The 59,284-nt window shown below is 52.0% G+C and overlaps 6 protein-coding genes and 1 long non-coding RNA gene across 19 annotated transcripts in view; 5 read left to right on the top strand and 2 right to left on the bottom strand.

Annotated features, from left to right (window-relative positions):
- Lrrc4b (leucine rich repeat containing 4B) overlaps positions 1 to 6,961 on the top strand; it is a 21,118-nt gene extending 14,157 nt beyond the window's left edge. The window contains exon 3 of the mRNA XM_028785836.1: positions 4,650 to 6,961. Within this exon, the coding sequence (XP_028641669.1) occupies positions 4,650 to 6,476 (1,827 nt within the window). The 3' untranslated portion in view covers positions 6,477 to 6,961. The remainder of the gene's footprint in view (positions 1 to 4,649) is intronic.
- A 2,131-nt stretch (positions 6,962 to 9,092) lies between these two features.
- Positions 9,093 to 11,534, top strand: Aspdh (aspartate dehydrogenase domain containing). 2 transcript variants are annotated; one of them, XM_028785755.1, is made up of 7 exons: positions 9,093 to 9,184; positions 9,869 to 10,013; positions 10,249 to 10,333; positions 10,441 to 10,590; positions 10,668 to 10,888; positions 10,961 to 11,115; positions 11,419 to 11,534. In XM_028785755.1, the coding sequence occupies exons 2-7, from the start codon at positions 9,955 to 9,957 to the stop codon at positions 11,460 to 11,462; spliced, it is 714 nt and encodes a 237-aa protein (XP_028641588.1). In that variant the 5' UTR covers positions 9,093 to 9,184; positions 9,869 to 9,954; the 3' UTR covers positions 11,463 to 11,534. The 2 variants fall into 2 exon arrangements, with proteins under 2 accessions (XP_028641588.1, XP_028641587.1); XM_028785754.1 differs by having other exon boundaries at positions 9,093 to 9,212.
- Positions 11,535 to 11,662: 128 nt separating this feature from the next.
- Josd2 (Josephin domain containing 2) lies at positions 11,663 to 15,293 on the top strand. Of its 9 annotated transcripts, none has more exons than XM_028785760.1 (6): positions 11,663 to 11,929; positions 12,124 to 12,181; positions 12,579 to 12,738; positions 14,004 to 14,129; positions 14,737 to 14,931; positions 15,041 to 15,293. In XM_028785760.1, the coding sequence occupies exons 1-6, from the start codon at positions 11,915 to 11,917 to the stop codon at positions 15,138 to 15,140; spliced, it is 654 nt and encodes a 217-aa protein (XP_028641593.1). In that variant the 5' UTR covers positions 11,663 to 11,914; the 3' UTR covers positions 15,141 to 15,293. The 9 variants fall into 9 exon arrangements, with proteins under 9 accessions (XP_028641593.1, XP_028641591.1, XP_028641590.1 ...); XM_028785758.1 differs by having other exon boundaries at positions 12,576 to 12,738; XM_028785757.1 differs by having other exon boundaries at positions 11,663 to 11,956.
- An 11,191-nt stretch (positions 15,294 to 26,484) lies between these two features.
- Positions 26,485 to 27,112, top strand: LOC114637580. The gene is made up of 2 exons (XR_003713767.1): positions 26,485 to 26,670; positions 26,779 to 27,112. It is a non-coding gene; the product is annotated as an uncharacterized LOC114637580 (long non-coding RNA).
- A 4,601-nt stretch (positions 27,113 to 31,713) lies between these two features.
- Emc10 (ER membrane protein complex subunit 10) lies at positions 31,714 to 38,577 on the bottom strand. Of its 3 annotated transcripts, XM_028785804.1 has the most exons (8): positions 38,320 to 38,577; positions 36,837 to 36,909; positions 34,917 to 35,026; positions 34,193 to 34,297; positions 33,814 to 33,995; positions 33,627 to 33,720; positions 32,844 to 32,930; positions 31,714 to 32,657 (listed from the first exon to the last, which is right to left on the bottom strand). In XM_028785804.1, the coding sequence occupies exons 1-7, from the start codon at positions 38,461 to 38,463 to the stop codon at positions 32,844 to 32,846; spliced, it is 795 nt and encodes a 264-aa protein (XP_028641637.1). In that variant the 5' UTR covers positions 38,464 to 38,577; the 3' UTR covers positions 31,714 to 32,657. The 3 variants fall into 3 exon arrangements, with proteins under 3 accessions (XP_028641637.1, XP_028641635.1, XP_028641636.1); XM_028785802.1 differs by lacking the exon at positions 32,844 to 32,930 and having other exon boundaries at positions 38,320 to 38,483; XM_028785803.1 differs by lacking the exon at positions 31,714 to 32,657 and having other exon boundaries at positions 32,666 to 32,930; positions 38,320 to 38,483.
- Fam71e1 (family with sequence similarity 71 member E1) lies at positions 38,543 to 43,263 on the top strand. 2 transcript variants are annotated; one of them, XM_028785807.1, is made up of 5 exons: positions 38,543 to 38,794; positions 38,979 to 39,097; positions 39,555 to 39,685; positions 42,292 to 42,562; positions 43,098 to 43,154. In XM_028785807.1, exons 1-5 carry the CDS (start codon positions 38,752 to 38,754, stop codon positions 43,152 to 43,154), a joined length of 621 nt encoding a protein of 206 aa, XP_028641640.1. In that variant the 5' UTR covers positions 38,543 to 38,751. The 2 variants fall into 2 exon arrangements, with proteins under 2 accessions (XP_028641640.1, XP_028641639.1); XM_028785806.1 differs by lacking the exon at positions 38,543 to 38,794 and having other exon boundaries at positions 38,879 to 39,097; positions 43,098 to 43,263.
- Positions 43,264 to 44,367: 1,104 nt separating this feature from the next.
- Positions 44,368 to 59,121, bottom strand: Mybpc2 (myosin binding protein C, fast type). The gene is made up of 18 exons (XM_028785798.1): positions 59,014 to 59,121; positions 58,014 to 58,186; positions 56,728 to 56,893; positions 55,481 to 55,587; positions 55,108 to 55,137; positions 54,842 to 54,981; positions 52,046 to 52,205; positions 51,850 to 51,954; positions 51,274 to 51,462; positions 50,688 to 50,822; positions 49,471 to 49,638; positions 49,247 to 49,335; positions 48,545 to 48,740; positions 48,068 to 48,207; positions 47,734 to 47,893; positions 47,495 to 47,631; positions 45,968 to 46,154; positions 44,368 to 44,403 (listed from the first exon to the last, which is right to left on the bottom strand). Exons 1-18 carry the CDS (start codon positions 59,052 to 59,054, stop codon positions 44,393 to 44,395), a joined length of 2,334 nt encoding a protein of 777 aa, XP_028641631.1. The 5' UTR covers positions 59,055 to 59,121; the 3' UTR covers positions 44,368 to 44,392.
- Between the last annotated feature and the right edge of the window lie 163 nt (positions 59,122 to 59,284).

Raw genomic sequence — 59,284 nt, 5'->3', positions numbered from 1 at the left:
AGAAAGAGAGAGAGAGAGAGAGAGAGAGAGAGAGAGAGAGAGAGAGAGAGAGAGAGGAGACTGGGCCTGACCTAACCATTTGAAACCCCAAAGACTACTCCCAGTGACACACTTCTCCTACAAGGCCACACCCACTCAAACAAGGCTACATGTACTCCAACTAGGTCACACCCCCTAATCCCTTCAGTAGTGTCACTCCCTAACGACCAAGCATTCAAATATATGAGCCTATTGAGGATCATTCATGTTCAAACCACCACAGTGTTTCAAGAGCAACCGCTAGAGAGAAGAGGCCGTCTATAAATTCTAAAGCAGTAGAGGGTAAATGGAATCAGAAGAAATCCAATCCAAAGGAGAGGTGTAAAAGCACAGGTGGAAGCACTGGGCAGCATTGTAGAAGTAATTCCTCTGTGTTCATGGTTACAATAAAGGCAAATGAGCTAAGCTTTTTACCAAAAGGCAGAGACTTTAGGGTGGGGTTGGAGTTGAGTTCCTAGAGTGATTACCTATCACACACGAAGCCCTGAGTTCAATCCCCAGCCCTGTGTAAACCACTCATAATTCCTGCACTCGGGAGGTGGAGTTCAGGGTCTTCCTTGGGCACATAGTAAGTTTGATGACCTTGCCTGAAACTCATAATCCTGCTTTCTTAAACTCATGGCAATCCTCCTGCCTCAGCTTTCCAAGTGCCATCACTGAGCTTCACTCTCTGGCATTGTCACCTACATTGAAAGATGAGCAGGCAGTTCCCAGCATCACTGGTGCTGTCTAGCAAGAGTCTGTGTTGGTAATTTCTCTCACTGTTATAACAGAGTATCTGACATAAAAGCAACTTAAGGGAAGAGGGTTTATCTTGACTCTTGACTCACAGTTCTCTGGCTGCTGTCCAACAAGTCAGTAAAGGCATAGAGGCAGGAGGGGGAGGCAGCTGGTCACACTGCAGCCAGTCCACAGATACTCAGCACAGTTTCTCCTTTTATTCAGTCCAGAACTCCCCAGTCTTAGGAGGGCGTCACACACATTCAGGGTGGGTCTTTGGATCCAATCTAGAACCCCCCTCCCAGGTGTACCCAGAGCCTTGTCTCCTGAGTGATTCTAGTGCCCGCTGAGTGACCACACTCCACATCACAGGGCCTTACTCTTCCTGCTTTATTCACCTTCAAAGCTGGCTCAGTAACCTCGGCATTGCACTGAATGCTGTGGACACAGACCTCACGGCCACAGTCTCCTCTCAAGACTCACAGTCCAGACAGGAATATGGCATGTCAAACCAGAGGCAGCCAGTGTGATGCAGCTAGTAAAAATCTGTGTGATAAGTGGGACCATGTGGGACAGGTGAGCAAGCAGATACCAAAGATGGCTTTCCTGGGAATTCCAGAGGATGAAGAGGAGACCATCTCAGGAGAGTGCCAAGACCTCAGAGTATGACCAGTGAAGGGAACCTGTGTGTATCCCTGGTGTGATTGGAGCAGAGGAGAGGAGGCAGAAAGAGCAGGGTGTGTGTGTGTGTGTGTGTGTGTGTCTGTCTGTCTGTCTGTCTGTCTGTCTGTCTTGTCTATCTGTCTGTGTCTCTCTCTCTCTGTGCACATGCACATGAAGTCACTGAGGCTAGAACCGCACCTTGGATAACTCTGGGCACCAATTGGAAAGGAAGATACAGGACAGGTATTGACCGTGATCTGCTGAGTTGAAAATTTAGAACCAAGTATTCCTGTGGGATTGCAGTCACTACTCATCTGACCACTGAACATAAAGCCTCACATAGGACAGGCAGGTGCTCTACCACTGAACCACACTCCCAACCCCTCACTGGATTAAACACATTAAGTTTAAGTTTCATTATTTCCTGGTCTCTGGACCTGTTCTCTCTGGTACCCCAAGATGTGGGCTTTACTAATCTCCCAGTATTTTTCTATCTAATCAACCTAACAGGCTTAAACATCAATTGGGACTGGTGATCCCAGCACACGCCTGTATTCTCAGCTACTTAAGCAGCCAAAACAGGAGGCTTGGCTCCAACTTGAGGCCTACAAAGCCTCCTGTCTCAAGAACCTCCAAGGTTTAAAGTTTAATCCACACACAGAAAAGTGGGTTGAGAGCTGGAGACACACCTGGACACTTCAGAGCACTAACTGCCCTTGCAGAGAGCCTGGATTCAGGTCCCAGCATCTAGTTCCAAGGGATTCAAAGCCCTCTTCTGGTCTCTGTAGGTAACACACACACATACACACACACACACACACACACACACACCCCACTTGTACACACAAAATAATTTTTTTAAGAGGAGGAAGAGAATGAGTGGGTGTGTTGAAAGGCTAACGCAGCTGAACTCCCGTGTCTTCCGGGCTTTCCTTCCCTTGCTATGTATAGTTCCTTAATAGAAGCACAGATGACCCCCGCCAGTAGGAAAGAAGAGCTTGTGAATGCTTGTTCCATTTGTGGTTCTGACCTGATAGCAGCCTTGGCAGTGTGTCTTGAGGGACCCTCTTTCTAATTCAGCCCCCTTACACATGAAATCTCAATCCAGACTCCAGCCACTTAACCTACCACAGTGAGAATAACTGAGTTTTCCTCTTAAGGGCTACAGTTTGAGTGGGGTTGAGACTCAGTCCAGGGTGGCCTCCAACTCACAATAATCCCCCTGCCTCAGACTCCTGAGTGCTGGGATTAATTATATGCATGAGTCGCGCCATGCTCAGCTCCTTCATCCCTGGTCATCCCTTTCCCCTAAAACCACAACAGCTCCATGACTCATCAGGGTGCCTAGGCTGTTCATGTCCTCATGAATGTCCTCATGAAATGTGCTTGTGGCTCAGAGGCACAAGTGAGTGGCTGGGGGTGTGCCTCTGGGATCAGATGCATCTGAGAGGCCTCCAGGCTCCGGGTTCCCCAGCACCAAGAAAACATGGGTGTCCCAGACAGGAGTTCTGAAGGGGGCTGATTTCAAACTCATTCTGCTGCAGAAGGGCAGCTCTGCTCTCATAAACCCAGAACCAAGGCTCTGGTGTGTGTGACACACAGCCACACTGGTGCCCCACACCCATGAGGGAGACCACCAAGACATCCTCCAGAGCAGGCAGCCCTGATCTGAGCATGGGAAGGATAGAGGAATTGGCCATGAGAGGTGGTAGGCTGGTGTTTGGAGGCTGAGGAAACAGCAGATACACAGGCTCAGAGGCTGGAGTGAGCCTGCAGTTCCACAGAGCTTGTCAGAATGTGTGATAAGGAGGAAGCAGGAAGGAAGGGGGAGGCGATGGCTGTGAGGGATGAACTGCTTCAAGCCAGGACTGTGGCTCCTTAGGGGATCTTGAGCTAGGATGCAGTGCCTGCCTGGCATGCAGAAATTCCAGGGCTGCAGCCCCCAGCACTGCTGCATAAATCACATGTTGGAGAGCGCCTGTAATCTAACACCAGTAGGTGGTAGCAGAAGAATTTGGAATTCAAGTCATCCATGACTATGTGTGAATTCAAGGCCAGCCTGGGCTACATGAGACCCTGTCTCAATCATTTTTTTTTAAGTTTGTATGGGACATCACTGCCCCTGGTCATCTAGGTATGCAGCTTGTATGGCGTAGGAGAAGACTGTGGCTCTGAGTGGGGAAGTGTCAGGTTTGTGGGTCTAAACGCCCTTGCAGGGGATGGGATGGGGTGGGATGGAGGTGGAGGTAGGGATAGAGAGGAGGAGATAGAGTTGAAACACTGAAGGTGGGGTTTCAGGGCCGAGGATCTCGAGCTGCCTTCTGCAGGTGCTGCTGCAGTGAAAGCTTTGGGTTAGTAGGCCAGGGCTTTTCTCTCTAGGGTGGCACGCCCTCAAAGCCCGTGAGGACCAGTCAGGATCCTGATGAAAGCTCAGGAAACTCCAACAGCATGGGAGCATATTCATAGTCTCTTGTCAGCCAACTGCCTTCTGCTGCCCTTCTTCCCTGAGGGATTTGACTCTGGACAATGGTCAAGTGACAGGTCCCACAGCAAGGAAGGCGAGCGGGGATGGCAGAGGACTGTGCCGCTCATTACAACTGCAGCCTTAATTGATTTCTTTATCTGTCCATCAAAACAGCCAACAAGAGGGTGGCAGGCCCACCCAGCTCAGTACCCAGCAAACCGTGTAGTGAGCCTCCTCTCCACCTTTCTGAACAGAGAAAATGTTAGGGCTGCTGAAGGGGGAATGACAGGTGCACATGGAAAGCATCATAAGCCACAGAAAAAGCACCAGTAAGTCAGGCATGGAAGCACAGGCCTGCCATTCCCGAAAGTCAGGCACCAGTAAGTCAGGCATGGAGGCACAGGCCTGCCATTCCCGAGAGTCAGGAGCTGGGAGATCAAAAGTTTGAGGCCAGTCTTGGGAGCTTAATGAAATCCTGTCACCAAATACAAAGTAAAAAGACAGCTGAGGATGAAGGATAATGGTATAGCACCGACCTAGAATCTCCCAGTGAGGGACTGAGGCATGGCTCAGTGGCTATCCACCATCTCCAGTGAGCGGCCGGATGTGGCTCCGTCACAGCGCCCCTGTCCAGCATGTTAGAGGCCCTAGGTCGTATCCTTAGCATCACATACTGATCACCGAGTCCCATACTCCTGCTGTGAACTGGAGAGTCCTGCTGCCCCCAGGCTTGTCAGATGCACTGACACTGGTCTCCCCGCAGGTGATCCGCACTGACACATTCAAGCACCTCCGACACCTGGAGATCCTGCAGCTGAGCAAGAACCTGGTGCGCAAGATCGAGGTGGGGGCGTTCAATGGGCTGCCCAGCCTCAACACACTGGAGCTCTTCGACAACCGCCTGACGACAGTGCCCACGCAGGCCTTCGAGTACCTGTCCAAGCTCCGGGAGCTGTGGCTGCGCAACAACCCCATAGAGAGCATCCCGTCCTATGCCTTCAACCGGGTGCCCTCACTGCGCCGCCTGGACCTGGGCGAGCTGAAGCGGCTGGAGTACATATCGGAGGCAGCCTTCGAGGGGCTGGTGAACCTGCGCTACCTCAACCTGGGCATGTGCAACCTGAAGGATATTCCCAACCTCACAGCACTTGTGCGCCTGGAGGAGCTGGAGCTGTCGGGGAACCGGCTGGACCTAATTCGCCCCGGCTCCTTCCAGGGCCTCACCAGCCTGCGTAAGCTGTGGCTGATGCATGCCCAAGTGGCTACCATCGAGCGAAACGCCTTTGACGACCTCAAGTCGCTGGAGGAGCTGAACCTGTCCCACAACAACCTGATGTCGCTGCCGCACGACCTTTTCACGCCCCTTCACCGCCTGGAGCGTGTCCACCTGAACCACAACCCCTGGCACTGCAACTGTGATGTGCTGTGGCTCAGCTGGTGGCTGAAGGAGACAGTGCCCAGCAATACCACATGCTGCGCACGCTGCCACGCGCCCGCCGGCCTCAAGGGCCGCTACATCGGTGAGCTGGACCAGTCCCATTTCACCTGCTATGCCCCGGTCATCGTGGAACCACCCACAGACCTCAATGTCACCGAGGGCATGGCGGCCGAGCTCAAGTGTCGCACGGGCACATCCATGACGTCAGTCAACTGGCTGACACCTAACGGCACGCTCATGACGCACGGTTCTTATCGTGTGCGCATTTCGGTGCTGCACGATGGCACACTCAACTTCACCAATGTCACCGTGCAGGACACGGGCCAGTACACGTGCATGGTGACAAACTCAGCCGGCAACACTACTGCCTCGGCCACGCTTAATGTGTCGGCCGTGGACCCCGTGGCTGCGGGAGGGCCCGGTGGCGGGGGCCCGGGGGGTGGGGGCGGTGCAGGGGGTGCGGGCGGCTACACCTACTTCACCACGGTTACTGTGGAGACTCTGGAGACGCAGCCGGGGGAGGAGGCCCAGCAGCCCCGAGGTACTGAGAAGGAGCCCCCAGGGCCCACGACTGATGGCGCATGGGGCGGTGGCCGGCCTGATGCTGCAGCCCCGGCCTCGGCGTCCACTACGGCACCGGCTCCGCGCTCCTCGCGGCCCACGGAAAAAGCTTTCACGGTGCCCATCACGGACGTGACAGAGAATGCGCTTAAGGACCTAGATGATGTCATGAAGACCACTAAAATCATCATCGGCTGCTTCGTGGCCATTACCTTCATGGCCGCCGTGATGCTGGTGGCCTTCTACAAGCTGCGCAAGCAGCACCAGCTGCACAAGCACCACGGGCCCACGCGCACTGTGGAGATCATCAACGTGGAGGACGAGCTGCCCGCCGCCTCTGCTGTGTCGGTGGCTGCGGCCGCCGCGGTGGCTGGAGGCGCGGGCGTGGGTGGGGACAGCCACCTGGCCCTTCCGGCGCTGGAGCGAGACCACCTCAACCATCACCACTACGTGGCGGCCGCCTTCAAGGCGCACTACGGCGGCAACCCAGGAGGCGGGTGCGGGGCCAAGGGCCCCGGCCTCAACTCCATCCATGAACCTCTGCTCTTCAAGAGCGGCTCCAAGGAGAACGTGCAAGAGACACAAATCTAAACCCAGGCGCGCGGGCCCGAGATGCTGCTGCTTGCCGAGCAGCCCTGGCGGCGCCTGCCAGTCCTGCAATGGGAAAGGACCTGGAGATTAGGAGAGGTGGCCCCGCCCTCCACCTTGCTGTGTCCTCTGCCCACCTGTCCTGCCCGCCACCTTCCAGGGGTTCAGGAGCTTCTTCGAGGGAAACCCTTTCCCCTCATCCCAACAACCCTCCTTTTATGGCTCTTTCTTTTTTCCTTTTCTTTTTTTTTTCTTTTGCAGTTTGACGCCTGTCCTTCCCTTCTACTCCTTCACCCTCAAAACACAAGAGACAGACAACTTCACCAGAGCCCAAGGGGCAACTCCGACAATGTCCCCAACAGCGAGCTCCACTCTCGGCCCTGGCCGGCCCACCCCACCCCACAGACTCTTTTGATACTGAAGGGAGGTTTGCGTCAATCACTACCTGCTCTGTAATTACTTTAAAAAAAAAAAAACACGGAAAAAGTTTAAAAAAATTTTTTTTGTTCATGAAAGTATTGAAGAGAAACAGAACACAAAGCTCCTGCGGGTGGGACAAGGAGAGGATAGACAGCCAGTGATGCTGTCCTCCCAGGAGGGGAGAGTGGATACTCCAAAGTTACAGCTCTGGGACTCTCCATCCCCATGATTCCAGTGAGGAACAGGCTCACCCAGCACAGGGCAGCACGGTTCCATCTCCCCAGCTGCCCTTCCAGAAATGGTCGGGGTGGGGGGTGGGGGGCTCAGTAGCTGCCCTTCTATGTGTCTCTGTCTCCATTGCCATTCCTTTCTGACTCTGGTGCCTCCCACCATCACACACAGCACACAACCCCAACCGGAAGGGACCTAGGACTGCAAGGCTCCAAGGTAGCATGGACCAACAGAACTGTGGGATATTGGGTTCTGAGTGCTGTAAGTCCAAGACCACGCTGCTGGCAGGGCGAGGCTCCCTCTGAAGTCTGGGCAGGAGAGCTACTCCCCAGCCTCTCCTGGTTGCTCCATGTGTGCCTCCCCAGAAAAGGGATGCCATTGTGCTGTTGAACTTTCACAGCAGCAGAACCTGTCCTAACCAGACCAGCTACAGGCACTGCTGTCCAGGAAGGCCACCACTGACAGTCTGGGTGACACATTGAGCAAGTGGTTGTGTTCTCACAAGAGAGTCCCCTCCATTTTACACACATCCCTGGTTACCTGGGAAACAAAGTCTGTACAAGGGAGGTGCACTGAATGAACAGTTCTGGACCACATGAGGGACAGTCTGAGTGGACCAGGATACGTGGAGGGCAGAGTCCCCTGCAGTGTCTGCAATTACCAAGGAGAAAAGTGTGCAGCCAGGCCAGGACTAGAGTAGGGACATTAGTGACATCTCAGAGTGGCCCATATGCCCAAAGTTTAACCTCCAGAGAGCTAAAGTTACCCAGGAAGTCTGGGAAGGCCTAGGGAGATGAGGAGGTACCCAGAGTCAGGCACACGGCACATGGACTCCCGAACTGGCCTAATGCAGCCTGGCCTGTCATCCACACATAGCAGAACTAGACCCTCTGTGGACACAAAAGGCCACAGGGTGTACGCCTCTACCAGGGACGGGAGAGTCAGAATCTCCCCTCCAATCCCTTGGACACTGTGTTCCTGCCCTCTTCTCCCTGTCCCCACATCTTCCTGATGTTTCTAACTGTCCCCACCCCTGCATCTTCTCTCTCCCTCCCCAGTGCTAAGTGGATTCTTTATCTGTGACAACTGTCAGGTTCTGGCCCTATCTCCTTCCCCATCCGGCTCCTCTCTGCTGATGGAGTCTGGGACAGAGCTGTTGCGCATGCACTTTTGGTTCTCCATCTTTTCTGCTTTCTCTGCAGCCATCTCTGCTAGGATCCTGGTTACCATGGCAACACTGCGGCTGTACCAGGTGGCAATGGGGGCAGGGAGCTGGCCTGCTGCAGCCTGCTATGTCCCATGCCAGGCCTGTCAGCCAGTGGCTGGGCCCATCCTGGAGACACTTACAGACTCCGCCATGCAGCTCCCTTCTTCGTGGATGGGATAGGAGGCAGGAGGGGGCCGGGGGGCCAGGAATGCAAAGAGGCAGGAGATTGTGGCCTCAAGGTGGGATGAATGGTGGACAGTTAAGGTGAGCTCAAGGGCAATTAGAGGCTGGAGTGAGAAAGGGGACTCCAGGCAGGACTGAGGGGCACGGAGGACTGGGAAAGACAGGACACAGGTGGGGCATGCAGGACCACATATATTCCAGCCAGACCTTTCCACTTTAGACTTTAGAGGAAATCAAGGAGATCAAGAGGTCTGTAAGGGGCCTAGTGGAAGACCTAAGTTCCTGTCCCCAGTTCTTCCCCTATCCCAAGCAGACTGCAGTCTCCATGACAACCTGCTGGCCAGCCTGAGGAGGGGGATTGCAAAGGGAATTTTCTACCTCAGCAGGAACAGTAGGATGTGGGCTGTTCAGGAGGCAGTGGGGTAGTGGGCACACAGGTCATGCAAGGCCTAGCCACCATGCCAGGCAGCACAGGAGGGCAGAAGGCTCGAAGAGGACACCGTCTCCATCCTGCTCCCTCCCTCCCTCAGTGGAGAGGGTCAGGGGTCAAAGTCCAAAGATCATTCAGTCAGGCCTGGTACAGGGGCCAGCAAGTACAGCCGATCCCCCACAGCAGGGTACCGTGTTAAAGGCCATGGCTGGCAGAATGGTCCCTCAAGTTCTTCACAAGGTGGGGGTGGTGGGCTATGGCCGCCTGGGTGAGTAAAAATTAGCCTGGGGCCTCCTTCTATGCCCCTGTTCCTAAATTTCCAGAAACATCTCTGCTCCCACGTATCTTTCACCCCAGCCTGACAGCCCAGCCTGCCTTCTGCCCACTCACTGGGACTGGGCTTTCTCTCTCTCTCTCTCTCTCTCTCTCTCTCTCTCTCTCTCTCTCTCTGTGTGTGTGTGTGTGTGTGTGTGTGTGTGTGTGACAGAGTGCTTATCTCTGGGTGTCTGTCTCTCTCTAGGTCTCTGTCCTTTCTCTAGACCTCTGAGGTCTGTCTCTGTCTCTTCCCTCTCTCCCTTCTCCTCTCTCCCTTCTCCTCTCCCTCTCTCTACCATCTCCTGTGTTTCCTCTTGCTCTCATCTCTGTGTGTGTATCCGGGTCCTTGTCTCTCTGTGTCTGTCTCTTTCTAGGTCTCTGTTGCTCTTTCTGTGTCTCTGTCTCTGTGTGTATATGTCTCTCTGTGTATGTGGGGCATCTCTCTCCTTCTCCCTAGGTTTTTATATATTCTGTGTGTCTGTCTCTCCTCTTTGGGCTTCTGTGTATTCTGCTGTCTCTTTCTGGGTCCCTGTCTCCTCCTTTGACATTCCTGACTTGGGGGGGAGGGACTCTCTTTCCCTTGGATCCCTATCCCTCCCTTCTCTGCAGGACAGTCCCTTGTGTCCCACCTTCTGGCTCAGGGGTCAGAACTAGGCCTAGAACTTGTTTTTGTATGGAACCGTGACCCTGGACGAATGGCAGGGAGTGTGCCCCCTGCCCTGCAGCTCCGAGACCTCACCGCCCTTGAGGAGAGGTCAGTGCCCAAAAAAGAAGCCTTCCCAAAGCTGTTTCCTGCCTCCCTGTGTCAAACAAGCCTTTGACCCTTTCTGAGTCTTGGTGTACACAAAGATAAACTAGAATGCACCCATCATCCCACTTCCCTCCAGAGCCAGGGCAAGCAGTGATAGCCCTCCAAACCCTGAGGAACCTGGAAGACAGGAGACCTGATTCTTCTCCAAGGCCCTCCCCCTCCATGTCTCTCTTCCTAGGCACCCTGACCTTGTGGTAGAAGTGGCCCATCCAAAAATAATCCATGAATCCGGAGCACAAATCCTTCGACATGCAAACCTTCTGGTGAGCCTCCTCACCCCTCAGTAAGTCTCCCTCTGTGGTGACCACATCCTGCCCTCCAGCAGTGTATCTGGGTCTTGGCCTTGCCTCTCTACCATCCATGTCCCAAGGTGGGATCCCCATCAGCTCTGGCTGACCAGACCACAGAGCAGCAGCTCCTGGAGGCTTCAAACCACTGGGGCCACACGGTGTTTGTGGCCCGAGGGGCCCTGTGGGGGAGTGAGGACATCAGCAGACTGGATGCAGCTGGAGGCCTCCAGGTGAGAACCATCGGGGCTGCAACCAGAGGGAACATGTAAGAGTCTCAGTCCCTTGACCCCCCCCCCATTGCTTCCAGAGCCTTCGAGTCACCATGGCCACACATCCTGATGGCTTCCGGCTGGAGGGGCCCCTGGCTGCAGCACACAGTAGTGGGCCCCGCACAGTGCTCTATGAAGGCCCTGTGCGTGGACTCTGCCCCTTGGCGCCCCGAAACTCTAACACCATGGCAGCCGCTGCCCTGGCTGCCCCCAGTCTAGGCTTTGATCGTGTCATTGGAGTGCTTGTGGCTGATCTTAGGTGAGCAAAGGGAGTAGGTGGAACAGCTGTGTACACTCCGGATGAACTGACTGCCTTCTCTGCTGGCTGCAGCCTCACCGACATGCACGTGGTGGATGTGGAGCTGATAGGCCCCCCAGGGCCCACAGGCCGCAGCTTCGCCCTGCACACCCACAGAGAGAACCCAGCCCAGCCTGGCGCTGTCACCGGCTCCGCTACTGTTACAGCCTTCTGGCACAGCCTACTGGGTATGGCCAGGCATCTCCACCGGTCCTTGGCGTTGTGCTCTGCAGAGCTCAAATGTTGGGTGTCCCACCCTAGTTTTCTGTCCTTTCCCATCCTTAGTTCTCACACTCAGGTTTTACGAGCCTTTCCCCATTCGGCTTTCTCTCAGCGTCTGGGTCCCCCTCTAGGTCTCTCCATCCACAAGCCACATCTCTTTCTGAGTATCCTCTTTGGGTTGTACCACACTATCATTTTCAAAACCCACGTTCACCATGGCCACCTGCATATGTCTGTGTTGTCATCCTAGATTTTCATTCTCCCCACAGGCTGCTGTCAGCTCCCCTCCAGACCTGGGATCCACCTCTGCTGAGTCTCCTCCCCTACTACCCTTGCTGTCACCTTGACTACTATGGGTCCCAGTAAACATCAGAGTTCTGCCCGCTGTTCTCTTTGGTCTCTTTGGTTCCTTGTCCACACCTCTATGTCATCACGCTTCAGCTACACAACGAGTATGACGCCAGTGTGTGCGCTCATACACAAACCAGCCCCCGAAAGCTATCGCGAGATCACTAGTTACTACATCTCCCAGAAACCTCTAGGCAGCAGTGAACCCCGGGAGAGAACGAGAATTGGCTGCGTTGTCCGATGGGAGTTGTAGTCCCACGCGGCAGAGCGGCCCGGCTGACTTCCGGACTGCGCGTCCTATTTAGACGCCCTACGAAGGCCTTCGGGAATCGCAGACCGGCGCGCGCAAGTCGCCGGGAGCTGTAGTCCGTTCCGCCTGCTCAGTCAGCGTGGTACCACCCGGTTGCTGCCTAGGGAATGCGAAAGAGACCGGTACCAGGGAACGGAAAGGCCGGCGGGGTGAGGGCCAGGCGGGCGACAACCAAAGGCGGGTGGGAGTGTGCCTGGTTGCCAGGTGACAGGAAGAGGGGGGTTCCTGTTGCTTAGTAACTGGGAGAGGGCCTTGTTGCCAGGTGAAGGGAGGAGAGAACCCTGGTTATTGACGAGGGGAAGTCTTTCGTTGCTAGGCGACCAGAAGAGACCCTGTTACCCAGAGACGGGAAAGGAGGAGTCCTCCACTGCTAGGTGATCAGAAAACGGACTGGGTTACCAAGCGGGTGGGGTTGTTCTGTTGCTTGGGAACCAAAAAGGTATTGTTTCCTAGGGACAGAAGGGGCGATACTCCGTTGCTAGGTGATGATGATCCGGACCCTTTTTCTTGGAGACATGTAGTTGGGGGGGGGGGTGTCTCTATTGCCAGGTGAGCAGATAAGAGCCTTTACACCCCTACCCCCAGGACTGGGCTCTAAAGGTGTTTCTGTGCTCTGGAGACAGCCTAGGAAACAGGGTCAGGGACCTCGCGTCCTCCTAAGCTAGCCCCAGTGCCCGTCTCAATAGCCATTGCCCAGGGACACAGGAATCTAAAAAACCAAATGACCAAGATCCTAGGTGCCTAACACCTCCTTGTCCCAACCCCCAGCAGGAGCTGAGGCGGGCATGTCTCAGGCGCCGGAAGCGAGGCCGAGTCCACCCTCAGTGTATCACGAGCGGCAGCGGCTAGAGCTGTGTGCCGTCCACGCTCTCAACAACGTCCTTCAAGAGCAGCTCTTTAGCCAGGAGGCTGCCGACGAAATCTGCAAGAGGTGACTGCCATTGGTCCTGGCCCTGGAAGAGCAGGGCTCAGAGAGGCACGGGAGCCTGCCTGGGACCCTAGCGGAGCCAGGGCTCAGATCCCGGAGCTGTTGCCTGCTCTTCCACCTGCTCTCCCACCTGCTGCTTCTCACAGCCTCAGCCCCAGCTTTGGCCTCAACCTCTATCTGAGCCTCTGTCACAACCTCTCAGCTGTCTATTTCTCTCTTCCTGTACATCCTCCACACAGTCCCAGAGCTGCCTGCCCCCTCCTCTGCTTCTGTCCCTCATTAGTTCCCCAGTGCTGTTAGGGAATCGCCCAGGTCCTTCAGGCTGAACTCCGAGGCCTTGTGTGCTCTGGTCCTTGCCTGCCCTTCTGCAGCTTCATCCTTACTGCTCTCCTGGGCCCTGAACAGGCTGTTCCCATGTTACACAAGGCATTTTTTTTTCTTCTTGGTCACTTGGGTGCGCCTCACAATTTCAACCATCACTTTCTTAAGAAACTTTCTTAAGAATCTTTCTCCGCATTCCCACCTCCTGTGTCCTCCTGTGGGCACACAGACACTCCAGCCTGTCATCCGTGCCCACATCCAGTGGCAGCCCTTATCCGCAAACTTCAGATTTACTTTAGAAGACACTCATCTCTCCTGCCACCAGCTCTTTCTCCAGGGACACGCTGAAGAGCTAGAACTGAGGCAGATGGAATGAGGGGAGAAGGCTGGGAGAGCTGCCGACACTACAGAGAAGCAGGGCCACAGAGCTGCCGAGAGCTAGAGGGAAGGCTTGGGCACAAGAGACAGCTGGGGATGGGTGGCTGCTATAAGCTGGTGCTGAGACTTTGCAGGGCCTTCTTGCCACTGGAAGAGGTGGGAGTCTGTCTTGGGATGATGGGGCACTAGGGAGGCCTCTGAGCATCGTAGGGCAGGGTATTACTAAAAGAAAGAGGCACTCTTGTGTTCAAATATGGTAGTATGAATATGTCACCCAGGGACTCTGAGCACACTCTCGGATCTGAAGGCTTCTCTCCCAGAAGAAATGACATCTGAGGCTGCTCTCGAGAAAGACTGTGATGAGTGGGAAGGATGGAGGGTTAGGGACTTTGTCCAGGACTCTTGGGACTCATGGAAGAGGTGGAAGTAGGAAGGGGGTGGGGCAGCTCAGGGCTCCTGTGAGTTGAAGAGAGACTCGTCAAAGGCCAGGTTCTGGGCCTCTCCTATTGTGTGGGAAGGTGGAGGCCTTTCCAGGATTTCAAACCTTGGCTCTGCCCCCTCACCCCTAGGCTAGCCCCAGATTCCCGACTGAACCCCCATCGCAGCCTCTTGGGCACCGGCAACTATGATGTCAACGTGATCATGGCTGCCCTGCAGGGCCTGGGCCTGGCCGCTGTGTGGTGGGACAGGAGGAGGTAGGGCCTAGCCTGTGGGCTGCACTGGCTCTGGGCGTGTGGGATGATGCAAAGGGTGGCTTGAAGGTAGAGAGGGGAGGGCTTGAAGGTAGAGAGGGGCGGCTTGCTAGGGAGGCTATGGCAGATGAGGCCTGACTGAATGATGGGTTGAACTTACAAACTTGGTACCAGTCAAAAGGGTATCCAGATGAGCAACTCACAATAAGGTGGGAAAGATGGAAGGAAGGTCAAGATGAGTGGGGCCATCCTGTTGGCCCAAGGCAGAACTGAGATGGAAGCCAGCCTGAACTGCATATGGAGACCCTGGCTCAAAAGGCCAACAACAAAAAGTTGAGGAGCTGGGGCTCCATGGGCAGAAGGCTTACCCAGCATACATGAGGTCAGGATTCCATCCCCAGCACTCATACACTGCTATAGAGGTGCACATCCGGGATACCGGAGACCCTGCCTAAACAAACCAAAGCTGGAGTTGACAGGTAGAGGGTGATGGGTCAGTGGAAGAATAGACTCCATTCTGGGGAAGGAAGCAAAATCCAAGTGCCTCTGTGGCCCACAGCACAGACCTCAGTGACTCTGGGGCCTCATGATATATCCCTCCCGTTCCCAGACCCCTGTCACAGCTGGCCCTGCCCCAGGTACTAGGCCTGATCTTGAACCTACCCTCTCCTGTGTCGCTGGGGCTGCTGTCCCTGCCACTGCGCCGCCGACACTGGGTGGCCCTGCGCCAGGTGGATGGCATCTACTATAATCTGGACTCAAAGCTACGGGCACCTGAAGCCCTGGGAGACGAGGATGGAGTCAGGTGAGTGGTGAAGAAAATAAGAGGCTGGGGCCAACACTGGAACTGCCCTGCAAGGAGATGGACTGGCCTGGACTGCTTGAGACCTTGGTCTTCCCACTCTCCCACTCAGGGCCTTCCTGGCAGCTGCCTTGGCCCAAGGCCTGTGTGAGGTGCTGTTGGTGGTGACCAAGGAGGTGGAGGAGGCCGGCTGCTGGCTGCACACAAGCTGATCTACTGCCTGTGAACGGCTGCCTGCTGCCACAGTCCTAAGTGTCCAGTGCCTGGAAAGGGCCTGCAACTCTGGGCCTCAGGAGGCCTGCACCCTGCCCTAGGGTCCCTACTTCCCCAACCACTGCTGCCTCAATAAATCTGCTCTTTTGTTATCTGTGCCTGGGCTCAGCTCCTGGGGACTGCTCTCAGTCACAAGCCAGTACCCATAAGGAGACAGAAACCAAAAACTAACATGCTGCCTCCCAAAATTAGAATAATATAAGCTGGAGCAGCAATCATTCCACATTAAGGTTTAGCCCATCAGTGAGAAGGCAAGCAGGACAGTAGTCCCTAAAGATCACCATGGGTCCAGCAGCCTGTGATCGTGCCCTTGACTTCCCAGGTGCAGGGGGAGCTGGGCAGCAGATAGGACTGGCTGCAGTCTGCTTCCTCAGGAACAATGCTCCTGGGTGTGGTGGGTGGCTGGGTGAAGTCAGGGGTCCTTAAAAGCAAGAGAAGACCAGCTCAGGGGAGCCCATTCAGGATTCCTGACCCCTACAGAGCATGAGGTATCTATCACTGTGACAGTGGCTTGGACACTCCTCACAGCAACCTCAGGAGGCTGGCACAGTGACTGACATTTTCTCAGGGTGTGCTGGGCCCCCTGAGGAGAGCCAGTTGGGCTTAGCCTAGAAGCAGGTGAGGGACAGACTGTGGGGTGTTTGGAGAGATATTCTAAGGCACCAAACCTACAGCTGGAGCAAGGAGGGGTACCTCTGTCAGTCACCCAAGCCAAACCTGCTAAAGTGGCTGCTAAACTTGGGGGCCCCAAACTCAGAAGTCACTGATGTGCCCAGAGTACTGTGGCCCTTCTGTCATCACCAGTTATTTGGGGATGTGTTGACAGACAGGTCTATATGGGGCAGAGTGGAAAAGTACTGGAGCCAGGAGGAGGCCCCAGATAAGAGCACCCTGGAGGTAACACTCCAGAGTCACAGAGACAAGGAGATGGTCAGGATCTGACCCTGAGCCACAGGGCCTGTAGGAAACACTGGGAAAGATTGTCCTCAGCTGATGGGATAGACTTGGGCAACAGGGACCCAGGACACCCATTCAGGGATTATAGGAGAGGAGAGGCCCAGCTTGGGGCATGGCACCCCACCTTGGCCTGGATCTATCCCAGTAATGAATTCATCTGGGGACGCGGGCCACACCCTGACACCACTCTAGTGAAAGGAGGGACTCAAGGTGTTGCCATCATGTGAAGGACACATACAGGGCTCAGAACATCCAGGGCCCTTGCTCCCCTCCTAGCCTCAGCCTGCTACAGACTCCTAGTTCCTCCCAGGGTCTCCCGTCTTTCTGTCTCCACATGTGTCAGAGTTAACCCTTTCATTTCCACCACTCCCCTGTGTGTGTGTACCCTCCACCCCCTTTTAAGACACAATCTCTCTGTATAGCTCAGGCTGATCTCAAATTTACCATGATCCTCCGGCCTCAGCCACCCACGCGCTGGGATTATAGGTGTATTCCACCACACCCAACTTCCCCATCTTGTTCCATAGCTGGGTCTCTGGGTAGGCCTCTTACCTTCTCTATGCCTCTATCGCCTTCCTCCCTGTCCACCCCTCACCCCTGCCCCACCTGTCGCCTGTCTAGTCCCGGGTAGAGGACAGCTGGCAGGACTCCCTGAGTGTTTCTATTATTGGCCTGAGTGGTGCAGCCTGTGACAGCCCAGGTGCACCCTCCACTGTGACCAAATAAGGTCCTACATTAGAGGCCTGTGAGGGACGGGTGCGGCCTTCACACTGATTCAATGCCTCCTGTTCGCCCTTAGTGCAGACTTCCTGCCCTCACTGATACCCAACTTCTGAGAGCACCCTTGGCCCTAACATGCCTGACAAGGCCTGTCCTGAAGCTAGGGGCTCATGAGGCGTCCCTGCTGTGGGTATGGGCCTCCATGCTGACCCCCAGGGGCCTGGGGCACAGGCCATGAGAGGGGAGGGTGTGGCACGGCTGCCGTTGCAGCTGTTGTTGCGGGTGCTGACAGCTGAGGCTCGATTTAGCAGCAAGGCCAGGGTCTGGCCAGATAAGGTGTGGATAGAGACAAGGCCCGCCCCTACAGAGCCCCTTAAATTGCAGGGCTTTGGCTAGGGTTGGGGGCGCAGACACCAAGGCCAGGTGAGAGGGTCCTGCTGTGCTGGGGCCCACAAGGTGCCCAGTGTCTCTCCACCTGTCTGCTTGCCTCTCCTGACAGGGCTCCTGCCTTCCACACCCTCCATCCTCACCTTCTGTGCCTCTCTCTGTCTGCCTGTCTGTTTCTCACTATATATATGTGTCTCTCTGTCTCTCTTCTGTGTGTGTCTCTGTGTCTTTGTCTTTATGTCTGTCTGTCTGTCTGTCTGTCTGTCTGTCTGTCTGTCTATCTATCTATCTATCTATCTGGTTTCCCCTGTCTCTCTTTCTCTCTCTCTGCCTCTTTCCATCTGTTTCTCTCTCTCTCTCTGCCTCTGTGTCTCTCCATCTTTCTCACAGATTTTCTATTTTCCTTCATCTCTCTGCCTTTCTCCATCTCTGTCTCTCTCAACCTAATTCTTCCTGTCTCTGATGTTCCTTCCATGTGTCTGTCTCTTGACCTGATGCTCCTTCTCTCTTCATTTCTCTTTCTGTATCTGTCTCTTGTCTCTGCCTTTCTGTGACTCTCTTTGATTCTCCCTCTTTATCTCTGCCTGCTTGTTCCCTACCCCTTCCTCCCCATCTCCCATTTTTGGGTCTCTTCCTCCCTCTCTGACTCCCTCTCTGCTGGGGCCTGAGTCCTATGTTCTCTCCTGAATAAAGCTGGTTCTGTCCTGGCTCCCCCTTCTCTGCCTCCGTCTTTCCTTCCCCCTTCTGCTCCCACCCACACCCAGCCCCAATCCTGGTTGAGGGGCACAGTCCTGGCAGCAGGGGCATCCCCTCCTGCCCCACTCAACAGGACAGAGGGGTGGAAACTGGGGACTCAAGACCAGAGAGGCGGGGAGGAAAGTCAGCCCAAATAAGGGATAACAGGCCATGGGATGTAGAGGCCAGGCAGCACCCGTCACCCGGCAGGCCAGGCTCCCCTCCCCCTTGGGGCAGGCTGTGCCAGCGCCAGGACAATGCACCCTTGTCTCCTGTCCTGACAGCTGAGGGCTCCTGCCTCCGCCTCCTTCAGAGGGACCAGTGGCTCTGCCCTAGGCAGGGGAGTGACCCTAGGGACCAGGCCTAGGGAATCTACTACCTCCAGTCTCCTGTCCCTGCCTGAGCTCCAGGATCTTGTCATTATTCTGGTCACCCTAGCGTTTGGCCACCCTTTCTGTGAGCTGCCTCTGCACTTTCTGTCCTAGCTCTGCTGTCCCTCCACTATGTCCTTTCTCCCCTTCTGGTTTGCTTGGCCCCTCCCACTAGAAATCTTGTGAGCACCTGCTGTGCACAGGTCCTTGACTCCTTTCCCTTTTGCACCTGCTCCCACCTGTCCCATCAGCCTCTCCCTTTTCTTCCCTCCTGGGAGAAGGAATGAACACACCTTAAGCCTCTACTGTATACCAGGCACTCCACTCACTTCTTTACCTCATCACACCCTCCCCTCCCCCTCTCACTGTTTCTCCACTCTCTTCCAAGACAAAGAACACAATTTATTGAACACAATTCTGGTATGCATTCTCTCTCTTGCCCTCCATTCTTCACTGACAATGGTCTGTGCCAGCCTCTGTGCCAGCCTCTGCTTCCTGCTTCTCTCTGCCTGGGGAATATGGGCATACATTGGGCACCAGCTGTGTGCTAAGCTTTTTATAAACACTTCCTTCTCTTCCCCTTCTGTCCTTTGCTTCCTACTGGCTCTCCCCCCAGGAAAGGGAAGGGGCACTGATTGAGCACTGTCTGTGTGCCAAGCAATCCACACCTATGCCACTCTTGGCTCTCTAGCCCCTCCTCTGCAGAGGAAGCAGCAACTATTTCAGGCAGAGGGGTGAGGTGCCCTTTGGGAGCACAGCTAGGGTAAGGATGGGCCAATACCCTCCAGGGCTAAGCAGGGACCAGCACTCACCTCCAGGAACTGATGCAGAAACAGGCTGATGGAAAGGAGTCCCCCCCCACCCCCACCACACACAGCCAGCCTGGGTTACCTATTATCCTCTTTGTCCCTCCCTGCACCCCTCCCATGATTCTTACTCTGTGCCTCTGTCACTCTCCTCACTCTCCGTTACACGCCATCCTCCTTTGATCTCTTCCCGTCTCTGCCCACACACTATGGCTACACGAAGCTCCTCGAATTCAGCACCTGATGAGTACTCCTGCCATCACAGACTCAGACACTGCAGCCCCCCCGCAGGCCTGCCATGTTCCTCCTCCCCTTCTCCTTCACTTTCTCTCCTCATCCTCCACTTCTTCCTCCTCTCCCTTTCTCCTCCTTTTCTTCCTCCAACTTCTTCCTCTCTTCTTCTCCATCTTTCTCTTCTTCCTCTCCATTTCCTCCTCCTCTGCTTTCATCTCCTTCCTTTCTCCTCCTCCATCTTGTCTGCCTCCCTTTCTCCTCTTTCATTTCCTCCTTCTCCCTTCATTCTCTTCCTCCTTTCCCTTGTCCTCCTCCTCTTCCCCTGACTCCTCTTTCTCCATGTTTTTCTGCCCCTCCTTCTCTTCTTCCTCCACCTTCATTTCTTCATTCTCTCATCCCCATCTTCTTTCTGTTCCTTCACTTTCTCCTCCTCTTCCTACAACTCCTTTTTTCTTCTCTCTCTTCCACTGTTTTTTAACCATCTCCTCTGTCACCACCTCCTCATCTGCCCCTTGCTTTCTCCTCATCCTCTGTCTCTCTATGCTCCTATTATATCTCTTAGTCCTCTGCTTCCTCCTCTCCCACCTCTTCTTTCCTTACCCTCTCTTTCATATTCTCCTTCTCTTCCTTCCTCGTTTCTTGTTTCTTCCTCCATTTCTTCCCTCTCTTCCTTCTCCTCTCCCTGTAACACATCTTCCTCATGTCCCATGCATCTTCCTTTCTTCCTCCTCCTCACCGCATCCCCCTATACATCCCGTCTCTCCTCTTCTCCCAACTTCCTTTTCATCACCTTTTCCTCCTCCATATTTCTTTCTCCATCTTTTCTATCTCCTTTCTCCACTTCCTCTTCTTATTCCTCCATCTTTATTTTCTTCGTTCTCCTTTCCTCCTCCATCGGCCCCTTTCCCTTCTTTCTTCTAATCCTCATTTCTTCCTTTCTCCATATCTCCTCCTGATTCATACTTTCTCTTTTCCCATCTTCCCTTCCTTCTAGCTGCTTACTTCTCTTGCATCTTCTATTCTTCCTTCTGTTCTTACTCCTCTACTTCCTTCTCCTCCTCTATCTCTTCCTCTTCCACCTCTCCCTTTCTTCTTTGTCATTTCCTCTATGTCATTTCTTTTCCTCCTGTCTCCTCCTTTCTCTCTTTGTCCTGTCCATCTTTCTCTCCTTTTACCTCCTCCTTTCTCACATTCTTTCATCTTCTTCCTTCTCTTCCGCCTTTCTCTTCTTCCTTCCCCTACTCATGTTCTCTCCCTTTTCCTTATTTCCTCATTCTCTTTGTTTTCCTCTCATCTCTTCTTTCTCCTTTCTTCCTTTGTCACTGTCTTGTTCTCTTCCTCTTCAGCCTTCATCTCCTTCCTCTTTTCTCTTCCATCTCCTCTTCCTCCTCTCTCTTATATATTCCTCTTCCTCTTTCTCCTCCCCTTCTCCTCCTGCTCCATCTCGTTTCCTGTTCTACTTCCTCCTCTTCATCTCCCTCTCTCCTTTTCCTCCTGCTCTCATTCTCCTCTTCCTCCTCTTTCACTGTCTCTCGTGCTCCTCTTGTATTCCCTCATCTCATCGTCCTTGCTCCCTCGTTCTTCCATTCTTTTCCATTTCCATCTTCCACTCCACCTCTTCCCTCTTCTTCATCTCTTCTTCTTCCTTTTCACCTCATCTTTCTCCATCTTGTCTTCCTCGCTTCTACCTCTATCTACTCCCTCCTTCATCTCTTCCTCCATTTTCTCTTCTACCTTTATCCTCTCCTCCTTCCATTGTCTTCCTTCATCTTTCATCTTTTCTTCCTCTATCTTCCTTCTTCTCCTCCTCTTCTCTATTTTATCCTCATCATTGTCCTATTTTATCTCTTCCTCATTCTTTGTACCTTCCTCCTCTATCTTGTTCTTCTTTCTCCTACATTTCCTCTTCCTATCTACTTCCTCCTCCTCAACCTCCTACCTATACTTCATCTCCTTTCTCTCTTCTTACTCTTCTACATCCCTTTACTTCTCCATCGACCTTTTCCTCCTCCATCTCTTCCTTTCTTTCCATCCATATCTTTCCTCCTTTACCTCTTTTACTTCTCCATCATTCCCTCTGCCATCTTTCTCAATTTTGTCCTAGATCTCTTCCTATTTCTTCCTCCAACTCCTCCATTGCCTCCTCCTCTCACTTCCTGTTCTATCTTTTCTTTCTCCAGCTCCTCTTCCTCTTCCATCTTCTCCTTCTCTCCTGTTTCCTTCTCCTCCTCATATCTCTTGTTCTTCCCCTATCTCCATCCCGACCTCCTCCACCCCATTCTCACCATCTCTTCCTACGGTTTCCTCTATCTTTTCTGTACCTCCTTTTCCATATCCTCTTTTACCTTCATCTCCTACTGCTCCTTCACCTCCATCTTCTATGTCTCCTTCCTCCCTTCCATCTCCTTTTCCTCATTCACCCCTTTCTCCTCTAACTCTTCTTCATCCGTCTCCTTCTCCTCCCTCTTCTCTAACTCCACAATCTTCTCACTCCTGTCCATCTCCATCTCCCTTTATGTTTTCACCTCCATCTTTTCAGTATCCTCCTGTATGTCTTTCTTCCCATCATCTCCTCTCCAGTCTCCTCCATCTTTTCCTCTTTCATCTCATTGCCCTGCTCCTCCAACACACCTCCTTTTCCTACATCACTTTCTTCATCTACACCTCTGCCTCATCTGTTTATTCATCTCCTTCTACTCTGTCTTACCTCCCATTTACTCATGCCAGCTCTCTATTCTTACTCCTTTGTATCTTCCCTATCCTGCTTCTCTTCCATCCCCTCCTCTTCTGCCTTCCTTTCCTGCCTCCTCTCTTTCATATCCTACCTCTCTACCTCAACCCCTGCCCTTTCCTTCTTTATCTTCACCTCACTCATCTCTTCTACCTTTCCCTTGCTTCACCTCTTCCTCTTCCATCTTCTTTATCTTCTCCTTCTACCTTCTTCCTCCTTTATCTCATCTTTTTCCTACTCTTGTTGTCTCCTCCTGCTGCTCTATCTTCTCCTTTATCTTGTCATTCTCTCCACCCTCAACTATCTTACTTTTCTCTCCATCTTCTATTTTTCCTGCCACTCTTCCTCTTCCATCTCTTCCTCCTCTGTTTCCTCTCCTTTATATCCTATTCCTCCATAGCTTCCTCTTGTATCTCCTCTTTGTTCATCTCTTCCATATCTTCCCCATTCTCTATTTCCTCCTCCATATTCTCCTCCTTTATCCTTCTATCTACTTCCTGTTTCTTTTCCTCTCATTTTCTCTTCCATCTCCTCCTCTATTTTTGACTCCTCTTTCTCCTTCCCATTCTTCCACATGTACACCTCTGCCTCCTAGCCTTCTTTTCCTCCATCTTCTCCCTGCCCACCTCTTCCACTCTGTCCTCCCGGTTCCTCCTTCATGTACTGATCCCTCTTTTCTCCTTACATTCTTCCTCTTCCTTCTTTTCATCCTCGTCTTTCCTTTGCCATCTCCTTCTCCAGCTTTTTCCTCATTCTCCTCCTATGGCTCCTTCTCTCCTTTGTTGCCCTCTTTCTCTTTTTTCTTTCTCCTCCCCATCCTCTCATTCCCCCTTCTTGATATTCTTCCTTTCCTTCCTCTTCCTTTTGTTTCCTCTTTTTATTCCTCACCACCTTGCTATTTACTCTTCCTCCTTCTTGTCTTCTTCCTGTGATCTTTCACCCTTCCTTCTCCTACTTCTCTGCTGTCTTACCCCTCCGCCTTCTCATCTCACCCCTTTCTTGCATCTCCTCTCTCGCACTCTTCTCACATCTTCCTTTATCTCCATTAATCTTTCTCCAACTTCTTGTCCTGTCAGTCTCCCTTCCTCATCCTACTTGCCCTCTCCACTTTCAAATATTTCCTCTTCAGCCCATATCCTTTCTAGCTCCTTCTCTATTCATCTTCCTTTCTCTGTACCCTCTTCCTCCACTTCCCCATCCTCTCTCCTCTCCACTCTTCCTTCTTACCCTCATCTTTTTCTGCAGCTACAGTTCTCCCATCCTGTTTCTCTTGCTCTTCCTTCTCATTTTCTTCTTCCTTCCGATTCTCTCATTTCCTTCCTCCTTTTCCTTAGTCCTGTCCTCTACTCCCTCTTCCTCCTCCCCTCTCCCACTTTGTATTTTCCTGTGCTCTCACTTTTTCTTGCCCATTCACCTTCTCTCTCTTGTTTCCCCTTTATCTTTACTCTTGTATAACCCCTCAGTATCTTTTAGTATTTTTTCTTCCCTCTTTTTCTTCTTCTATCAATCCTCTCCTGCCTTCCTGCCCATCCTTTATTCTTCCTTTTTCTCTTCTCCATCATTAATTCAACTCTTCTTTCCTTTGTTCCTCAATCCTCCTCCCTGCTTCTCCTTTTCTTTGAATACTACCCATCTTCATCCCTTTTTCTCTTCATCCCCCTCTTCTACCCTATCTTTTCCTTCTATTCCTTCACATGCATCTCTGTGATCTTCTACACATCCTCTATTTTCTCTTTCCCCTTCCCCCCCTTTACCTCCTCCTCTGTCTTCCCTCATCCTTTGGTTTCTTCTACAGTGTCTCATCCAATATCTTCTGCTGTTCTTCCTTCTCTCTGGCATCTCCTATTGTTCCTGCTTGTTTCTCCTAATTATTTCTACTCCATCTCCTCTATCCTCTCCTCTTCTGCCTTCCCTCCTTTAACTGTTCTATCCCCTCCCCCTCCCCTCTATCCCTTCTACTCTATCTCCTTTATCCCCTCCTCTTTCCTTTCACCTCCATCACCTTTATAACCCCTTCTTCTCCTCTAGTCCCTCTATTCCCTCTTCTGCTTCTCTTCCTTTATCTTTTCTGTCCCTTTCACTTCTTTCTCTCATTTACCTCAACTTTCCCCCCTTTCCCTCCAATGACTCTCTTCCTAACGTCTTTCCCTCCTCTTCTCTTCCTTCATTTTTCTTATCTCTCCTCTGCTTCCTCTCCTCCAGCTCCTGATTTCTCCATTCCTGTCTCCCTCTTCTGTTCCTTCCTCTCCGTTATCATTTCTTTTCATTTGCCCTCTTCAACCTCCTCTACCCTACTATCTACTTTCTTCCTCTCCTTAATCTCATCTATACCCACTTCCTCCTTTTCCTCCTATCTCCTCTGCCCCTCTTCCCCTCCTTTATCCTTTTCCTGTTTCCTTCTCCCCCATTCCTTCTGCTTCCATCTCCTACAACCTCTTCTCCCTTCCCCTTATCGTCTCTATTTCTTTCTCTTCTTGCCTCCCCTCCTACCTCCCCTTTCTCCATTTTCCTCCTCGCTTCTGTTTACAACTCTTCTGTCCTGTTCCTCTCCTTGTGCCTCTCGTCTTCATGTTTCTTCCTTCCCATCATCTTCTCCTCTTCCACCTTTGTCCTCTTTTCTCCTCCCAACTCATTCTACACTACAACCTTCTCTTCCACCATCATCTCGCAGTCCCCTGCTTCCCTCTCTGCCCATCTTTTCCTTCACCTCCTGTCCCTCCTCACCACCACCCCCCATTTTCTACGGCACCTTCACACTTTCCTTTGCCCTTTTCCCTTTTCTATGTACTTTACACATACTCTAATTTCTATTTCTCCATCTCTCCTCTCCTTCCCCTCCTCTTCCTTCTGAGTCTTTGAGAGGGTTTCTCTGTGTAGCCCTGGCTGTCCTTGAACTTACTCTGTAAACAACGCTGGTCTGAAACTCAGAGTCCTTCCTGTCTCTGCCTCCTGAGTGCTAAGATTAAAGGCATATACCAAGTACCCTGCTCATTCTCCATCATAACTGATACTCCTGTTTCCTGCCCCATATCTTTCCTCCTCACCCACTTTTAATCCCTCCCCCGACTCTTCCTTCTCACCTGCTAGCCCAGTCCTACTCTCAGAGGATATAGGGCAGGATACCCAGGGCTTGATGTCCTCCTGGATCCCTCCCCACAGTCCAGACTTGTCTGTCTCTAGGGAATATGATCAAGAGTGCTCAATCCACTTTGCTCCCCCTTGCCTCCTCTACCTGCCCTGTCTTCCTTGCTCTTTTCTTTATCCCTACCTCCTTCTCCTCCCTAGGTTGCCCATCCCCCCTTTCTAGGCTCTCTGTCCTGTTCTTTACTGTCCTTGCCCTCATGCTCACTGTTCTTTCTGGAATCTTTCTGTCAATGTTGTCCTGTTTCCCATCATTATTCCCTTTCTTCCACCATTTTCTTTGCAGCCCAGGCTCTCCCACCAGCACTGTAACATCACCCCTTCCCCTGATGTTTCTATCCTCACTGAAACACAAAAGCTGTCTTCCTTAGCATCTCTGCTGTTTATCTTCCTAGACCATTCAAACCTTCTTGTCTCTGCTATTCAATCTCTCCTCCCCTCATATGTATTCTGATCTGTGGTGCTAAACACACACACACACCCCGCTTCCTGCTAACTCACTTTCTGGGTGTCCCTCACTGTGCTCTCCTCTGTCCCTCACACTCCTGTGGTACTTCTGGTCTTCCTGTCTCTCTTCCATGCACTGTCTCCCTATCCTTTCTTGGTGTGTGTGTGCTGTAGGACAGAGGTCAACCTTAGGTGTTACCCATTTAAAGCTTTAGTTTGTATTGTGATATGTGCATATGGTATGCTCACCTATGAGGCCATGTGTGGAGCTGAGGCATCAACATCCGGTGTCCTCTCTGTTGTTTTCCACCTTAATTTTTGAGACAAGGTCTCTCATTGAACTTGCAACCTGCTAATTTGGTGAATCTGGCCAGCCAGGAAGCCTGGGAATCCCCAGCACTGGAGATACTTACAGGCACCTGCCACTGTGCAGGCTGTAGTGTAGGTACTAGGACTCAAACTTGGATCTTCCTGCTTGCATAACAAACACTTTGCCAACAAACTTGTCTCTCATTTATTTCTCTCTTCCTGTCTCTCTTCTGTCCTCTGACCTTTGACCTCACTCCTTCCTCTTCTCAACTTCCTCTTTATTCCTTTTCTCTTCTGCACCCTCCTTCCCTCCCCCTCCTTCTTCCCCAGTTCTCAACAGCAAGGACCTCCAAGTGGGCTCCTCTCCTGCTCTCCCCAGCCCCCTGCCCTGGTGCTGTGGGGTCCTCAGGCCCTGGGAGGGAGGTGGGTCACCAGTAGCCACAAAGTCATGACAGGAGGCTGATCTCCTGAAGCATGGCTACTAAGTCTGGGTCAGGTGTGTCTGGGGCTTTGTGACACTCTCTTTTTTTTTCTGTTTGTCCTGGACACTGGCTGGAGGAATCAGGCCCATAAGCAGGAAGCAAAGGATCAACTCGGAGAGAGGGAAGAGAGCTGCCTCCAGACACAGTGGGTAAGTGGCAGAGCTGGCACAACATGTAATCCTGGGTTGGCCAGCAATGGGCTCTGAGGCTCTCGTGAGGTTGATGAAGGCTCATGAGGCTGCTCTGTCCCCCATCAGGCGCTCCACCTCCTCCAGGCATCAGCAATACAAGACCTCAGCTGATGTCAGATTTCCAGATGAAAACATCTGTACAACATCTGCAAGACACTGAAGACCAGCAGCTGCTAGACAGAGGTTTCTTAGGACTCATCTGCCTGAAGGACCAACACTGCCAGCATCAGCCACCTGTGTGTGTTTGGAAAGGAGCTAATGGGACTCTATCACCACCTGCTGGCACACTGTGGAACTGCAACCCGACTGTATTAGGCACTGCAAACTATTCCCAATAAGGAACAGTTGGGGTGAGGGGAGCTGTGGAAAATTCTGTAGAAATAAACATTTTTACACCTAACACAGTAAGGTTCACAGCAAGTGTGTGTTTGTCTGAGACGGGGTCTCATGCTGCCCAGGTTGACCTTGAACCTGATCCTCCTGCTTCCACTTCCCAGTACTGGGATTACAAGTCTGTGCCATCACCCCTGGCTTCAGCCAGATTCTATGGCCTTAAACCTCTGCGTCTCATTCACACTGAGTCACTCAGTGGTGAGTGTCTACATTCCAGGGAGTGGTCCCAGGTGGACCAGGGGATAGAACAGAAAACAGGTCTCTGATTATGCAAACATGCTCCAAAATGGAAGGTGGTACAAGCCATGGTGGGTGTTTCGGTCAGGGTTTCTATCACCGTGATGACACCCCACGACCAAAAGCAAGTTGAGGAGGAGAGGGTTTACTCAGCTTATACTTCAGCTTTGTAGCCGACCACTGAAGAAACTCACAAAGGGCAGGAACCTGGAGGCAGGAGTGATGCAGAGGGCACAGAAGGGTGCTTACTACTGTGCTCATCATGGCTTGCTGATCCTGCTGTCCTACAGAATCCAGGACCACCAGCCTAGAAACTGAACCACAGGCTAGGCCCTCTCACGTCAATCATTAACTAAGAAAATGCAGCTGGGCAGTGGTGATGCACACCTTTAATCCCCACACTTGGGAAGCAGAGGCAGGGGAATCTCTAAATTGGAGGCCAGCCTGGTTTACAGAATGAGTTCCAGGACAGCCAGGACTACAAAGAAACCCTGTCTCAAAAAATAAAATGCCGCTGGCATTTTCTCAATTGAGGTTCTCTGCTATCAGATGACTCTAGCTACGTATCAAGTTGACATAAAACTAGCCAGGACAGTGGGGGACAGCTAGAAGCCCAAGAATGCCCCCCTGTTCACGTCAAAATATTTCCCTGAGGATAGGAAGGAAGCCTTTAGAATTTCAGGAGCTACAATGGGCAGCAGAGTCACATACAATATTAAAGTAGCTAAGGACAGGTGAAGTGGCAGCCTGAGGCTAGAACCCAGGAAGAGGAAGCTTTCTGGGGAACAGAGAAGGGTATCTATGCACGGGATAAGGAATGAGGGCTAGCCCAACCCCTGAGCTACCTTCATCTTATGCCTGAGGCCCCAAACTGAGGAGGCCAGGAGAGGACCAAGGGCTGAGCAGGACCAAGGGCTGAGCAGAACCAAGTAGACAAAGGAGCTGAGGCAGTGGGATGGGGGTACGCCTGGGGCATTCATTATGGGCATCAAACGCTAGGCCAGGATGGGGTGGGCTGGGACTCTGTCCTGTGGTGCTAGAAGGCAGCAACGAGGTAAGAAACCCAAGATGGGATGGACAGTGGTAGAAGATGCCATGGGTGGGAAGGCCTGGGAGAAGGCTAGACTGAAGTCCAGGAGGAAGCGGAAGAAGTTCCAGGTGTCTTACCACAGGGCTACCTCTACAGCAGGCGGGGGGGGGGGGGGGGGGCAGAAATAGTGGGGTGGAGTCTGGTGCAGAAGCTGGACCAGTGACAGCATTTCTAAAACAATATAGAAGCCACTACACAGGGAGCTGGGTGGCAGATGAGGCTGCAGTCTGGAGGACCTAGGGACTGTCGGGGAAGCAAGGCTCCTGGAGCCACTGGTGGGAGTGTGGCTGAGGCAGAGTAGGAAGGGGCAGCCCACAGCACAAGTGGGCACACATATGTGCACATGCAAGCTCAAATCCCACTCAGCAAGTCATCTGGCCAATTGTCCTGCAGGAACACATGGTAAGAAAACAATGCAGTGCACAGGGCTCCTGCAGCACCAGCCAAGCAGACCAGAGACCCATCGATGACTGCCTGTGAACAGAGTAAGCTACAGGCTTTCACAAAACCATCCTGCAGGGACTGCTGCTGCCGTTTGTGCGGACAGCAGCTGCCGCTCACTCATGAGGCAGCAGGGAGCAGGGAGACTTGAAAGTTTTGTGTGGAGCTACTGCATCCACATCCCTGGACAGCCTGGACAGGGAGCTCTCCTGGTACCAACAAGAATTAGTTTAGCTGGGGGCCTGATGGAGTCAGCAGCTGGAACACAGCAGCACTGGCTGGAAACAGCCTGAAGAGAGGAAAAGCCACCAGGTACAGATGCTGTAGCTCCACCCACTGAGATGTGGAGACGGCTCTGCAAGTGACTGCAGGCAAGATGTGTCTGGTGCTTTCCGAAAAAAATCCCAAAACATGTATACAGCTTTCAGTTATCAAACACAAACACTTGCCATGGTCCGCATGGAAGTCAGTTAGCTGCTTGCACCACACGGACCTGTCTTGAACACAGGTCATCAGGCTTAGTGACACCTTCGCCTGCTGTGCCGTCCCAGCAGCCCCAAACATGGTTGCTGTATGAGAGAGCACATCTCCTGTACTCGTCCACCTCCCCCTCCCCTCCTGTTAGTCTGGACCTTCTGGACAGTTTCACTCCTCACCATCGCTATAAAATCTAGGAACCCCAAGTGAGAGGCACACGAGGGTCTCAGCCAGGCTTCATCCACGTACATGGTTATCTAGCCGCATCTACTTTCCTGTGAACAACGCTTCGTTCTTTATGGCTGACAACAACCATAAAGAACGTTGTGTCTCTGTTTCTCTTATCCACTTCTGTTACTGGACACAGAGGGTGGTTTCACATTCTGCAGTTATTGGTGCAGGAGCTCCTCCATGGAACTGGACTGCCAGGACTTCAGGGAAACGCCCACTGGGTGGCAGAGGCGGAACAAACCTAGCTGGCATGGAAGACCTATCACTAATTTCCTGAGACCCTTCCGTACTGACATCCACAGATGCTGGGAAGGTTTGCATTCCCACAAGCAGTGCGTAAGTGTTCAACATCATACACACCTTCACCAGCATGTGTCCTAGCTAGCTGAGGTGAGGCAGAATCTCAGTATATGCTTCTGCTGTTTGAACCCAGGGCCTCCTGGGTAACGGGCAAACACTGCCTGAGCCACACCCCAGGCCTCACTTGCCTAACAACCTATGGACATTCATCTTTACTGTCTGTCTCTCAAACTTTGAGAGCAACCTATTCATTTCATGAGCGCATTTACCCATTAAGCTGTTTTAATTTCTATTTAATTTGTTTTAGTTGTTTCTATATTCTGGATTGTTTGACAGTGTGAGAAATGGAACTCAGAACCTTTTTTACACAGAGCGGGCAAGCATCTAACCACCAGACTACACCCCAGCCCAGAGGTGGCACCTACACCCCAGCCCAGAAGGTGGCACCCAAAATTAGACTAAGGGCTCAGATGTGCACAGTGAACCTCCGAGTCAGTCTGGGTCTCTGTAGGAATCAAGAAAGAGGGCAGCACGGAGTGGACCAGGAAGTCCAGCCTCTGGTGGCTGTCATCCGCCTGCTCACCATGGAAGTTGCTGAGAGTCAACTTTCATGAATAGCAAGGGGTTAGAAACTAGCCAAACCCCTGAGACTAACACTGTGTCACACTATGGTATGTAGGGGGTCTGAGTAGCCACATCACCAAGGGACGCTGAGGACACAGAGGCTCCAGAAGGGGCATCGTGAGGAAATGTCCACTGTGAGCTGATGCTGAGATGGCGGGCCTGCCTGAGGTTCTCAGCTGCTCAACAGGTAACACAGGTGACATCTGCCTGTTCCCTGGCCACCCAACTGCCAAAGCTCACACCTGAGGATGGCTGCTGGGGAGGCCTCAGGAGGCTTTCATGGAACTGGAGCACTGTGTCATAAAACATCCCTAATGTGCTCATGTCCTAGCTGCTGATATTCTCAGAGGCTATGGACCCAGCCGGAGAAAGCCAACCTGAAGGCATGGGCCTTTACAGGTGCTGCCTGACCACTTTCCCTCAGCTTCCTGTCTATCCCGATATGAGCAGCCTCCATTACAACTGGCTTGTATGAACTAAGCAGGCCTGTCAGGCCAGCCCCACAAGGATGAGCCACAGTCTCTGAGCCCATGAGCCTACCAGCCACTCTTGAGCAGCTTCTGTCAGGCACTGCATCTCTACAACACAGATGTGACTGAAACTCCAGGCCATACTGCCAGTCGTTACTGAGGAAAACTGGCCCCACAGCCAGGTCTAAAGTGCAGAAGACAGCCTTGGCTTTGGTTTTCTTATTTGATTTGAGGCAAGAGTCTCACATAGCCCAGGCTAGCCTCAAGCTTGCTAAATCGCCAAATAATATGAACTTATGAACTTCTGATCCTCCTACCGCCACTCCCTGAGTGCTTATGATGAGTGTTTGCCACCTCACAGGTGGCTCATGCACGTGAGGCAAGCACTCTACAGAATGAACTCCATGGTTCCTTAAGACAGGGTCTTGCTATGTAGCTCAGGCTAGCCTTGAAGTCACTACTTTGTGGCTACTTCCAGGCAGCAACTGAAACTCTGGGATTCCAATTAATACCGAATGCACCAACACACGAGGTCCCAGTGCAATCCTCACGTGAGGATGAGGGATATGAACTCAGCCTGTGCAGCTGCTGTGTCAGCAAGTGCAGACGTGCCGGCCGGGCCAGGAACCAGCCTCCTCCTACAGTTCGGAAGGCGTCCTTGTTCACACAAACTTTCATCTGCCCAGGCATCCCTCTGTAACATGCCCTAAGAAAGCCATTCAAACATAAACCAGGTGACAGCAGCAGCCCGGGACTTTCTTCAAGCACAGAAGGCAGGAAGCAAGCTGAATGGTGGCTGTTTGGGGGACAGTTTAATCAAGAGCCACACAACACAGCTGAGGCAGCACCGCGACCCCCATCCCACAGCTGCACATGTGCAAGAGCACACACGGCCACACTAGCAGCTGTTGAGCAGCTAGTACAAAACTGGCTCTCAAAACCTGCACACAAGTCACTAGAGTGTGCATCCACAGAAGACAGACTAATGTGGAAGCCCACAATCCTCTCCTGGTCATGGATTCAGGCTGGGACATTCAGAGACAGAAAGGATAGTGGTAGAAGTCACCATGGTATTCTGGGACATGGTGGGGGTGGGCAGAGAACACAGCATGCCACATGGAGAGTGGCCTGGAGGCAGACCTAGCCACTAACAGCAGAGGCCTCTGGGCCACAGATCCTTGGCAAAGAGTCAGAGAGCGACAGTGAGGGGTGCATGGGGCCTGCAGGGCAAAGGCACAGAGGCTGGAGAGAGCGTGGCAAGTTCCCAAAGTGTATGGTGGAATGGGGGCGAGGGTGGGCTGGTGGATGTTTAGCAGACAGAAGGACACAGTGCCACAGGGTGGGACACCGTTGCAGTGCCCAAGGAAGCCAGTGAGCTGGCTACAGGGGGGTACACCCAAGCTCTCAATCAATAGGACAGAGAGAGGCTCAGGGACAGAATGGGGGACTTAAAAGAGGGCCAGAAGGCTCATGGGAAGGGACAGGCTTCCATATTCATGCAATAGGGAGATGGAGGGACAGGAACTCCTTCTTGGGCTGGCCAAGGACAAGAGGCTCTGGGAGGCTCTGGAGGGCACAGCTGTTCACCGGCTGCTGCCCCCGCCCCCACCGCCGCCCTGGCCACCGGCATCTGGTGCTCCCGACATCATGAGGAACAGCACAACTGGAATGATGTACATCCACTGCAGGCAAGACAGGTGGACAAAGAGATAGGCAGAGAGGAAGGGAGCTAAGTGATGAAGCTGGCCCAGGGCCACAGAGGGGAGGGGCTGGGTCCCCTAGTCACTACAGGCAGGACCAGGGCAGGGGACAGGAGGAACAGGAGGGCATGGGCAGAGGGCAAGGCAGGCAGGGGACTGGGTCCTCACTTAGGCCTCCGTTGGCGCTGGCGCAGGCCCTGGGGCAGCAGGACGCAGGGCTGTGAGCAACACGGCCCCCCCCAGGATGAGGTACCACTGAGGAGGGAGGAGGCAGGTCAGCAGCCTGGCCATGGGAAGGGCCAGCCCTCAAATAAGTGCAGAGATGCAAGGACTGAGGTTTGCCAGACCTCAGTTCCTGAAATGAGGGGCTTCTGAGGCCCCTAGGGGAAAGGGCTTGGCTCAGTGTCTACGGCCTCAACGCCCTCCCACCTCTCCCTTGAACCCTGTTGGCCTTGTTGGGGCTGGCACAAATCTCCAGCCTCAAGGGATGGAGTACTACGTGCACCAGCTCCTCAGGAGGGTCTCCCCTTCACACCCCAGCCCACTCAGGAAGCCGTTACAGACACCTCAGGCTGGCAGGCTGCCCTCCTGGGCCCTTCTACCCCTCCACCTGCAACCCGCTGCACCTACTCCAGTGCTATGTGCTTCCAGGCCCTGGGACCCGATGAGTCCAACCTATTCACCCCTCACTCCTCTGAACACGGGGCTGCCCCTTCCCTCCTGGCCCTCCTGCATGCGTGCCCACAGCTTTCCTGTCCACATCCAGCCACCTTCTACACGGCTCTGCTCCCAGCAGGCCTGGGATGCCTGTACCTGAAGATTCCCAACCCAGCCCAGGCTGTTGGGCTTCCAGAGCCACTTAGCCCTGGACAACTCAGGTGGGGTCCACAGCCCTCAGCCTCCCACAGTCGAGACGCAGGCCACCTCAGGGGGTCAAGGAGCCACACTCACATATTTGGCAAAGAAAGACTTCTGTTCCTGAGGGTTCTTGGCCTTCTGAGCCTGCTCCATCTCCAGGCGCTCAATGAAGGCCGCAGTCTCTGGGCTAAACATGGGAGGGAATGGGCAAGGTAAGGGCGGAGCCGCAGTACCTGGGCACCTGAGGCCACCAGTGGCCTGGTCTCCCTTCAGCTCTCACCCTGGAGCAGTGCCTGGAGGCCGCAGCTGAACAGATGTATTGAACAGCTCCAGGTCCTCGTCTTCCACCTCGGAGCCCCGGCAGCCCCCAGGGTACACCACCACTGACAGGCCCACCACGTTGCCAGCGACATCCACATGCAAGGTCAGCTGGTCTGAGAGGTGTGACTCCATCAGGGAGCACTGTGGAAGACAGGGTGAGGTGGGGGTCAGAGAGCTACCCACACAAGCATTCTCTAAAACCCCATCCCCATCTTCAGGTCCCTTGGGGACCATCACTGACTGCAGCCATTCACGTTCCTCAGGGCCCCACAGGAAGGGCTCCAAGAAGGCTGGGGACATTGAGGCAGGCAGGAATGAGGATGCAGGCAGTGACTTACCGCTGGGACAAAGGAAGACACATGGCCGCCAGCTTCTGAACCGTCAAGTGTCCCGGGCCGCCTTGGGACCCGGACCCTGTAGAGGCCACTGGCAGCAGCCACATCCTGAAGGTTATACAGAGACCCATGAGCACGAGTGCCTGCCCACCAGGCTGGTCAGGAGAGTGCTTCCCAGCCTTGTCCTCACAGCACCTTCCACAAGCCCTGGCTAACTCTTCCCAGAGGGATGGCCTATCTACCAAGCGAGGTTAAAACAGCCGGGCTGCTCTACCCCAGTGGAGACACCACTTAGGACATCATCAACCACATCAGCTACAATGTGCATCCAAGCACTCCTGGGCCTGGATCCAGCCATACCTGATCCCCACCCTAAACACACCTAAACCCAGGTGCCACAAATAGTTGCCTGTGGGGGAGGCTAGGACAGAGAATCCCACAGAGAGCAAGCAGAGAGGCAGACAGCAGGCCTCTTGCTGCCTTTCTGCACCCAGAAGGCATCCAAGCACAGGGCCACTACAACAAAGCAAGTTTGCCTGACAATCTCACACTGGGCAGAAGTAAAACTGCAGCATGGCAGCTTCTGGTGGGAACAAGGACAGAGCCCACCCGAGACAAGGCTGACACTTGAAAGGAGCCTGCAGTCTAATGACAGCTGTTCCGGGCTCTCTCGTGGGCAAGGCTGGCTAAGCTAGGCACCGAGCCCATTCAGCTGTAGGAGCCTCACCCGGAGTCGGCCTCGCTCCTCCTCACTGAGCTGTCGCTGTGTCGCAGACAAGGTGCCATCCTGCTGGTTCCATAGCAGCGAGCCACGCTTCTGGAAGTTGGCTCCATCACCTGTAGGGGGACTGGGCTCGTTCACAATCACCTACAGTGTGAGCGGCTTCACTTGTTTGCTATTAGGTCCTGCATGGCCCCAGGCCTCGCTGACTCTGTTAAGGAGCTGTAGGCTAAGCTAGGGGCTAGCTAGTTCTAACAGCAAAGCTCACAGCCCCTTAAGTCAGGCAGATGTTGGGGCTGGCCCAACTCAGCCTTCCCTGAAAGAGGGGGTCTTGTGGTGCTGCCCCAGACCTCTTTCCTCTGCAGCAAAATGGGCCAATGCTCCCACCACTGCCTCACAAGACTAACTAGGGCTATCTGAGGGAGTGGAGGCAGGACAGAGGTCAGAGGCTAGAGAAGTCTGTTCTGAATGGCTTCTCAGCCTTTTAGCTAAGATCAAGTGTGAGAAGGCTGCTGTTCTGACATTCCCTCTTCAGCTGACTGGGTTGCTCCTACAGGTCTGGGGGCAAGAAGGAAATAATTATACACACAGAGACATGCATACATATACTTGTGTATGTATACATATGCAGGTGTCCAGATGTTACATGTGACAGTAACTTGTATTTAATTTCTATAAAAGAATTTAATTTCTACAAAAGAAATTAAATACAAGTTAGCAATAATACAAGATTACAGATTACAGAGACCCTGTCAAGACTGATAGCTGGCCATATGAGTAAAAGTCGTCAGGGGCCCTGATGGCTAGTTTTAATCTCCAACCTGACACAACCTACAATCACCAGAAAAGTGTCTCAGTGAGGGATGTCTAGGTCAGGCTGGGCTACGGGCATATCTGCCAGTGAATGTCTTGATCACATTCATTGAGGTAGGAAGGCCCGCCCACTATGGTGGCACCACTCCCTAGCTTTGGGCCCAGAATTATATTAAGTGTAGAGAGGAGGCTAAGCATAAGCAAGCATGTGTCCATTAATTCTCCCTGCTCTGGACTATGGATGTGCTATAACCAGCTCCTGCTCTGGACTACGGATGTGCTATAACCAGCTCCTGCTCTGGACTACGGATGTGCTATAACCAGCTCCTGCTCTGGACTACGGATGTGCTATAACCAGCTCCTGCTCTGGACTACAGATGTGCTATAACCAGCTCCTGCTCTGGACTACGGATGTGCTATAACCAGCTCCTGCTCTGGACTATGGACGTGCTATAACCTGCTCTGGACTATGGATGTGCTATCACCAGCTGTTTGACGTTCCTGATTTGACTCCCCTACTATGATGTAACTGGAATTGTAAAAGAAAATTAAACTTTAAATGTGAAAACTACAAGAAGACCTCCAATATCTATATGAGCAGGCAAAAACTATTCCATTCTGCCAAGTTAAGGCAACACAAAACAATCTTTGGGCATCTGCGTAAGCAGGTTATAAAAGCCAAGAAAACAATTAACCATATCATAATAAGTAGATGGTCACAGCTATACATTTTTGGGTGAGAGTCACTAAGAACCTATGTTTCAAGCACTAGAGTCAGTGACAAATGGCTAGTGGGTACCAAGTTGCCTGCCTGGCATAAAATAGTTTCTTTAGCCATCACACATGTACATTTATTATGTACACATGTATACATATGTATATACATGTGTGTGCATATACTCATACATTCATATAAATGCATATGTGTATGTTTATGATTTTCATTAACAGAAATGCAGCCCAGGACCTTGGGCCTGCCTGGCAAGCACTAAACCTTTGACACCTTGAAGCCACAGGTCTGGGACATCCAAAGACAACTTCTCTTCTCCTATCTGTGGTTTCGGCCCTCTCCACCAAAGGATATGCGTGAGGCTGAGGAAACACTCATCTTACCAATCTCAAAGGAATGCTCCAGCAGCAATGCCACAGTGCCACAGCCCTCTGCTTCCCGGCCATCAGCCCCAGCCTGCAGGAGAGACAAGGACCCCAAATAAGAACCACTCAAGCTCTGGGCAGGGAAGAATCCACTGGCCCCAGGAGAGAGTGACAGACTAAAGGACAAGCCTCAGCTTCATGCTCACATCTGACCACAGGTGCTGTCCCCAGGATTGCCCCTCACGAATATTCACGTCGTCAATTTCCATAGCACAAAGAAAACCCTAAAAGCTTTTACTCCCTTGTCCAATGCCCAGGTCATTATCTTTTTGTTGTTGTTTTGTTTGTTTGTTTGTTTGTTTGTGAGAGTCTCACTGCATAGCCCAAGCTAGCCTCTAATTCACAATTATTCTGCCTCCACCCCCTCCTAGTGCTGCTAACACAGGTCAGTACCACCTTGCTGTGCTCCCCAGGTCGCTGTCAAGCTTTTCACTCATGAGTTCACAGGCACTGGCTTCCTGGCACATGTTAATACCCTGACCATTCATATCATCAAGAAGTCCACTGCTCTCCAGTACATCCTACATCCTATACCTCTCTTCCCATATTCTGAAACAGGGTCTCACTAAACCACTCCCAGGCTGGTCTAGACCCAAGATGATCCTCCTGCCTACCTACGTCTACTGAGTGCTTGGGATAACAGGTAAGCACCACAACCATGACCTTAACGTTTTTGTGGTTTTTCTTTTTTTTTAATTGTGTGTATGGATGTTTGCTGCATGTACGTTATGTGCCCTGTGTGTATGCCTGGTGCCTAGTAAGCCAGGATAGTGTCCGATCCCCAGGAACTGAAGTCAACAGACAGTTGTGAGCCTCCAGGTGGGTGCCAGAAATTGAACCCAGATACTCTAGAAAAACAGTGAGTTCTCTTGACCCCCATTTTCCCAGCACCCTATTTTTGGGGATTTTTGAAACAGGGCCTTAGGTAGCCCAGGGTGACCTTGCACACCTAAGATGCACCCCACGCCAAGGCCTATGCCTAGATGTCTTAATTTCAAGCTTCTATCCAGGCATCTTACAGCACTCTGGCTCCTGAAGGACCTGGCTTCCTCATGCATACTCATGACTCCTACCCTAACGCAAGGGCACTGCTTCCCTGCCATATCTTTATTGTTTACTTACTGAGTCAGGGTCCCACTGTGTAGTCCTGGCTGGCCTAGAACTCAGAAATCCACCTGTCACTGCCTCCCGAATAGGGATACTGAAAGCGTACACCACTACACTCCCATTTTTGTATTTTTGAGACAATCTCAAGCAACCCAAGCTAACCTCAAACTCCTTGATCCTCCAGCCTCAGCCTCCCGAGCACCGAGATGAAATGCTAACTGGCACCTCTACCCCGCGCAGCCCAGATGCCAAGCAAACCACATCCTCATGAATATTCATAAGGGCCCGTCTAGCGCCCACAGGAAGCCGCCCCGCTCCGACCACTAGCACTCACCCCGCGCGCTGCGGCCCCGACACGGCAGCCGCTGCCTCGAGCTCTGCTAGGAGCCACGGCTACCATCAGCAAGAGCACTAACAGCCGGGTCACCCCGGCACCCGCGGCCACCATACCGAATCGCTGAGAAGAGCCGACCACCATACAGCACGCTAGAAAACACAGAGCTCATCCTGAGGCTCGTGCGCCTGCGCCGCACGCCGCGCCTGCGCACTAGCGCCCGTTCGCCTGCTCCCGCAGTTAAGACGGCCGTTTCTCCATCCGGGTCTCTAGGGCTCACGTTCCCGGTGACACGACCTGGGAGAGAGGTGACGTTCGTGACGTCACAGAACGCTGGGCCCCCTATTGTAAAGTCACAAGCTCTAGGCCCCACCCTTTATCTGTCTGTCCCTGGCTTCACCCGGCGTTCCTACCCAGGGCCGGGGCGTGGCGATGAAGGGCGGGCGAGATCTTAAGCCGCCTCCCGGCGGAGCAGGTGAGACCAGTTCGGAGGGGATGGAAGGTGACAAGAGGAATTCTGCCTGGAGGGGTTGGCCCTAGTGAGGGAGCCGGGGAAGGTATGGGACCAGCAATGCGGAGGCCGCTGCCCCTCGTGCGCCCTCGGTCAGAGTACTCGTACCTGGCATCCTGGGGTGGATGCCAGCCCTTCGCCCCTGCAGACCGCCCCCTGGCTCCAGCCTACGCCCCGTGCCGCCCTGGGCGCCTCCAACGCCACCTCCTGAGCGGCGAGTTCGACCAGCTGCGCGACTTTCCCATCTTTGAAAGCAACTTCGTGCAGGTGTGGAGCCCCGGACCTCCGACCCGTTGACGTACGAAGCCCCCATCATTTATTACTCTTTCAAACTCGAAGTGTTCCACGTTACCTCTGAGCCCGTTGGGCTTTTTATGTCTTCAGAAGCCTTTGTCTCAGTGTCCTTGACTGTACACACATATAGTTCTTGTCCTTTATCCTAAAGTCTCTGGCCCACAACCTTCTTTTTTCTTTTTAGGGGTAATGTGGACGGTACCCTGGGCTTCACCCATATTAGGCAGAGGCTTTACCCCTTAGTCACACCCCTAGCCCCGCACTGAGGGATTCTAGGCGTGTGCTTATATACTGAGCCACATTTCCCAGCCCCTAACCTACTGTTGATGTCCCCTAATTCATGACCTTTCACCGTCAAGATTCCCAACACCCGTCAGATCCCTGTTGAGTGCTGTTCTCCATCTATCGTGCCTCTAACTTCTGGCCCCAGGTGACTCGGTTTGGAGAAGTCGCCAACAAGGTCACCATGGGGGTGGCAGCCTCTAGCCCTGCCCTGGAGCTGCCAGACCTGCTGCTGCTGGCCGGCCCTGACAAGGAGAATGGACACCTGCAGCTCCTCGGGTGACTGCCCCCCAAGTCCCATCTTCCTCCAACCTCCCTGCCGCCATTTTGCTGCCCAGGCTCTGGAGACCAAGAACACCACCAGACCTCTCCACTAAGAAAAATGACAGGGCACTTCACAGAAGTCAGAGGAGATAAGAAAGGACAGCCCTCAGTGACATCACAGGGTCAGGATGGTGACTGTTTACACAATGCTTTCTGCTTTCCAGGTACCCCTCTGTCCCGCAAAGATAAAATAAGCTCAAAGACTGGCTGGGCCTGTGGCCCAGGGTTCCACAAAGTCAGGACTAGAACCTGAGGCTCTTCACAGTCCACTGTTCTGCTCTGCTCTTCTCATTGAAAACTTGTGAAAATCAATACCACCAAGTACAAACCTCACACAGAAGATCCCTTTCCCCAGCCTAGGCTGTGCCCCACTTCAGCTATGACAGGACACATGTACACATTTGTAGTACAGGTACACACTCTGGATTTTTGGAGACCTGAATCCTTTCTCATCCTATCTCAGTTCATGAAAAACAGAAAATAGAAAGAGGCCAATCCTAATGGTACAGGCCTGTCATCCCAGCAACTTGAGAAACTGAAGCAGGAGAATTACAACAGGCCAAAGTGAGCTATAAAAGTGGCAACCTGGACAACTTAGTGAGACCCTGTCTTAAGATGAAGGGAGCTGTGTGTGTGTGCATGTGTGTGTGTGTGTGTAAGAGAGAGAGAGAGACAGAGACAGACAGAGAGAGAGACCCAGTCAGAAGAGTATCTGCAGAGCAGGCATGAGAATCTGAGTTTGAATGGCCCCAGCAGCCATATAAGAAGCCAAGTCCCATGGTAACCCCAGTGCTGGGAGAGACAGAGATTGGCCAGTCCTTGGAGCTTGGGATCAGCCCGTCTGTCCAATCATTTAGCTCCAGGTTAAGTGAAAAACTCTCCAAAATGCGGTGTGAGAATGACAGAGGAAGGAAGATTCTTAGGATTAACTTGTGACCACCACATGCAAGTGCACATGCACATGCAAGTCACTCACCTATGACCGCCACATGCAAGTTCACATGCACATGCAAGTCACTCACCTATGACCGCCACATGCAAGTGCACATGCACATGCAAGTCACCTATGACCACCACATGCAAGAGAAGGGAGGAAGGAAAGAATAGAGGGATTCTTGCTGGACACAGTGGTTCACATGTTTAATCACAGCACTTGGGAGGCAGAGTCAGGCAAATCTGAGTTTAAGTCCAGCCTGAACTACAAGTTCCAGTCAGCCAAGACTATATGAGACCTTGTCTCAAAAAAAAAAAAGTGAAAGAAAAAAATGCCTGATTCACCCAATTACCTCCTTACCTAAGTGGAGGTCATTGCTCAGTTCTCTGCCCTGGTAAGATGTACAGTTTCCAACAACAGGCTTTGCTTATTAAATGCAAGCTTGGGATCCCTCTGACCCTGTCCTTGCCTGCCTGCAGCCAACAAAGTGGTACAAAACTGTAATCCCAGGACTCAGAAGGTGGAGACAGGAGGATCAGAAGTTCAAGGCCAGGCTCAGTGACACAACTAGTTGTAGGCCAGCCTGGGCTACTGAGTACTTGTCAACAAAACAAAGCCTGTTAGCAGTTAGCCCCAGCCCTACTCCAGGCTCCTCCTGGAACCAGGCTGAGTTAGCTTGACTCCCCTGTGCCTGGAACATTCTTGATCCCAGAGCTTAGGATCAATCCTGCCTTCACTGTCCTCTTTTTTGTGCCTCAGTCCCCTCATCTGGAATACAACAGGGTGACAGGACAGTTCTTCCTGTTTGTGTTTCATGAAGCACCAGGCATAGCATGAGCAGTGTGTAAATGTCACCTAGAGCTGTCACATTTCAGGGAAATCCAGTGTCCACTGGGGGACACCATGAAGCAGAAGGCATGTGTTACGTGTATTTGTGTGCACAGGAATGAAGAGGTTGGACACATCAGGTCCTATAAGCAATAGAATCAGCCCAGAGTAGGGTGTGGTGACCCCTTGCCGTAGTTACCAAACCCCAGAGTTATGAATGCAGGCCTTGCTGTGTGGCCCGAGCCAGGTTACTCTCTGGACTGTATCTTCCTTTCCTTTGTTGGATCTTGAATCTAGCTGAAGTGTGAGCAATTCATTTATTCAAATATTTTATAAGCATCCTTCCAGTGGTTAACCATATCAGGGGAAACAGCAAAATCAGCCCAGAGGTTGGAATCCAAGCCACTCACATCAGCCACTGGTGAAGTCAACAGGATAGATGGAGAACTGTCACGTGGAATGATCAAGATTATAAGCAGGCCAGGGGAGACTGCTCTGTCCCCCTTCCCTCAAGCAGAGAAGCTCTGGTCCACAGTGAGGACCCAGCCTTGACTTGATTGGGCCAAGCTAAGCATGGGGCTCAGGTGGCGATATAGGGATTCAAGGTACAACAGGAAGGTATAGCTGTGAGGAATTGGTGATAGGACAGGACCAGGATACAAGAGAGGAGGTTGAGGCAGAGATCTGGTAGCTGGCCACGGTAAGCATGACACAGCCCATCCAGTAGTGGGAATCCACAGTGGATGGCGACAGGACTAGAAACATAAGGCCATGACTGAGCCGCCCCTTCTCTCTTCAGGCTGTTTCCCTTGCAGTTTGTGCAGCTGTTTGTGCATGATGTGAGCCGCCAGCAGCTCAAGGTCAAGTTCCGAACTGGCCGTGCCTTTTACTTGCAACTGCGCGCTCCGCCAGAGACCCGGGACTGCGAGTTCGGCCGCTGGGTGCGGCTGCTCTACCGCCTGCGATTCCACTCGCCTACCTGTGCAGTGCCCTTCACGCACGAGGACACTGTGCCTGAGGAGGATGAGGATGAGGTCGAGGTCGAGGAGGGGCAGTTGCAGCCCCCGGAGGTGAGGGCGGGACCTCGAGCCCAGGGATGTTGGGCCAGGAAGGATGGAAAGGGACCAGGTAGGCCTGCTGGGGGCCTGGACCCCTGGGTCTGAGGGAGGAAGGCTGGATCCTGGATACCTGTGTCTGAGGGAAGAGGGCTGGGGCCTGGACTCCTGGGTCTGAGGAAGGAAAACCAGTCCCAGTCTCTAGGCCTGAGGAGAAAGGAACTCCTCTCTACTTCCATCTTCTTAGGGGTTCTAAGGAGAAGGCTATAGGCTCTGCAGCAGACTAGGGACTGTGTGGCTGGTATTGCTAGCCCAGGTGTCCTAAAAAGAGAGCACACAGCCCTCTCCTAGCCTCTGCCTGGCACCAAGTGGGTTCTAGGGAGAGAAGCGTACTCACTGAAGGAGTGAGCTATGCCTGGCCCTCCATGCCCAATTCCCTGAAAGGGGAACAGGAGAGGACAGTTGTGTCTTCCCAAGACACACACGGGCCCACCCATCTCAGACTCAGAGCCTCATGCTGGTCAGACTCTCAGATGTGCACTCTTCTTAGTTTCAAGCCACAGAGGCCAGACTCGACCCACAGGTCTCAGAACTCTGGGGGCTCTGACTCAGACAAGATCCTTCCCAGTCACCAGAGGACCAGAAATCAAGCCAGCTCAGCTCAGAGCCAGAGAAATGGATTTTTAAACTTAATAAAGATCAGGCTCTTAAGAACCAACACCCAAGCCCTGGTTCTTTGTGTCACAGTCACCAAGGCTACAGGCTGCTTCCAGGTCTTCCTCTAGCCCTCAGTGCCTTTGGTGCCTTGGTATGCAAGGGTTTTCCAACTGATTTCCCTTCTTTTCCCTCTGCTGGAGGTGAAATCCAGAGCCTCCACATTCTAAGGAAGCCCTCTACCACTAAGCCACACCCCATCCCCTCACTATGTGGTCTAGACAAGGGCTCTACCACCGAGTCTCCACGTTCTCTTTTCACTTTTCATTTTAATGTAGAATATCATTTAATTGCCCAGAATGTCTCTGGCCTTTCTCCCTCTGCCTCAGCCTTCCAGATAGCTAAAATGACAGCTGTACCCAGACCTGTCTTTTTTTTTTCTTTTTTTTTAATTTCTTTTTTTTTTTGAACATGAAATGCTTTTTTATAGCATGTTTTACAAGGGGAGGGGGTAAGAGGGTCCAGGTGGTGGAAAAGTACAAAATCTTCTTGGCCTGTGCCTTGAAACATGTCATGCAGACCTGTCTTGGTCAGCTTGGATGTGCTGTCCTTTGTGAGTGGTGACAGGCCTGTCTCCTCTCTGTAAGTAATGTTCAAGAGAATTCAGGCCACAGGGCATGAGCTTCACCTTTGACTCTTGTAAATGCCATGACAAGCAGTTCCCTCAGCAGAGACCATCTTCCAAGATGGCAACTTCAATGAGATCTGATCTTTAAGGCTGCCTGGTGGTGGTAGCTGTCCCTTGTCCCAAGAGTGACTAACCCCACCCACAGGGGACAAGAACTACAGACTCTGGAAAGACGGACACATGATAATCTGAGCAACAGTACTTTATCATAATGATCATTCTAGAAAGATGACTGCCATCCAAGAGTTAGAGCACTGGTGTCCAGCTTCTTTTTTTTTTTTAAGATTTATTTATTTAGTTTATGCATATGAATACACCACTGTTGTTCTCTTCACACCAGAAGAGGGCATCAGAACCCATTACAAATGGTTATTAGCCACCATGTGATTGCTGGGAATTGAACTCAGGTCCTCTGGAAGAGCAATCGGTGCTCTTAACTGCTGAGCCATCTCTCCAGCCCTGGTGTTCAGGTTCTGATGACTTATGTAATAGGTGATGAGCTGTCACTGTGGCACTGCAAGAAAAATGAGAGGTGGGTGAGGCGGGGTGAGATGTGCTGCACCATGTCTCTACCCAGAATACCCCAGCAGAGGGAGCAAGAGAGTTCCTATCCAGTGACAGTGATTAGCAAACACCGGTGCAGTCACCAGCACATCTCTCCCCCCTCAGCAGGGCTGCATGTAGCCTCTGCTAGCCTTGAACTCAAATATGTAGCTAAGGATGTCCTTGACTCCTAGTTCTCCTGCTTCCACTTCCCCAGTGCTGGGATGACAGTCATCTATCACTATGCTTGGTTTACAGAGTGCTGGGGATATAGCCCAGGCTTTGTGCTAGATAAACACTGTCCCCACAAGCCACTTCTCCAGACCCACAGAATGAGAATGGGTCTCATGACATCCAACATTCCACAGAGTTGAGGCTCTTGATGCCTCCAGCACCTCAGAACTACAGCTGCAGTTGTACTTTGCTATGCCTGACTTTTTATTTTGATTTAACATTTAATCAGTTATTTTATGCGTGTGTTTGCCTGCTTGTGTTTATGTGCACCAGAACACACACCATGTGTGTGTTTGCATGCGGCCAGAAGGGGGGCTTTGGAGCCCCTGGAACTGATGCTACCCATGGTTGTGAGCCATCATGGGCTCCTGGGAACTGAACTCAGGGCCCCTGGAAGAACAGCCAGTGCTCTTAACCTCTGAGCCCTTGTTTTTTCATTTTATGTTTTGGCAAGATGGTACTATGTAATTCAGGCTGACTTAGAATTCACTCTGAAGCATAGGTTGACTTCAAACTCATATCTCCTCGCCCAGCTTGAGCATTCTTGGGTGCTGGAAATTACAGATGTGCACCACACCCCAGACAGTTTAAAGTCATTTTAAATCCCAAATAGGGATGTTCTGAGAAACTACCAGCTGTCAAAAGTCAGCAGGAGCCTGCTATGGGGAGCCGCTATACATCTGGGCTGACTTAGTCACCCACAAAGAAGACCGCAGAATAGAGGGTTGATCAGCCTGAATCCAGAATGTAGCCAATGGACCTGGGGGTGCTCCCAGAACCATCCCTGAGGAGCTGAAGTCCCTGTCTGCTAAGCTGTCATAGGGCCAGGGACATCAGTATTGTCAAGTGCCTCCAGATCAAGCAGGGGCATGTAATGCGTACTCTAGGAGCCCTGATCTGCCTCCTTTAGCAATGTCTTGTGAACTGAATCCAGCAAAGGAGATGAGAAAGAGTTTTCTTGGAGGATAGTTCAGCATATGCCAGAGGCTAAGAGTAGGGATAAATATGGCCACTGTGGTCCCACCAAGACACAAGACAGTAAATTCCAGGCTGGAGAGACTGTGGTGGTGGTGAGGGCATCAGAGGAGTAGTGGAGAGCCATCTCAACTCTGATTCCAGGGGCAAAGGACAGGAGGAGGCTTGACAGAGGAGGGATTGCAAGTGAGGCACAAGCTAGAACTGGTACTCTCCAACCCTAGGGCCTTTGCATGATCTCTATCGCCTTCTTGCCTGGGGCAGCTGGGTAGGTTTGCCAGGGGCCCTGGATTAGGGTCAGTCAGTGTGTTACCATTCCCTCTCACCTCGGACATCCAGTTTGCATTCAGCCAGGGCCTCCCCCAGTTCATTGACGGCGCGGCAGGAATAGGTCCCTGCATCAAAGGGCGAAGGTCGGCGGATGTTCAGTGTCAGGATGCCCTGGTAGTTGGTTATGAGGAATTTGGGATCTTCATGGATTTCCATCTTGTTCTTCATCCATACCACCTTTGGCTAGGGAAGGGAACCAGAAAAAAAGCTGATTTAGAGGGATGTCCTGGACAGAAGCCATGCCACTACCTGGATGGGTACACAGGGGAGACAGAGGACTTCTTATTCTCAGAATAAAAACTACACCATATGGACCCCAGTTGGCTACCATCTCTTTCATCACCTTCTGCCTTTCTTTTCCTGTGCTCCAGGCATTCTGGGACAGACCAGATGATGGGCTTCCCACCCAGGACCCTGGGACTGTCTGCTCCCTCTTCCAACCCTGCAATTCCTGCCTTCCCAATCCTTCCCTTGCCATCTGTGTCCTGACTAGGGATGCCTCTTTTGCTGTCTCAGACCTGCCTGTATTTCTCTGTCATGCTTATCATCATTCATGGTTTTATATCATCTGTGAGACTTGAGACCAATGTCAAAGAGGAACTTCTTTGTCCCATTTGTGAAGCACAAATGAAGTTCAGGAAAATATTTGTGGAATGAATCATGTGATTCATTAAATAGAATGAATGAATGAGCTGATAAAAAATGAATAGATTGGCATAATATTAAATGACATGGTGAATGGGTGGATGGACGGATGGATGGACGGACGGACGGACGGACGGACGGACGGATGGATGGATGGATGGGTGAATGGGTGGATGGATGGATGGATGGATGGGTGGATGGATGGACAGATGGATGGATGGATGGATGGGTGGATGGATGGATGATGGATGATGGATGGATGGATGGATGGATGGGTATACCCGAGCCTGTAGTGCACTATAATTCCAGCACTCAGGAAGTGGAGGCAGAAGGGTCTTGAGTTCAAGGCCATCCTAGACTACATGAACTCTTATGTAAAAGAGAAAAATAATGAGGCCTGGAGAAGTGGCTCAGTAGTTAAAAGTACTTGCTGCTTTTCCAGAGGATATGGGTTCAGTTCTCAGCACCCACGTGGGGCAGCTTACAACTGCACATAATTAAATCACTAGAGAATCCAATGCCCTCTTCTGGCCTGCAAGAGTACTGCACACACAAAGTTCACATACAAACACAAAATTTTAGGATATTAAAAAAAAAGAAATCCTGTCTTGGTAGCTCAGGAAAACTTCAGGTAGCTATACAGGTATAGATGCCCCCCCCCCCACCACCACGTTTCTCAGGGAATGACACTGTGTCCAAACAGGACAGGAAAGATGGATGGGCCTCATGGATGAGCTGTGCCTGGTAGTCATGAGGCAGGAAGTCCAGAACTTTCTGAGACTTGGCCTCTGCCTGAGGAGACTGCAGGGAGGAACTGCTGGTGTGGTGGGTCTAGGGCTGTATGCTGCTGAGGACTTCTCCAGACCCCACCCTGGCACCTTAGGGTGGCCTCTGACGGCACAGTTGAGAGCTGCAGCATATCCCGCCACCACTACCCGGTCCATCAGGGGGGTCAGGAACTTGGGGGCTGTCCGGAAATCATGTTCCTTGTATTCCAGTGGTTTTAAGGTGATTCCTGGAGGGTGAGAGACACCCATTAAGTGAGTTCAACCCCAGCACTAGCCAGAGGCCAACAGCCAGGAGTGGCAGCTGAAGGCCAAGCAGCTGGACCCTGTACCTGTCTTGAGGATTCGAGCTGTGTTCTTGGAGACACCTGGTGAGTCACTGAGACCACAGATGTTCTCACTGAAGATGCGGAAGTAGTACTCATTACCCACAATGAGGTCAGACACGGTACAGCTGGTGTGGCGGTTGTGTTCATAGACATTGAACCACTCCTGGAACGGGGACAAGGAGGGACCAGGGAAGGCAGGTGTGTGGAGGACATATGCAGGTATAGACTCAGTCATCCAGTCTCCTAGCCTCAGTTTCCCAGCTGTGGAATAGAAAGCTCAGCTCTGCTCTGTCAAGGCCACTAGCTAGCATCCCCCACGACCCCCATGTCCCCTCACCATGGTCTTTTTGTCAGCCTTCTGGACAAAGTAGCCTGTGATCTCACTGTTCCCGTCGTCCTTGGGTGGCTGCCATTCTACCAGAGCGTTTGTGCCCCACACCTCCTTCACCATCACATTCTCTGCTGGCCCTGCCTTTTCTGGAAGGAGGTTGGGGGTTACATTCCATCCGAGGGACCCTAATGCCCGGCTTTGTCCCTCCCTTTCCAGATTTTTTTCTTTTTCACAGTAGCCCAGACTGATCTCAAACACATTATATATCCCAGGATTAAACTACTGATCTTCCTACTGCTACCCCGAGTGCTGAGATTATAGGCATACACCACCACACCTTGTTTATTATCGAGTGCTGGGATGGGCCCTAGGGTCTCATGTATGCTAGGCAACCACAGTACCAACTGCGCCCCTTCCTCTGCCCCACCTTTCACCCTTCCTGTTTCAAACATCCCGTCCTCCCCCAGTGCTCCCGCCTCGCACCCACAACCCGGATGCGGATGGTGGCAGTGTCCTTCATGTTCTCAATCTGCACACTCAGCTCATACTCTCCAGAGTCAGAGCGTGCTGCCTGGCGCACGAAGAACACTGTGTCGAAGTCACTAGTCCTCACGTTAACACGGGAGGTATCCAAGGGGGCCCCACCTTTTGTCCATACCACCTGAGGACGGGGCTTGCCCTGGGAGAGGGAATGAAGTCAGGTGAATGGGCTCTGAGGGCCTGAGGACCTGCCTGCATCACTGCCCCTGGGCCTGACAACTTCCTGGACTTGGATCTGACCCTAGTCCAGGCCCTGATCCCCACCAAACTCTGGCCGTGGCTCTGTTTGACCCCAACCCTATCTCTGACCTCCCCTCTGATCCCAGCCCTGACCCTGACACTGACCCTGACCCTGGCTCTGATCTTAACACAAACAATAGTACTGGTCCTGAATCTGGCCCTGTCCATGGCCCTGCCCCCAGCTCCAGCTTTGACCCTGACTCTACCCCTAAGCCTGATCCCAACTCCAACCCTATCAATAACCCCGACCTCAGCTCCAACTTTGACCCTATCTGTAGCCCCAATCTCAGCCCCAAACCTGGCCTTGACCCGGATCCCAGATCCAACCCTACCTTAACCCCAGCTCTGACCCTGGCCCTGTCCTTAACCCCAAGCCCAAGCCAACACTGATCCCAGCTCAAGTACCTGGAAGGGGATGACAAGGTTGAGGGCCTCCCCAACTTTTCGGATGTAAGTCTGACGCAGATGGCGGGGAAGACGGATCTTAGGTTGCTCTGAGAGTGTGAACAGAGGGGGTTCGTGTTGGGCTGGGAAACACTAGGTGGGGATGACATCATCTGAGGGACCCTAATCGAAGGACACTGAGTAGAGCCTCAGGAGGGCTGAGTGAGGAACTGCGTGTCACTCACCAACAATCTCCCTGATAGTGACTGGCTGAAGGAGGGTGGCTGGTTCACTGCGCCCCGCAATGTTGACCCCAACAACTCGGAAGAGGATCCTGGCTCCAGTTGGGAGATCCTTGACAGTGAAGCCACACCGTTCCACTGGCTCCTTGTTAGCCGGGACCCATTCCTCAGCTGGAGAAAGGAGTTAACCAGGGCCTTCCTTGGGGCCTCTGCACTGGCCCCCCAACCAGTAAATAGCCCCACCATAGTGAGTGAACACCAGCATCAGTGGCAACAGCCCTAGTCAAGCAGTCCTGAGGAAGGCATGGAGGACCACCCCCATCACATCAAAGACAACACACCTGCCTCAACACTGTAACCCCCATTTCAAGGATGAGGACTCCAGGGGCCCAAGTAGGGTAGGCTACTTGAAGTCACACACCAGCATTTCAAGAATGAAATGGTTCAGGAATGGGAGAGGTAGAGGGGTAGGATGTTGGCCAGCTGGGGCATGAAGAAAGAAATGCTGGGAAGAGATGGTGGCAAGAAGCTAATGTGGGCAATATTATCTCTTCCCTATGTGGCCTGATGTGGTGGTCACAGTTCAGGTCTTGAAAGGTTCTGAGTCATAGAGGCCAAGACCTCAAAGACACAGGCAGGATGGGCGGGGCTGAGGCTGCTCTATTACAGATGAGGCTGGACACACAGTGTCAGTGTGGTGTCCTGACTGCCAGATAATCATGGAAGACACTCTGCAGCCAGGGCTGTGACCTCCATGACAGGGTGTGTGTGTGTGTGTGTGTGTGTGTGTGTGTGTGTGTGTATGCATAGACATGGGTGGGAAAATGAATATGTGTGAGTGCATGGCTTTAAGCAGTATGTGTACACTAGTGTGAGTGTCCATGCCAATGTGCCTCATGAATAGGTGTGAGTGTTGCACATGAATACTCAAGTGCTTGAGTATGATTGTGAATGTGTGTGGGGTGGATGAGGTGCGGATGAGGATAATGGAGGTGACAGACAGATGCTTGGGAAGGAAGAACATTAAGAGGAAGGGAGGGAGGGAAGAAGAGAGGGAGAATGAGGTAGAGGAAGATATGAGAGGGAGGGACAGACAGTAAGGAGCCATTGCTGCAGAGAGGTGGACAGAGGGGACACACCCTGGCCTGGGGGGTCCAGCCTACCCCAGGCACCACATCATCCCTGTGCAACTCCCAAATCTACGGCCAAGCGCTACTCACAGCCCTCCAGGCAGTACTCCACCAGGTAGCCATCAATGCCACCAGCACCAATCCGATCTGGGGGCCTCCACTTAAGTGTGGTGGTGGTGTCTGTCACATCCTCCACTGTGAGGTGTTGCGGTGCACTCGTGGGGGCTGCAGGGGATCCAGAGAGAGAAGGCCAAGAGCCAATCAAGGACCAGAGGTCCAAAAGAGAGAGCAGGAGTCAGAGACTAGAAATGGTATCAGTGTGGTGGGCCAAAAGTCAGTAAGCAAGAAAGGCCATGAGAGGAGATTAAAATAGCATCCAACGGGAAAAGCTAATGTGGTGGTGCACACTTTTAATTCTAGAAGCGGGAGGCAGAAGCTGGTGGATTTCTGTGAGTTCAAGGCCAGTTTGGTATACATATATATTGGGTATACATATATTAGATGTTCAAGGTCATCTAATACTATTCAGAACCTGTTTCCAAAAGATTAGAAAAAAAAAGTGCCACTGGGGCTGTACCTCAGAGGTAAAATACCTGCCTAGAAAACCCAGTCCCCCAGTATCGGAATGTAGGGCAGAATGAGTGGGAAGAGCAGGGGGGGACAGAGGCCATCGTACCGATGGGCATGAAGGGCTTGGTGTTCATGCTGGGCTGGGAGACACCGATGGCGTTGACAGCGAAGACCCGCATCTCATAGAGGACGCCCTCGATCATCTTTGTGGACTCGTAGGTCGTGTCGGTGAAGACCTCGAAATTGAGCTTCATCCAGCGCTGGGAGCCTTTCTTCTTCCGCTCCATCAAGTACCCTGTGCTTCCCCAAGCAGAAGGGTTTTGGGGGTCATGGTGAAGTCTAGAGTCACGGTTGGGACAGGCAGGATCACATAGGAAGGACCATATGACCCCCATCAAATTGACTGTCAGCATCTCAGAGCCTTCTGGGGCTACCATACATGGTTTGGGGAATCAAGAAGCCGTGGGTCACAGAAATCTTCAGGCTATGAAACCAAAATGAGACTTATTTCCAGGTCACTGGGGGATAATGAATCCCAGGAAAGATGAATAGGATCAGTAAGTGACAAAGGGACAAGCAATGGTGGCTCGTGCCTTTAGTCCCTGGGAAGATTAAACTCAGGAGGCAGGGTCAGGTGCAGGGAACATGGGAGTCACAGGGACACAGGCGTGTGGATGCTAACCAGTCACTGGCTGGCCTCCATCATACTTGGGTGGCTCCCAGACCAGAATGGCCCAGTCTTCTCCAACTGAGGTGACACGAACAGCCTCTGGAGGGTCAGGAACATCTGGGTGGGGGTGAGGGACAATGAGAGTCAGAGGCACCCTTGGAGACTGCAGTGAGCCACCTCATGCTTCATCCCCTTAACACCTGCTTACCCACAACCCGCAGGAAAATGGAGGCCACATCTTCGCCCGCAGGATTGGTGACTTTGATGGTGTAGCGGCCCTCATCTGACCGCTCTGCACTCTCGATCACAAAGCTGCTGCACTCTGGCCTCTGCTCAATGCGTGTCCTGCCTTCTGTGGTAGTGAACACCTGGACACAGCCACCCAGCAGCTGGGCTTGCATCACTTGCCCAGACCATGCCTCTCTCAATGCCACGAACTCTTGCAGTGCCTTCTCTATGGCCACACGTATGTGAGTTCTGGACTCACCGACTTTCTTCCTCCACACCTTTCTTGTCCACCACACATGCACCTTCACTAGACTTGTGTCTTGTTCTCAAGAGTCACAGTTTACCTGTGTACATACAGCCTTGCTCTCCCTCCCCCCTTTTCTTCTTTCTAAGACAAGGTCTTTGTAATCTCTACTACTATAGGCCTTCCTATGTTGCCAAAGATGATCTGAACTCCTGTTTCTTCTGTCCCCACTTCTCAGTGGCAGAGTTGGTAGGTGTGAACCAACATGTCTAATTTGTGCAGGGCTGGGGATAAAATCTAGCAGTAGAACCCCTGCCAGGAATCCCAATCACTGCCTCCTTAGGCCAGCTGGGAGTTATCACTTCTTCCAGGAAACATTTTGAATGCTCTTAGCTAAGAGTGACCTCACATTCCCACAACTCTTGCTCTCTGTTTCTCTCTATCTCTCTGTCTCTGTCTCTCTGTCTCTCTCTGTCTCTGTCTCTCTGTCTCTCTCTCTCTCACATACACACACATATGTACATGCACACACACGCACGTGCATGTGCACATGCACATCTTGGTCTCAGACATCTTGTGAAGCTACCGTGTGGACTTGTGTCACCTCCCCCAAAAGAAGAAGGCACAGAGCCAGGGCTGCATTTCATGAGGGTGACACCTTTAGTGGTGACTGAGGAGGAGTGGATAAACATGGAGCCGTGCTGTCCGTGTTCCAGAAGAGAAGACCTCAATGCTGCTACAGTTTGGATCAATGTTACCCAAAGACCCATGTCCTGAAGGCTTGTCCCAGTTCATCTCATTACTGGGATGATAGGATGTAAAGCTGGGTGGTGGTGACATAGGCCTTTAGTCCCAGCACTCAGGAGGCTGAGGCCAGCCTGATCTATACAGTGAGTTCCAGGACAGCCATGGCTACACAGAAAAACCCTATCTTGAGAAACAAACAGCAACAAAAAGTGATGGGACCTAGCAAGAGAACATCCAGCCATTGATGGGGGGTGCCATTGACAAGGATATTGACACCACAGCCCCTTCCTCTCAGTGTGTCCCCACCATTGTGAGGTAAGCATCTTGTTCCAGAACGTACTCCCTATCATGGTGTTCAACCTGGCCACAGAGCCAAGCAGAGGAACACTGACCAGGGGCTGAAAACAAGATCAACACTAGATAAATAGATGGATAGAAATATGATAGATAGATAGATAGATAGATAGATGATAGATAGATAGATAGATAGATGATAGATAGATAGATAGATGATAGATAGATAGATATAGATAGATGATAGATAGATAGATAGATAGATATGATAGATAGATGATAGATAGATATAGATAGATGATAGATAGATAGATATGATAGATAGATAGATAGATAGATATGATAGATAGATAGATGATAGATAGATAGATGATAGATGATAGATAGATAGATGATAGATAGATGATAGATAGATAGATGATAGATAGATAGATAGATAAATGATAGATAGATAGATAGATAAAGATAGATAGATAGATAGATAGATAGATATGATATGATAGATAGATAGATAGATAGATAGATAGATCATAATCTAGCTCTGGTGTTGGTTACATTAATTGATGGACTTTGGGGGAATGGAGGGATGGAGGGATGGATGGAGGGATGGAGGGATGGATGGAGGGAGGGACGAGTGCATGGAATCGGTAGATGAATGAGTTGTGGATGGGTTAGATGAGTGAATGGGTGGGAGATGGGTGAGTGGATCGATCACAGAGGAGTATGTGGATTATGGATGGTATGGGTGGTGGACACATCAATGGGTGAATAGGTGGTAGGTGGATGGGTTGTGTAAAGATAAGTGGCTTGTAGATAATGGATGGGTGGTGGTAGGAGGGGGTGGATGGATGGATGGATGGGCATGTGAATAGATTCATGGGTGAATGTGTATACGGATGAATGGATGGGTAAGTATGTGGGTAGCTAAATGGGTAGATATGTAGATGGATGGGTGGGGTCAGTGGGTTGTGGGATGGGTGGGTAGGTGACTAGTGGATGGGTGAGTGGGCTGATACATGAGTAAGTGGTGGATGGAAGGGTTACTGAAGAGATGGATGAACTGGTAGTCTTGACTAACTAGCAGCCTGATGAAAAGATCCATGAATGGAGAACAGGCCGTATGTTGGGCCCATGGCTTGTGTAGACCAACATAACCTGCAGTCTTCACAACTATACCACACAGAAGGAAGACCTGTCCTCACTTCATAATACAAGAAACCGGCCGGGCGGTGGTGGCACACACCTGTAATCCCAGCACTTGGAAGGCAGAGGCAGGCGGATTTCTGAGTTCGAGGCCAGCCTGGTCTACAGAGTGAGTTTCAGGACAGCCAGGGCTGCACAGAGAAACCCTGTCTCTAAAAGCCAATAATAATAATAAATAATAAATAATAATAATAATAATAAATGAAATTGAAGCTCAGAGAGGGAAAGTCCCTTGCCTGAAGCCACTTAGCTGAGCCAGAGGGAGAAAGACCAGGGACAGAAACCTACCTCATCTCCCCTCAGCCAGGTAGCAGTGGGAGGTGGCTCCCCTGTGATGGCCACATCCAGCCGCAGCTTGTTTCCAGCCACCACAACAATTGAGTTATCTGAGGTCTTCCCTGAGCAGTCCAGGTGGATCTTTGGCGGCTCTAGAGACACAAAAGAGGCACTGGGGACCTGGCTTCCCAATACCATCATAGGGTGCCCCAGAGAAGCAACATTCCGAGATCAGACCCCAGCCTCCTCTCTCAGACAGGAATCGTACTGGGCCTTACCTTGCTTAGGTACGTACTCCACTTTGATTTCTGGAAAGACAAGGAGATGGGAGGGTTAGAGCTAAACTCTCAGGTCCCTTTCTCAGCTTTCCTTTATAATCCAGAGGCAGAGAAATCTCTTGAAGCAAACCTGAGTCTGGGGTCCTAGGGAAGGGAAAGATGCCCCAGCCATGCCTACACCCCATCATGCATGCATCAGCATGTGCCATGCTCTGAACATCTCATCTGATTCTGTCCGTGGGCCCCACAGACAGTTTCTATGACCTCCATTGTAAAACTAGGGATCTCAATCCAGCAGGGAGACATTCTGGGATCCTGAGGGTCCAGGAGGGTGGGTTCTCCATCCCTAGTAGAAAAGGAAGGCTGTCTTTACCCAAAAAGTTGAGCTTGGCTGAGAGGGATAGGGCATATCCATCAGGCACGAATGTGTAGTCTCCCTCATCCTCAGGGCGGACATCATCAATCACCAGCTTGTGGAATCTAGAAGGCAGAAAGGAGGTGGGTGGGGTCAGGCCAGATCACCCCATATGCTTCTGTGAACGCCAACATGAGAAGCATATGGAGCCCAGAGATCTACTTATGTGTCATTCTTTAGGCACCATCTACTTTTTTTTCCTTAAGATTTACATGTATGCATGTTTGCCTTCATGTCTGTATGTGCACCATGTGTGTGCAGTACCTACAGAGGACAGAAGAGGGCACTAGATCCCGTGGAACTGGAGTTAAAGATGGTTGTGAGCCATCATGTGTGTGCTGGGAACTGAACCTGGGTCCTCTGCAAGCAACTGGTGCTCCTAATCATTATGGCATCTCTCCAGTCCTTCTCCATTCTGGGACAGGGCCTCTCAGAGGAACCTGGGTCTCATCAATTAAGCTAGGCTGTCTGGCCAGAAAACTCCAGGGATCCTCCTCTGTCTGCCTCCCCAGTGATGGGATTATGGACACACACTACCATGCCCAGTGTTCCAAATGGGTGCAGGGAATTGAACTCAAGTCCTCACGTTTGCACAGCCACTGCTCTTACTTGAGGTTCTCTGATGATCTAGCCTGAGCTTGAGCCCTACTTCTTAGCTGTTCGGCTTTGGGCAAGCTACCAAACCTCTCTGTGCCTCAGTTTCTTCATCCACAAGCAGAGGTGATGACACTGTCTCAGTGTTGTGAGACATCTAGGGGATAGCTGGCACTTAGGAAGTTCCCTGTCAGCATCAAGACTGGCACCATTGTTATCAATGCCACCAGCAGCCACAGTTCCTCATGAAAAGCAAACAGCTCTCATGAAGGAACTCAGGAGGGTGTGACACCAGGTCACAGCCATCTCAGACATTCAGCAGATGAGCAGGTATTTCTCTCAGGTGCTCACACACTGCCTACTGAATTCTAACCTCTTGCTCTCCTGTGCATCCCAAATATGGTCCTAGTTGACCTCTCCCAACACCATGCCTCTGCAGCGAGATCTTGACGGATCAGCCAGTTTCCAACCAACCCACAGACTCAGAGTAAAGCAACACTTCTTCTAAACAGGTGAGTCTAATTACACAGCCATAGCTAACTGATACATGTGTCCCACTCAGCCAATCCAAGGATTCACACACCGTACTGTCCCCTCTACCTGTGCCTCACCTGCCCACATGGGAGATGGTGATCCTCTTGCTGGGTCGTACCTCCACCCCGTTCTTATACCACTTGCCCGTCACCTTCTCATCAGACACCTCACACTTGAATACAGCCTGTTCTGAAGCCTTCACCGTCAGGTCCGCAATGTCCTGCAGGACCTCCAGTTGCTTCTCTGGATGAAGAGGAAGAAGGGTAGGAACCTGGCACTTCAATCAGGCCACAAAGCCTAGTGAGCACCCACTATGTGCTGAATGTTGCTCTGGAGATATAATGATGAATAAGCTTCAAACTACCTACTGTGCATGGAGGGTCACGTTCTAGTGGGAGAGAGTGAACAAGGAAATTCCATGAATTAGGAGTGAGATGGCCTGAGAAGGGCAAGGGGAAATGCTACAGAGAATGCTGAAATCCTCCTAGGAAGAGTGTATGCAAAGGCCCTGAGGCAGGCTGTGGGCATGCCCAGAGCCTCTGCCTAGAATTCTCGATGAGAGGCTGGGGTGTCGCTCGGTGGTAGAGCTCTTTGCTAGCATGCCCTGAAAAGATGCAATTTATTTTCCCCAATATTTTATTTAGAAGTGTTAACTCATAGAACCCTTGGGTAAAGAGAGCTGAGTGTGTGAAAAATACATGCATAGATGTGTGTACATGTATACATACATATGTACAACATATTCATGTCTATCAGCCCCTCCCTCCCCCTCGTCTCTTTCTCTCCCCTGTACATTGGTGTCATCTTGGCAGTCCACTTCCGGGAGTCAGCTCAGTGTGCACTTTCCTTTGTTTAATGGCCATATATGGAAAAACTTACGTATTTGACCATAAATTTTCATAGGTTTTTGTTTTACTTTTTTTTCTTTCTTTCTTTCTTTTGAAACATAGATTCGCCGGGTGGTGATGGTGCGTGCCTTTAATCCCAGCACTTGGGAGGCAGAGGCAGGCGGATTTCTGAGTTCGGGGCCAGCCTGGTCTACAGAGTGAGTTCCAGGACAGCCAGGACTATATAGAGAAACCCTGTCTCAAAAAAAAGCAAAACAAAAAAAGAAAAAAGAAAAAAGAAAAAAGAAGCATAGACTCACAAAACGTAAAATCCTGTGGACTCTACATCAAGTAGATCTCACTCAGTGTTGTATGTGTTGAGTTGGGGGAAGAAGTGTCAATGCAGCAGGAAGGTCATGATGCCTGCTGCACCAGTGTGAGCACAGGATGGAGAGTCTGGCCATGTTGGGGTAGAAGAGGACACTCTGATCTGGAGCCTCAGAGCTTTCATCCAGCCCTCTGAGAGGAAGCCGTACCTTCCACGATGAGTTCAGCTTCACACTGGCCTCCATTGGTTATGACCTGATAGCGGCCTCCATCCTCCTGGGCCACATCAGAGTAGATGAGGATGTGTCGTTTCCCATCCTTCTTGAAGCGGTAGCGTGCCTTGTAGGAATCCTCCCGTGTCAGCTCCACACCGTCTTTCATCCTGAGTTGAGAGAAGGCAGGTCAGCAGTCTCAAGGTGGAAGGGTGGATTGTGGATAGAGCAGGGATGGACCGGCATGTGATTGGTCTGGATGGGGATGAATGGATGAAGGGTGGCTTGACAGCGACGGATTGAAAGATGGTAGGTGAGTGGCTGAGTGAGTCAACGGAGAGGCTGGGTAGGGAGATGATGGAGACACGAAGAAATGAAGATATGAACAGATAGATTGATAATGGATGGATGAAAGAGGAGAAAAGGAGTAGAAGGATGGGGTGGGACGGATGAAGATGGAGAGGATGGAGGAGTGCAGGGGTGATGGATAGCTCAGTGAGTGTGTGATGCAGAGATGGACTGATGGCTGGGGCAAGGATGACAGGTAAATGGATTATAGAAGGGTGTATGGCCGATTCATGGAGGGATAGTGGATGGAATGGCGGCGGGCGTATCACAGAAAGACGGATGCATGCAGCCATGATAGGTGAGTGACGGATAATGGATGGGTGATGGGCAGGTAATGGGTACATGATGGATGAGTGGGAGGATGATGGGCAGGTGGATAACAGATGCATAGGTGGATACATCCAAGGGCAAATGACTGGCTGGTAGATGAACTCATGTTCAGTACAACAGGAGGGATGGGACAGAGGCCAGTTCTAGAATTGAGGTCAAGAGTAAAGAGGGAGTTTTAAAGGTAATGGAGGTCTCAGGTGCCTCCTGGGTTGGGATCGGTGTCTCCCAGAGAGTTTTAGGTCCACTAAAGACCAAGGCTGAGGTGAAGAGCCTAAAGACACCTGTCTGTGCTCAGCGCAGAAACCAAAGCTCAACTCACCACATGACCTGTGCACCCTCTTCAGACACCTCTACTGACATTTCCACTCGGTCACCCACAAATACCTGCTGGTCCTCCAGTGGGGTGACAATCAGGACTGGAGGCTCTACGGAGTAGGAGAGAGGAAGCCAGCAGTTTCAGGCCCCACTCAATTTCCTGTATCCTCCCTCCCTCCCTCCCTCCCTCCTCTCCTCCCTCCCTCCTCCCCTTCCTCCTTCCCTCTCTCCCTCCCTCCCTCCTCCCCTTCCTCCTTCCCTCTCTCCCTCCCTCC

Source organism: Grammomys surdaster, unplaced genomic scaffold (genome assembly GCF_004785775.1).
Source record: "Grammomys surdaster isolate TR1022 unplaced genomic scaffold, NIH_TR_1.0 125349, whole genome shotgun sequence".
Taxonomy (NCBI): domain Eukaryota; kingdom Metazoa; phylum Chordata; class Mammalia; order Rodentia; family Muridae; genus Grammomys; species Grammomys surdaster.
Note: the sequence above shows the minus strand (reverse complement) of the source record. Positions and strands in the feature narration are given on the sequence as shown.

Bases quoted from the DNA above. Each gene is read 5' to 3' on its own strand.
- Josd2 (XM_028785756.1), top strand. From the start codon at position 11,915: ATGCGAAAGAGACCGGTACCAGGGAACGGAAAGGCCGGCGGG. The intron at 12,739-14,003 runs GTGACTGCCATT...CCTCACCCCTAG, and splicing joins GCCGACGAAATCTGCAAGAG to GCTAGCCCCAGATTCCCGAC. The intron at 14,932-15,040 runs GTGAGTGGTGAA...TCTCCCACTCAG, and splicing joins GGAGACGAGGATGGAGTCAG to GGCCTTCCTGGCAGCTGCCT.
- Aspdh (XM_028785754.1), top strand. From the start codon at position 9,149: ATGGCTGGCAGAATGGTCCCTCAAGTTCTTCACAAGGTGGGGGTGGTG. The intron at 10,014-10,248 runs GTCAGTGCCCAA...CTCTCTTCCTAG, and splicing joins CTCACCGCCCTTGAGGAGAG to GCACCCTGACCTTGTGGTAG. The intron at 10,334-10,440 runs GTGAGCCTCCTC...CCATGTCCCAAG, and splicing joins TTCGACATGCAAACCTTCTG to GTGGGATCCCCATCAGCTCT.
- Fam71e1 (XM_028785806.1), top strand. From the start codon at position 38,879: ATGGGACCAGCAATGCGGAGGCCGCTGCCCCTCGTGCGCCCTCGGTCA. The intron at 39,098-39,554 runs GTGTGGAGCCCC...TTCTGGCCCCAG, and splicing joins TTGAAAGCAACTTCGTGCAG to GTGACTCGGTTTGGAGAAGT. The intron at 39,686-42,291 runs GTGACTGCCCCC...TTCTCTCTTCAG, and splicing joins GGACACCTGCAGCTCCTCGG to GCTGTTTCCCTTGCAGTTTG.
- Emc10 (XM_028785802.1), bottom strand. From the start codon at position 38,463: ATGGTGGTCGGCTCTTCTCAGCGATTCGGTATGGTGGCCGCGGGTGCC. The intron at 35,027-36,836 runs GTAAGATGAGTG...GTCCCCCTACAG, and splicing joins GGAGCATTCCTTTGAGATTG to GTGATGGAGCCAACTTCCAG. The intron at 32,658-33,626 runs GTGAGTGTGGCT...TCTTGCCTGCAG, and splicing joins AGTCTTTCTTTGCCAAATAT to TGGATGTACATCATTCCAGT.
- Mybpc2 (XM_028785798.1), bottom strand. From the start codon at position 59,054: ATGTCAGTAGAGGTGTCTGAAGAGGGTGCACAGGTCATGTG. The intron at 51,463-51,849 runs GTTAGCATCCAC...GGGGAAGCACAG, and splicing joins TGGAGGCCAGCCAGTGACTG to GGTACTTGATGGAGCGGAAG. The intron at 50,823-51,273 runs GTACGATGGCCT...GATCCCCTGCAG, and splicing joins CAAGCCCTTCATGCCCATCG to CCCCCACGAGTGCACCGCAA.